The 72,089-nt window shown below is 41.7% G+C and overlaps 2 protein-coding genes and 1 pseudogene across 6 annotated transcripts; 1 reads left to right on the top strand and 2 right to left on the bottom strand.

Annotated features, from left to right (window-relative positions):
• Positions 1-2,033: 2,033 nt before the first annotated feature.
• LOC113831635 lies at positions 2,034-3,065 on the top strand (annotated as a pseudogene).
• Positions 3,066-18,565: 15,500 nt separating this feature from the next.
• On the bottom strand, positions 18,566-68,410 carry Acsl3 (acyl-CoA synthetase long chain family member 3). 5 transcript variants are annotated; one of them, XM_027397341.2, is made up of 15 exons: positions 68,278-68,410; positions 44,187-44,604; positions 40,226-40,403; positions 38,156-38,265; positions 35,887-36,025; positions 33,955-34,105; positions 32,654-32,777; positions 32,330-32,401; positions 31,823-31,962; positions 29,347-29,519; positions 27,404-27,478; positions 25,637-25,828; positions 23,277-23,391; positions 21,403-21,560; positions 18,566-19,289 (listed from the first exon to the last, which is right to left on the bottom strand). In XM_027397341.2, exons 2-15 carry the CDS (start codon positions 44,562-44,564, stop codon positions 19,132-19,134), a joined length of 2,163 nt encoding a protein of 720 aa, XP_027253142.1. In that variant the 5' UTR covers positions 44,565-44,604; positions 68,278-68,410; the 3' UTR covers positions 18,566-19,131. The 5 variants fall into 5 exon arrangements, with proteins under 5 accessions (XP_027253142.1, XP_027253144.1, XP_035296944.1 ...); XM_027397343.1 differs by lacking the exon at positions 68,278-68,410 and adding an exon at positions 66,974-67,067; XM_035441053.1 differs by lacking the exon at positions 68,278-68,410 and adding an exon at positions 63,454-63,590.
• LOC100758539 (U3 small nucleolar RNA-associated protein 14 homolog B) lies at positions 58,907-61,997 on the bottom strand. Its single transcript, XM_027397339.2, has one exon. The coding sequence runs from the start codon at positions 61,958-61,960 to the stop codon at positions 59,666-59,668; it is 2,295 nt and encodes a 764-aa protein (XP_027253140.1). The 5' UTR covers positions 61,961-61,997; the 3' UTR covers positions 58,907-59,665.
• Positions 68,411-72,089: the final 3,679 nt, after the last annotated feature.

Here is a 72,089-nt window from a genome sequence, read left to right as displayed (position 1 = left end):
GTTCGGGGGGGGGGAGGACAGATGAGGGTAACAAGGGGTGAATGTGATTCAAATATGAAATATATATATTGAAATATGTAATATATGTAGAGAATGACATGATGAAATCCATTATAATGTACACTTAATACATGCTAAGAAAAATCCATTTTTAAAATCCCCTCTGCACCCCAGCCTCTCCCTGACTCACATCCTGCTCTCCAGCCTCTCCCTGCCCGGTGTCCAGGCTGGCCTTCTTGATCCCATCTCGGGACTGCTACCTCACTGCGCCCTCTGCCAGAAAGCCTTTCTCTTAAGGTTTTCAGGGCTTGCTCATCAAGCCTTCAGGTCTCCATGAAATGTTGTCTTTCCCAGGAGCTCTTCTGCAGCCATGGATTTTAAGATCCATCCCTCCACTCCCACCTGATGTCCCCATAGCATTCCCTGCCGTTACACACTCCGGATATTTCTTATCTAAGCTGTTATCAGTGTCCCGGTAGGATGCAAGCTCTCCAAAGGCAGGGGTTGTTTTGATTCCTGAAGCCACTGCACGCAGCTTAGTGGTATTCATAAGAGGTGCCCTATGTAATGAACAAATAAACCACCAGTTAGACGCCAAGACTGCCTTCGAACAGTTTACACTCCCCCACCCACCCCCCAAACACCACCACCCCCATTATCAATAATCTATCTGACACTGATCTCTTGTACACATTCCTGGGACCTTCCCTACACATTTCATTTAGTTTCTTAGGAGCTCGACTTTCCACTGAATATTCAAGCAGAACGCTTTAAATGCCAGGTATCTTGTGAAGACCAGAAATCGAACCATCTTCCAGACTGGGACTCTATGAGCAGAGTTCCTCCGCCATCTTGTGGGCAAGTATGGAACTACAACTACAAACAGGCCGACATCCGGCTTCGACGCATGCGCGTGAGAAATGTGTGCTCATTGAGGTCCCTTCCCTATACCAAAAGCAATCCCCCTTATCCCCTGGCCAGGCCTCTGTTTCCAAAAGTTCCTTGCCTAGAAGTGCTTTAAGTTACTGATTCTCACTGTCATGAGAAACAAATTCCTCTTAGCCCAGCAAGAACATCCCCATCCTGCCAGCCAAATCAAGAAACCCTGTGGAGAAGAGGGACTTCAGGAGCAATGTGGGAAGCTTGGGGCCCTCGCAAATCAAGCCTAATGCGCCAGCTCGGGGCGTCCTACCAAATGTCTTTCATTCCAGTGTCAGAAGGCAGGTGCTAGGTATAAACATTTCTAGAAGAAGAGACCACCAAGCCAGTGATTCGGGCTACCACGGAGCACCAGCTAATACTCAGGTCCTTGTTTAGAGGGCAGGGTTGCAAGGTTACTGGTCCACTAGAAGGCAAATTGTAGAGGCAGATGGACGTGAAGGGGCAGGTCTGTGACACAGGCCAGGGGACTCCAAATTCAGCTTTACAGGCATGTGAATTGCCTGCCTAGCTGTCATGGCTCACAATGTGCTGGGATTGGGGAGCGAAACGAGGCCAGGGAGTAGCTGTGTCACGGCAGCTCAGCCTTTCTTGACAACAGCCACCTAAAGCCGTAGGGAAGGGGCTGTGGTCTGAGTGAGGCAGTTTGTTGTAATGAGAAAATCATTTGAAAATAAAGGCCCCATTTGTGAGTTATGGGAAGGTTCTGGGATCACATTAGCCAAGATTATGGAGACTTTGTGCTTTTGTGTTATCTATAGAAGAAAAGAAATAGAGCACAAAGTCTTAAGATTTCAACTCCAAGCCAGTATTTCTGAATTACCCTCGGGAGGGGAAGGAGGATAGCCCACAGTCATGGAGGGCTGTGGGAAGCTCAACCCGGGCACCTAAATTAAACAGCTCTCTTCAGCAGCCAGCTATGAGATCTTGGGCTCAACCTCTCTAGGTCCCGTGTCCTACCCTGTGAAATGGTAAGCTGAAACTGCGAAAAGCAGTTTGGCAACGCCTCAAAAAGTTCAGGACAGGGCTCTCTGCTCCTCCCAGTTGCAGAGACTGCCACATCTCATGCAGTGCCAGCCTCATCCTGAAACACAATGGTAAAGGTTGGAAGGAGCAGATTTGGCGGTATTGGGAACCAGGTTGCCAGGGCTTCCTTCTTGTCTGGCAAAGTGGATGCTGATGCCATCATTGACCCTTTCATTGACCTCAACTACATGGTCCACATGTTCCAGTATGACTCCAGTATGACTGTACCCATGGCAGGTTTAATTGTGCACTCAAGGCTGAGAACAGGAAGCTTGTCATCAAAGGGAAGGCCATGACTATCTTCTAGGAGTGAGATCCCACCATTATCAAATGGGGCGATGCTGGTGCTGAGTGTGTATTGGAGTCTACTGGTGCCTCCACCACCATGGAGAAGGCTGGGCCCACTTAACGGATGGGGCCAAGAGGGTCATTATCTCCACCCCTTCTGCTGATGCCCCAATGCTTGTGATGGGTGTGAATCATGAGAGGTATGACAACCCACTAAAGATTGTCAGCAAAGCTTCCTGCACCACCAACTGCTTAGCCCCCTTGGCCAATGTCATCTACGACAACATTGGCATTGTGGAAGGCCTTATGACCACAGTTCATGCCATTACTGCCATCCAGAAGACTGTGGATGGCCCCTCTAGGAAGCTGTGGCATGATGGCTATAGGGCTGTCCAGAACATCATCCCTGCATCCACTGATACTGCCAAGGCCATGGACAAGGTCATCCCAGTGCTAAATGGGAAGTTCACTGGCATGGCCTTCCATGTTCCTACCCACATTGTGTCTGTTGTGGATCTGACTCGTGACCTGGAGAAAGCTGCCAAGCAAGTATGATAACATTAAGAAGGTAGTAAAATAGGCATCCAAAAAGCTCACAAAAGCTGATGCCAACTGTTCCACCTTTTATGCTGGGGCTGACGTTGTTCTCAATGACAACTTTGTAAAACTCATTTCCTGGTATGACAATGAATATGGCCACAGCAACAGGGTGGTGGACCCACATGGCCTACATGGCCTCCAAGGAGGAAGAAGCCCTGGATCACCCAACCCAGAAAAGACACAAGAGCAAGAGAAAGGCCCTCAGCTGCTGAGGAGGGTACCTGTCCCAGCTCAGCCCTGGACATTGAGCATCTCCCTCATAGTTTCCATCCCATGCCCCCCCCCGCCAGAAGAAGGGGAGAGACTTAGAGAGCCCTACTCTCTCGAATACCATAAATAAAGTTCACTGCGCACGCACACACACACACACACACACACAAACACACACCACACAAAGCTCAACGCAGAATTTCCACATGATCCTGGATCCTACTTCTGGATGCATACCTCAAAGTGAAGACAGGTACTCAGGAAAAATTCTGCACTGATGAGGGTGAAATACCCTAACACCCATCACCAAGTGACTCAATAAACAAAATATTGTATTGTGATGGATTATCACCATGCTTTTAAGTGAAAAGAAATTATGCACCGAGCAGTTAAGAACGCTTACAGAGAACTAGAAACCTGTTCTCAGCTCCCTGTCAGGTGACTCACAACCCTATGTAACTCTACAGAACGCAATATCACTTGCTGGCCTCTGTGAGCACGCGCACACACACACACACACACACACACACACACACACACACACAGAGGCATGCAGAGCATACACACAGAGAGACCCATAAATGAAAATAAATCCTGAAAAAGAAAGATGTTGTGATGCTCATTATAGCATGAGGTTGAAGGCATCAATGGTATGGCATATGAGTCAGGTCCTGAAGGATGAACATGTCTCCACTGAGGTTCCTGGAACAGACAATCTGTGGAGAGCACTTAAGGTTATGAGGAGATGGAAGGGGAGTCCTTGTTTCTGTTCAAAGCAGAGTTTCTGTTCAAAACGAAAGGCAATGTCACCACAATAAGAAGCAAAGCCATAGATCAACAGATGAGCTAGTATGAAGACTGGTGTTAATTATCAACTCGATAGACCCTAGACTCACCTGGAAGTTAGCCTCTAGGCATACCTGTGGAGGATAGTCATGTGCTCTTCGATATAGGATAGCCCATCTTAATTGTGGGTGGCTCCATTCTCTGGCCCGGCAATTTAGCGATCCTGACTGTACAAAATGGAGAATCAACTGAGTATGACTACTCTTTGCTCCCTTCCCCTGAACGAGGACATGGTGTGGCCAGCCGCTTCAAGCCCCTGCTGCCTTGACATCACACCACGATGGACTTTGCCTGAAGCAAAGAGCCAAATCTCATCCTTAAGTTGCTTTGGCCAGAGTATTTTATGGCCCCCACATGGAAACTCAGACAAAAAGATAATAGCTACATAACAAAAGATGACAGAGAGGTGAAATACAGATAGATAATGATGGACATTTATAGACAGATATGTAGGCAAAGAGCTAGTAGGAAAGACAGATAGAAAAAGATGGAAAGTTATTACACAGTCATACCTTGTGATGGCTAGCCTTGATGGTCAACTTGACACACTTGGGAACAGGAAACTTCAACTGAAGAATTGCCTCCATCAGATTGTGCAGTGGGCATGTCTGTGAGGCATTTTCTTGGTTGCTGATTAATATAAGAGGGCCAAGTCCAGGGGCTGGAGAGATGGCTCAGAGGTTAAGAGCACCAACTGCTCTTCCAGAGGTCCTGAGGTCAATTCCCAGCAACCACATGGTGGCTCACAATCATCCCTTATGAGATCTGGTGCCCTCTTCTGGTGTGCAGATGTACATGGAAGCAGAATGTTGTATACACAATAAATAAATAAATCTTAAAGAAAAAAAAAAAAAGAGAGGGCCAAATCCACTGTGGACTGTAACATCTCTGGGTGTGTGAACATACACACATGTAGAAGAAAGGCAGATGGGCGTGAGCAGTAAGTGGGTTTCTGCTCCAGGCCCCTGCCTTGGCTTCCCTCAATGATAAACTGTAACTTTCAACATGAAATAAACCTTTTCCTCCCCATGTCGTTTTTGGTCCATCTTTATTATACTATTACATTATTACAAACTGTTACTCAGGCTCCAAAACACCCAGTGTCCATACTATATCATCTATAGAGATGTCTAAATGTAGGTTCATTCACTGTGTTCAAAAATTGAGTTCTCACAGGCTTTGTGAGCTAATTGGTGTGGCTTTGTTGATTACTGGAGCACAAAAAGGGAAAATGTTATAATGAGCTGACATAAGAAGGGTACAAATAGCTTTCCTCCTGAGTCACTGCCATCTTAGACCAGTTGCTCTCTCAAACTCCTGTAGGGATGGCAACTTCTTTCTCTGAAATTAAGATATACTCCCTCCTCTAAAAATATACTAAGATATACTCTGAAATATACCCCCACACACATTCAAATGTAGAAGAATGACTGTTTTTCTTCCCTTTTTAATCAGTATGGACCATTCCAAAGCCAGGAAAAGTCATGTGTTAGATGAAGGAAAAAGCTGGACAGTTAAGAGGATACTGCCATTTGCCATAAATGTGACCTATGAGGCTGAGGACTGTGTCATGATGCTCTTCTCTTGGTTTTTATTTGGGTGTGCCAGAATTGGCCACTTGGTTTTCTTTCTGTTGTTGGGGAAAAACATCCAGCTGCTCTGGGTCTGAGTGAGGCAAAAGGCAGGGGAAGAAGGCACTGCCCACAAGGAAAGGAAGGGGAGAATCCTTCAACTCAAACAACTGGAAATTCCAAGCGGAAGTAACCTTCTTGCCACAGCAAACAAAAACAAGAGATAGCAGATAGTAAGACTCCCAAGCTCCGGTTGTTCTAGAAGAAAAGGAAGTCAAGAGGATCATGGGTGTCTACACACAGAACCCTTGCTGTGTTTCCTTATCACATCCAAATCCTGTAGATGTGTGTGATCCAGGTTGGAAATTTTAAGGATCATAAAATAGAGAACCAAATGCCTCTGCAGATATGAGCCGCTCCTGGGAGAAAGTACCTCTGTGAGGACTGGTGACAGGCAGCATAAAGCAGTGACGATCAATGCAAATCCATCTGCATTGGTGAGTGTGCCTTCCACCCAAAAGTCAATAAAGAACAAAATGGGTTTTTTCTCCTTTGCAGACCATAACATAGTAGAGCATTTTAAAGACTCAAATACCAAACAGGGAGATGACTTGCGTAGCTAAGTCAATAAGTAATGTAGAAAGTCGGAATTCTAGGGACGGGGAACATAGCCTTATTTATAGAATTCTCACCATACATGAGGCCCTGAGTTGGTGTCCCAGCACCATAAAAACCAGGCATGACATCATATTCCTATGTCAGCATACATAAAGGCAGGAGAATCAGAAGTTTAAGGCTATCCTTGGCTACATAGAAACCTAAGGGCCAGTATGGTAAACATGAGACATCTTTTATGTATATATTTGGTTTTTCAAGACAGGGTTTCTTTGGATAACAGCCTGGAACTATCTCTGTAGATCAGACTGGCCTCAAACTCAGATTTGCCTGCCTCTGCCTCCCAAGAACTGGGATTAAAGATGTGTGCCCTGTGAGATGTCTTTAAAAAAAAAAAAAAAAAGGAACTCTAGCTCCAAACAGAAGGTTGGGAAGGTTGGATATGTGTGTTGGATATATTCCTCTTTCACCTGAATTTTCAGTAAAATGACAGAAGGAAATGTTAATAAAGCTATAAACTTCTTGGAGATTATCATTAATGAATAATCAAAAGTAACTAAAAGAGGAGGTAGGGAGGGGTTTAAAGCAAAGAAGTAGGAGGAAGACGAGGAGTCTCCTAAGAGGGCACTGGAGACTGGAGTCTCCAAGAAAGGGGGCACATTTCAGGCCACGCCTGCCAGCTCTGCTAAACCCCAGCGAGACAGCTCTCAGGAACAGGGTGGGTAGTGATGGCAATAAAATGGAACCCTGGACTTCTCCTGTTCTCTGCCTGAATCTCTTCAGAGCACCCACTCTCATGCCTCAGTCTCCTCTATGAGTGTTCTCCTCAAATCAGGTAGGCCCATTGAAAGTATTGCCACTCTCTGTCCTTCAGGGCCACCCCACCCCAAAGGCAAGGCCACAAAATCAACAGACCGGATCCCTACACATGACTTTCTCACTGCCTCACATTGCCTTGTGCACACAACCAATTTCAGGATAGATCGAGCCATTATTTAACAGCTCAACCCACTGTTAAAAAAAAAAATTAACCTTTACAATTGTGTCCACAAAACAAAAATAAGATGTTGTATCAAAGGAGCAAATAAAAGCAAGCCCCTCTGTCATAAAACAGAAATGTTCAAAGTCTACAAAGAGAAAAATCATTTAAGTAATTAAGTTAAAACAGAATCCAGATCATTAGAAATATAGTCGGGGTTGGGGGGATCAAGAGACAGAAAAGGTAGGAGAGCTAGAAGACCATTCCCTAGACTCAGTAGGAGACTGAGAACTTAGAACAGGAAAGGCAACGAAGCTACTAGCAACATACTACAAGACAGCGAGAACTCCGAGGTGCATCTGGACTGAGGACTCAGGTCATGAGGAAGTCAGCACAAAGGAGAGAAATTTTGCACCCAGCCTTGAAGAATGCACACGGTTCTGACCAATGGGGAGAGGCAAGGCTATCGAGGTGCACAGCACAGCATCACATCAAAGATCTGGGCCAGGAAACAACGTTGCTTGCTCCAATGGGATGATGTAGTCTCGGATTTAAGTCTCCTAGCACCAGCTTCTCCAGCCACTAGCCTGAGCTCCCTCATATGGTGCTCACCAGAATCCTCCCCACCACCTCACAGTTCTCAGTTACAGACTAGGATCCTCAGCCTGGAAGAGGGGAGTGATGCATTGATGGATCACACAGCCAGCTGGCCGAGAGCAAAATCCATGTCCATGGAATCTTCAGACTCTATGTGCCCCACTTACTCATCTGCCTGGATCTGAAGGTAGGTCCTCATGAGGAAAAAGAGGACTCTTTGGCGAGACAGGTGAAAAACATGTAACCCAGGGTACATGTTCAAAAGTGTCATATACAGGATTAGAGAGATGCAGAGGACCTGGGTTCAGTTCTCCTAACACTTGAACCTACATGGTGCTTACAACCATTTGTAACTCCAGTTCTAGGGAATCCAACATTCTCTTCCAGCCTCTGTGGGTGCTCAGACACTCACACATAAAATGAAAATAAATGTTTTCTTTAAAGCCTCCAATATCATGTAATGGAGTTTTAGGCATGCCACTATGGCAATGGGAAGCCTCAGGAAAAGTGGACAGCATGGTGAAAGAGTGCTGTGGGCAGCAGCTGGGCAGTCTAAGGTAAAATAAAAGGCCTCTCCATGCTTCTGCATGAAGTCAGGTCTCCATGCGGCCGTGGACCCAAGCATATCTCAGTAGGGACTGGATAGAGTGGATTCATCCATTTTTGCACTTTACTTATAATATACACTTTACTTATAATATATAATAATACACCCCAGATAAAGTAACTGCACTGCCCATGCCTTCCCTTGGGATCCATTTTTAGCACTGGTATATATCCCACTTTGTTGGGCTTTGGTTCTTTTTTGGGGGGGTGGAGAGTTCAAGATAGAGTTTCTCTGTGACTTTGGAGGCTGTCCTGGAATTAGCTCTTGTAGACCAGGCTGGTCTTGAAATCACAGAGGTCCACATGCCTCGCCTCCCGAGTGCTGAGAGTAAAGGCGTGTGCCACCACCGCCCAGCTTGGGCTTTGGTTCTAATGGTAGAACTTGAGTCTCTTCTTCAGAGGCTGGGCCTCCTATTCCTAGGGTGTCTAAAAGCAAGGTAAGGAAACTGAGGTTCTTTTAACTCCAACCCCACAGGCCCTTACCCATGATAGATGGGACATGAATATAACCATCCCCTCCACAGCCTGGAAACAGGCATCTCTGCAGCAGGATTTACACTCCAGAGCCTGTGCAGGGTCTAGCAGAGGCTTCCTTCTGTGGGCACTACTTATGTTGATGACGACAATGATGATGATGATGACAATGCTGTCTGTTTCTCCTACTAGACTTTCCCAGGAGTGCTTCTCCATATATCCCTTGCACACACATCTTCAGCTCAGCATCCATGTTTGAGGACTCTAGCCTGAGACAAAGGAGAAATAGGAAAGAGTGAAGGAAGGGAACAGGTGGTCAGGACAGGTACAATGTGGTACAGAGCATCTTCAGGCCTCAGTCCTTTGGCACAGGACATACACCTAACCTTCCATGGCAGCCTTTTGCTGAGTGAGATTTACGATAGGATGCTGTTATCTGGAGGTCTCGAACTGTCAAGATGACAAGAGATCTGGGAACAGCACTCTCCCATCTGGGGACAGAGCTCCCTCATCACTCTTTCCTGGTGATTTCTCTAGGCCAGTAGCAAAACTGCTCAGAACCACTCTATCTTGAAGGGGCTTCCTGTCCCATGATTCACAGAGCTAGAAGGAAGCTTCAAAGTTCAGAGGGTGGCCAGGCAATTGCTCCCAGTGAGCTACATTTATCTCCTTCCAGTTTCCCAAAACGTATTTGGGGCAGGGTGGAGCTTCTTCTTTTTTTATTTCTCCTGTTTTGGGTGAAGGGAGGAAAGCAGAGGCTCAGCTTACATTTTGAGCTAATTAAGTTAGAGCCCTCTGAGGCAGACACAAGGATCAGACAGGAAGTCTGTGGAGGTGTGTCAAAATGCTCCCAACCCTGTGTGAGAAACACTGGGCTCTGCACCCTAGAGCAATCCCACTAAGTGGCGGATCCGGGAGTTCTCTGCCCCGTGAGAAACACAATTCTTATTCCTGGTGAGTTTACTTTCCCATAAGCCTCAGGAATCCATCCACTGTTGAAAAGTCAGCTCCCATCAGCAAAATTCTCCTCAGCTGATGGTGTAGTCTTTGGGAAAGACACGCCATTTTATCATTCACATTTGTGACATCTTCTAACTGAAATAGCCGTGAGGCACTGTTTTAAATACTTGAGGGAAGCAACATAAAAAGGATAGAAGGTCTGCTCAGGCTCATGCTGTCAGAGGTCTCACCCATGGTCCCCTGGCCCCATTGCTTTTGGCCTGAGGCAAGTGCTGTCATGGTGGCAAAAGGTCATGGTGGAGGAAGCTGCTTACCTCATGGTAGACAGATGCAGAGACATACAGAGAGGAAGAAGCTGAGGACAAGACATACACAACCAGAAGAAACAGCCACTCATGAGACCACAGAAACAGGCCAAAAACAAAACAAAAAGCAAGTTGACATAGGTCCTCAAAACTAATGGACTCTGTGTGAGCCCAATAAAGACGGCTTGTGCCCCAAAAAATATAATAGGCTGGACATTGTATGCACACCTTTAATCCCAGTACTTAATTAATCCATTGATAGGTCCCCTGATAAGACGGCAATACCCATGGCTCAGTAACGGGCCCAGGGATGAACCACTCTGGATAGTTTCAGGTAACAGCATCTGCTTTACCTGCATGTAAACAACCACTTACCTAGTGGAAGCCTATTGACTGTGATCAGCCAGCACATTACCTCGGACTGGACAGCGTGTGCTCACACCACCAGGGTGTCTATAGGGAAGCAACACATAAAAGGAGACATGGAGAGTGCAGACTCAGCAGCAGGCCAGCCACAGCTACTCACACTACTTCGGAATCAATGTCCTGGCTTCTGGGAATACTCAGGAGCATGGTGTGCCATGCTTCTTATTTAGAAGCACAGGGTGCCAGGTGGGCTGGCCACCAGGTCATGCCTGCATTGTCTCCTACAGACATCCACCAAGAGGGGTGCGTGTGTGTGTGTGTGTGTGTGTGTGTGTGTGTGTGTGTGTGTGTGTGGAAAGGGACAGTGATGGGTAGGCAGAGGCCTAAAGGGAGAGCAGTACAAGAAAGAGTACTGGAATGTATATATATCATTAAAGTAGAAAGCGGCATTTTTTGGAGAGAACCAACTAGCGAGGGAGATAGGGACAGAAGCGGTTTGGGCTTGAATAGGAACAAGGCATGTTGGAGAGAAGGGGCTTAGTGGGAATGAGAATGGGCTGAGAGAGCAATGAAGGTAAAAATTATCTAAATACATATGTACATGCATAAAAATGCCATAATGAAATGTATTATTATGTGTAATTGGCATATGCTAATAAAATATTTCAAATGTATAATGATATATATATATTAAAATGTGAAGATAAAACCCATTTCTTTGTATGCTAACCAAAAAGTAAAAAAAACAAGAATTCCCACTAAAAATAAAGTTTGAAAATAAAGTCATATTTTCTAGACAGAAAAAAAATTTAGAAAAAAAAAGAATACTTGCTGGGCAGGCAAGCTAGTGAAGTGAGTAACTATACTTAATATACTACCCCATATGGTGGGAGGAAAGGGCCTGCTCCCAGAAGATGTCTCAAAACTTCTGTGTGTGGCCATGATGCGAACACATGTACACATGCACAAACACAAAATGTTTGAAAAATCCTAGAAGAAGAGGAGGAGGAGGAGGAGGAGAAGGAGGTGGAGGAGGAAGAGGAGGAGGAGGAGAAGGAGGAGGAGAAGGAGAAGTCAATCAGGGCTGGAGAGATGGCTCATCCAGTTAAGAGCACTAAGCACTGGCTGTTCTTCCAGAGAACCAGGTTCAATTCCCAGCACCCACATGGTAGCTCACAGCTGTATGTGTAACTCCAGTTCCAGGGGATCTGACACCTTCACACCAATGCAAATAAAATAAGTTTATTTAAAAAAAAAGAAGCCAATCATAAATGGGCAAATATTACACATGTATATGAAATGTCCAGAATAGGTAAATCCATAGAAACAGAGAGTAAATCAGACATTTCTCAGGATGAGGCAAGGGAACAGGAAACGGTTGCTAATGAGTACAGGGAAATGTTAAAATTAGATGTCAGACTGTGTGCCCACATCTCTTAATGTTAGGCCTGAACTTTAAGCCTTAAGTGGGTGAATTATATCTCAATGAAATTATTTTTTTTTTACGGCATAATTCAATTTCAGTTTTGGAAAGGTCACCCTGGCAGTAGTGTGGGAAAAAGTCTGAGGAGTATTAAAAAAAAAAAAAGAAAAAAAAACCATGAACACAGAGGGGCCAATAAGGAGGCTACCCTAAAGGTCAAGCTATCTGTTGACAGATTGGACCACAGCGGTGTGCAAGGAGGGGACTATTTGAGAACTTGGTGCCTGCTTGGCTCTTGAGCATGGGTGCATTATGAAGCCAGACAAGCTCCTGGGTAGACATGAGGCTTCGTTCTCTATACTAGAGAACAAGGGGACCAAGCTTGTTTTGGTGAAAGGGCAGTGTGGGGCTGAGACTGAGATTCTGAGTTTTGATGGATGGCCAGAGAAGGACAAGCACCATGGGAAGTGCTGGAGAAAAACCAAGACGTGTCAGGATGAAGCAAGGGAGGCCTCCCAAAGAAAAGTAGCGCCTCAGGCACAGAGCTAACTTGAAGGAGACAGAGGCCAACTTCAAACCGTGGAGCCATTAACTTAGTGTCCCTGGGGCTCCATGTAAGAGCTGTCTCCTTAGAGTAATGGGGACAGAAGCCACCCACACTGTCATGCAGTGAAGAATGAGGTCAAGAGACAGAGACAGAGGTGAGACCTTCGAGTCAGATTCCACAAACACGCCCAGAATCCATCTAGGGTCCTCAAGACTGGACCAGCAAGCAAGTCGGGACTGCAACCAAGGAAATATCTCATCTTATGAAAGGCCCTAGAATCAAGTAGGATGCCAATGGATTAGAGCAAAAACACATTAGCTTAGTTAACTTAAAAATGGATAAATTTGGAGGTCACTCAGCTAAGCAACATGTGACCAGCCTCCCACCAGCTTGCTGGAAACAACGCCTCTGACTTGAGTTATGGTAACTGTTGCCTTGGTTACCTGATGGAAACTTGTAAACCACTTTTGCTAAGAGTTCCTCTCGAGAGCCGACAAATGTCTGATGGATGATTGAAATGGGGTCCAAGGCAAGGCCTCTTATCTTTCCTTTTTTAATTTTTTATTAATTAAATCTTTTCATTTATTTTACATCCCAACCACAACTTCCCCTCCCCTTCCCATACCCTCCCCAACATCCCCTCTACTCCACCTCCCCAATCCACCCCTCCTCCAACTCTGTTCAGAAAGGGCTGACCTCCCACGGGTGCCAACAAAGTATAGCCTATCAAGTTGAGGTAGGACTAAGCCCCTGCTCTTGTATTAAGGTTGGGCAAGGCAACCCAGTATGAGGATTATGTTCCCAAAAGCTAGCCAAAATGTTAGAGACAACCCCAGCTCCCACTTCCAGGAGTTCCACAAGCAGAGCAAGCTGCACAACCATCACTCATGCAAAGGGCCTAGGCCTGCCCCACTCAGGCTCCCTAGCCTTCCACTCCACAGTCTGTGAGCTTCCATGAGCAGGCCAGTTGCTTCTGTGGATTCCCTTGTGATGACCCTGACCCCCCTGGCTCATACAATCCTTCCTCCCTCTCAACAGGATTCCACAGGTTTGGCCCAGTGCTTAGTTGTGTTATCACAGCATCTGTTTCCATTAGCTACTAGACAAAGGCTCTCCAATGACAATTGGGGTAGTTACCAATCTACTTACAGGAGATGGTCAGTTCAGGCACCCTCCCCACTATTGCTAGGAGTCTTACCTGAGGTCATCCTTGTACACTCATGGGAGAGTCCCTTCCATCAGGTTTCTATCTGACCCTGAAATGCTCCCCCTATCAAGACATCTCTTTCAGTAGTCTCCCTTTCCATCCACCCTTCAACCCAATCCCCATTCTCACCCACCCCCAGTCTACCCAGAAAATATCTTCTATTTCCCCTTCCCAGGGAAATCCATATGTCCCCCTTTGGGCCCTCGTAGTCTCTCTAAGATCGTAGCATGGTTATCCTTTACTTTAAAGCTAATATTCACTATGAGTGAGTATACACCATGTTTGTCTTTCTGAGTCTGCATTAACTCTCTCAGGATGATGTTTTCTAGTTCCATCCATGTGCCTGCACATTTCATGATGTCATTGTTTTTTACAGCTCAGTAATACTCCATTGTATAAATGTATCACATTTTTGGTTGAGGGGCATCTGTGTTGTTTTTAGGTTCTGGCTACTACGAATAAGGCTGCTTTGAGCATAGCTGAACAAGTGTCCTTGTGGTGTAATTGAGCATCCTGTGGGTATATGCCCAAGATTGGCATAGCTGGGTCTTGAGGTAAATTGATTCCCAATTTTCTAAGAAACCAACATACTGACTTCCAAAGTGATTGTACAAATTTGCACTCGCTGGCAGTGGATTAGTTTTCCATTTGCTACACTTCCTCACCAGCATGGGTTGTCATTAGCGTTTTTGATCTTAGCCATTCTAATAGGTATCTGTTGTTTTAATTTGCATTTCCTAGATGACTAAGGATATTGAACACTTCTTTAAGTGTATCTCAGCCATTTTGAGATTCTTCTGCTGAGAATTCTGTTTAGGTCTGTACTCCATTTTTAATTAGATTATTTGGGTTTTTTGATGTCTAGTTCATACTTGCATGCAAAAAAGACACCTATACACATAAAAAAGACATTTTAAAACTTAAAAGCATAAGTTACTATCAAATTACATATAACCTATCTTACCAGAAATAAACATTACTGGCAAGGTGGAGTTAGCTTCTGAGATATGTGACTTGATATATTCTTCCTACCATAAACATGGGTTTAAAAGTTGAAGAAAGGGCTGGAGAGATGGCTCAGAGCACTGGCTGTTCTTCCAGAGGTCCTGAGTTCAATTCTCAGCAACCACATGGTGGCTCACAACCATCTGGTGCTTTCTTCTGGAATAAAAGAGCACATGCAGATACATAAAATATATAAATAAAATCTTTTTTAAAAGTTGGAGAGAAGCCAGGCAGTGGTGGCTCATGCCTTTAATCCCAGCACTCAGGAGGCAGAGGCAGGCAGATCTCTGTGAGTTCGAGACCAGCCTGGTCTACAAGAGCTAGTTCCAAGACAGCCTCCAAAGCCACAGAGAAACCGCATCTTGAAAATCCAAAACCAAAAAAACCCCAAAAAGTTGGAGAGGAAAACATACATTATTTTTACTCAACAAATTTTAGTAGTAAATTTACACTCTCTGTTTATCAGTACTGTAGCATAGCTCTGTGCAGTCAAAACCAAAAGGAGTGAAGGAGGGACTAAGGTGTACTAGGGAGAAGTTAAAGCACAATATTGCCACAACATATTAAGAACCAATTTTTCTAGGCCATGGAAGAAAATTCTTCAAACTCCTTTTTCAGGGGTGTCAATCAAAGTTTGAGCTTTATAGGGTTTTCCCTTCTTTAGGTAAAATACAGTTTACCAGAAACTCTTACCTATCTTTATTCTTCAAACTTCATGTTATTACAAAGAACTTGTTTAGGATGCTTACTTTCTTGAGCAGAAAACAGCAATAACCAAGGACACAATGGAAACCAGCTCACAGTAGGCAAGCAGCAGATGCAGGCAGGATGCATCATTGCCATTCAGCGTGATCCAGTGTACAGTTTAACAGCAGCTCCGCTTTAGAGCACTGCAAATGAACACACTCTTCCTCCAAAAGGAACTCACACACCAGTTATCTTTCTAAATGTCTTAAAGAATTATATGACATGGAATATATGTTTTAAGGCTGTAAAACATTTTGTGTTTTATCAGCGGTTGCTATTCTGGATTCATCTGTTTTTAAACAATGCTGAAAAATTACAAGCTTTTCACAACATTGCAGACGTTGATGGAAGCTTACAACCTTGGTTTCAGATAATGGGTGCCACTTTCAGCTCTGCTGTAGAGTCAGCAAAATGTGTTAAGTGGAGTTGCACCACCACAAAAACAAAGAACAAACAACAAAAACCACCCAGGCAGGCTACTAAGTGTGGGCATGAGGAGGGTTGGCCACCAGGACATGTGCTAGAGACAGCTACTAATTACTCCACATTTAGCTTTATTTCTAGAAAACAGTAGAATGGCTCTGACTCATTCTTTTAGGATCCACGCTATTTACACATGTACATATTCAAAGAGCTTACTTTGAAATTCCTTAGGTTTTGTCCTAAACAGAAATTAATAATCCATGGGTTTTATTTGGTTAGTTTGGGTTTGGGGGATAGAGTCTCATCTCCATTTTTCCCCCTGAAAGATTTCCTTTCCTTCTTGAAACAAAAATAAATAAAATGAAGGATTTTTCAGGTCATCTTAACTATGCTAGAGAATGGTTTGTTTGAAATGGGTCATTGTCATGTTCTACTGTGGCATTTGAGACTTGCCCTCTGATATCTTAGAACTAAACATAATTCTAAACTAGCTTTGCTGTTGAGAGAAATCAGCCATTGCTCTGACCTGATGAGACACGACCTCTTACTCTGACATTTCAAGTTGCATTTATTAGTGTCTTTCCAAAAGCATTGAAGCTTACATTCAATCTTGAAAAAATAAATAAAAATCGTTTGAACTGGGGCTGGGAGAAAACTCAGCATTAAGAGCATGTGCCTCTCCTGCAGAGGGCTGGAATTGGGTTCCCATCACCCACATCAGGCAGCTCACAACAGCCTGTAACTCCAGCTTTGTAGTATTCGTCCCTTCCTGACCTCTTCAGTCAACTGCACTCACACACAAACCCCACCCCCACCCCCACCCATAGAAAGATTTATCTTTTTTTTTTTTCATCATTTTAACACAGTGATTCTGAAGGCATGACATCAGGCACAAAATGCTCCCCACCCACCACGGGTTAATTATCAGCTCACAGGATTCTGATAATGAGAAACTCCATTTACTTCTTTCCAAGCTTTGCCTTCTTTGTAAAGTTTTCTCAAACATAACCTGAGTTAAATTTCAACACAGAAAAGTGCTCAAAACACAATATAGGAAAACACAAAATCCTGTACTGTTTGTCTCCAAATTAGTTTGTGATGTGAGGGAAACTCCAAGGTCCTGGCTCCCCTCACCATCGTACCCCACCCCACCACCAACACACAGATAAACCTCACCTACACAGATCTGCATTCTCATGTTTTTGTTCTCTGTATCCTCTTTTACTTTGGATGCCTGAAGTAACTGAGATCAAGAAAAATGTCTGGCTGGGTATGGTGGTGTGCACTACTTAATCCCAACACTGTTTAAGAGGCAAGAGGATCTCTGAGTTCCAGACCATCCTGGTCTATGTGATAAGACCCAGTCAAAATATGAGGGAGGGAGGGACAGACAGAAAGAAGGAAAGGAAAGGAAAGGAAAGGAAAGGAAAGGAAAGGAAAGGAAAGGAAAGGAAAGGAAAGGGAAGGGAAGGGAAGGGAAGGGAAGGGAAGGGAAGGGAAGGGAAAAGGAAAGGAAAGGAAAGGAAAAAGGAAAGGAAAGAGGAAAGGAAAGAGGAAAGGAAAGAGGAAAGGAAAAAGGAAAAAGGAAAGGAAAGGAAAGGAAAGGAAAGGAAAGGAAAGGAAAGGAAAGGAAAGGAAAGGAAAGGAAGGGAGGGAGGGAGGGAGTGATAGGGCAAGTCCTTCTGTGTTTCTCTTATTGGTATAAACACTGTTCGGCCACTGAGACAGGAAGATAGGCAGGATTAGGGGACAAGGAGAATTCTGGGAAAGGTAGACAGAGGGCCCTCGAGAGCAATCGCCATGTGAGCTGCCATAGGAGTTAGAGGTAAGATAAGACCACATGGAAAAACTTAGACTAATAGAAATGGGTTAATAATTAAGACAGCGCTATCCAATAAGAAGCCCAAGCCACTGGCCAACAGTATAATAATTAAAGTAAGTCTATGTGTGTTCATTTGGGGCTGATGTGGCAGGGGGACCCTCCATAACAAGGAAGGAAGGGACAGAGGGAGGGAAGGACACAGACAAAGATGAGAGGAGGGAGGGAAGTTTAAAGTGAGGAGGAAAGACAGTCCAATGAGTACACTGCCCCACATGACTTTCAGCCTTAACTGATGCAATAGGACTCTTCACTAGAAATAACGCAGATAAGCAGTGTTCATGGACAGGCTAAACTGTCATGTTCTAATATGAAATTCTATGGTGGTTAAGGAAAGGTGATTTTTAACAAGCTACCACCACTGAAATTATCTGTCTACCTATCTCTCCCTCCCTCCCTCTCTCTCTCATGAGAAATACTATTAAAATAATTCTAATTTAAAAAATAAGAACTATATGTTAAAAAGTAGGTGAGTTTGAACAGATAACCTGAGGCAAATAAGTGTACATACAGTCAGCAAAATAAGTTTCTATCCTTTATTTTTTTTTTTTGTTTTGTTTTTTGTTTTTCTCTGTGAGAAAGGCTCTCACAGTGTAACTGGCTGGCCTGGAACTCTCTATGTGGTAAGCGGTTCTGCCTGCATCTGCCTCAAGCGCTGGAATTACAGGTGTGTGCTGCCAGCACCAGCACACACAGCTCTATCATTTATTTGTAAGATCCCACTGTCATTCAGACTGCACCCACTTGTTTTTGGTAGGAGTTTGAGAAGCTACAGGACAAACACTGAACGTGCTGATGGCAAGCTACTGGTGCCACACATGCTGTGTCAGCTTTGTCACCAAACAGCACGGCTCTCTTGCTACTTCATGTCACACAGCGCCAACCCAACTGTTTTCCCAGTAGAAAAAACAAGTATATGAAACCAACAATGTCAGGCATGTATCGAAAGGTCTCAATTTCTTAAAACATAAGTCTGGGTATATTTATTTCTCTCAAATGCATACAAGACAATAATTACACAGCAACAAATCTTTTGTTCAACAGTGACTTGATTCATAAGCATTTGAAATTTACATAATTTCACATTGATACCCTTGTTTTTAAATACAATAAGTAAAAAAGCCCCCCAAATAACCAATTTTTATATTTCCTATTTATCCTTCTATACATCCAAACTTTAAAAAGTTACAAACTGAACAATTGTACAGAACATATAAATCATGTTTAAAAACTTGAGGTTTAAAATCACTGCTTCCCCAGTATGATTCAGAAAAATTCTCCTATTGACAAACACAGTCATAGATGCCAAAGCAAACTGGAGGAGGGGGGAAGAAACAGACAGACACAAGTTTGCTGTCTTAATATTTTACTAATCCTGTCAGTTAAAAATGGTGACGTGGTGAGAAGTAACAGCTGGGGTTTAATATGAGGAATGGAGTTTGCCTCGGCCTGAGACACACATTTCAAGTATTTTCCTATTTGATCTGAGCTCGCTTTAGCAAACTAATGCCAAACTAATCATTTTCTCCCATACATCCGTTCAATGTCTGCCTGGTAATGTGTTTTAAGCTCCTTGCGTTTCAACTTGAAGGCATCCGTCACCAGACCAGTTTCAGGAGTCCATGGGTCAGGGCTCAAACGAATTTTCAGTGGAATTTCAAATTTTTCCAGACATGCTGAGATGATGAAAACAAAAGAACAGTAAGAACCCACACTCATTAGAAACGCAGTCAAAGTTCTCAACAAACAGTATGGCTCTTAGAGACATACCCACCAAATACCCAAAGCAACAAGCAACCCCTCAGTGTCGGTCTCACGGCATAGCCTCAGACAGACACATTTTTGAGACATATGAGAACTGTAATAGCAAAAACCATTTACCCACAGGAGAATAAATTAAATAAATGATATAGGTATAAAATGGAAGGCAGTCCTGTCATTAAAATAACTGCATTTATGTGGGTATCCAACCCATTACTGAGCTGGAAAAATGCAGCACTCAGCATTAACTAGACAAGAGCACATACAGTCTGGCTGGACAGGGACACACACCACATTACACCATGAACCTCCAGGGCAGAACCAAGGAGGAAGGAAAATGGAAAATTTCACTTCTAGAAGTAGAGGTGATGTAAATTGACTATGGTAATATTTGTGCAAGCTGCTGAATATTAAAACGATATAATTACACCTATTAAATGAGCAAGCTGTATGGTATGTTCACTGTATTGCCATAAACTTTTTACATGTAAAAATAAGTAAACAGTATCTGGGTGGTTTTTTGTTTGTTTGTTTGTTTGTTTTTTTAGCTTTCATTTGTGTGTGTCTGTGTGTGAGTAAGTGCATGTGAGTACAAGTCCCTATACCAGAAAAAGAAGTCAGATGCATTAGAGCCGTGAACCACCTCCATCCTGAGGCAGCAGCAAGCACTCTTAACTGCTGAACCATCTCTCCAGACCTAGTATACAAGTCTTAATGGTAATGCTTGTAATATATTTAGTATTTCACTTAGATACAGATGCTTATTACTGAACAAACGGTTATCAGTCTTTGACAGAAAGAAACCAGGCCTCCAGGCAGCTGTGAACACTTGCCAAAAGCAGGAGCCACTCTCCAGTGGTGCAGCCACTTGTAAGATGCTCCTGCTCCTACAACAGCCCCTCACCCAAGCTCCTATCAAAGTTGCCCTAATTACCTCACCCACCATACAAAAAAGAAAGCAGAAGAGGAGCTATCTAGGAAGAAGAGGAATAAAGACAATATAACAAGAATAAAGCCAAAATACATTATATACATGTATGATAATGTCATGAGACGCGTTATTACATATAACTAACATAAACTAATAGAAATCTTTAAAATACAAAAAGAGGATACAGGACATATATCCTATAATGTACTAGTGACCTTCCCAAGCCCTAGAAATAGCATGGCTCTGAAGGAACAGCAGAGGCAAGCAGAGAAAAGGAGGAGGCAGAACACAAAGGCTAAATAAAAGGATAACAACAGCCAAGAGAGTACAAATCCCAACTTAGTGCTTCCTGATTGCAGTGCTTAATACTGTCAACTTAATAAGATCTAGAACTACCTGGACGATGGGCCTCTGAGAATGCCTACAGGAGATTACACTGATTAGGTTAACTCTAGTGGGAAGATCTGCCCACTCTGAGAGGTACCATTCCCTAGGCAGCATAAAAAGGATGAAAGCTAGTTGAAAACCAACACTGACCTCTCTCTCTGCTTCCTGACTACGGATGCAATATGTGCAGTTTCTTCAAGCTTTCTGCCACCATGATGAATTGTGAGCCAAAACAGACTTTCCCTTAAGTTGCTTTTTACAGGGTATTTTATTACAGAAACAGGAAAAGAACTAAGATACTGATAAATTCCATATTACGTAACTATAATAATAGTGTCACGTACACATTTTAAAAGAAAATTATAAATTTTTAAAATTTATTTTGAAAAATCAGTTTAGAGCCAGGCAGTAATGGCATACACCTTTAACCCCAACACTCAGGAGGCAGAGGTAGGCAGATCTCTGAGGCCAGCCTGATCTACAGAGCAAGTCTCAGGATAGCTAGAGCTACACAAAGAAACCCTGTCTCAAAAAAAAAAAAAAATCAGTTCAGTAGGAGCAAATATTTGAATGTCCCACAAAGGAGCCTGAATAATAGTGGAAACAAAGAAAGCAAAGGCTGCATTCTAGCCCTGATAGCATAACAGGTTAAATAAATGCATGTTGTTTTCACATCGCAGTTCTAAGAATCAGTTTACCAGAACACTCACCTGAAATAGCAGCTTCAGAAAGCACTTTAAGGACTTCATTTTCCATTTCACTGCTGTTACACAGCTCTTCCCAGGTCCCCTTAAATCCTTTCATTCTAGCTAGCTCCGTGAGTTCCTTTTGATTTGGCACAACAAATCCAATTACGTAAGAATGGTAACTGAAACACAGAAAGGATAACTTAGAAAGGACCAAAATAGCACGCACCATGCTTACTAATGTAACCAATTACCTTGGCATTCTATAATCAATTCTTTACTATTGGAAAAACTAGGAACATACAGAAAAATCACCATCATACTTAGATCATGCAATGCCTCTTACCACTTAGCACATTGAGAGCTCTGACAAGAGTTCACTGCAAGCAAACCTCATTAAGTTTGCCTATTATAAGTAGTAATGCACATTTTTTTAAAGAAAAATTACATTTTTTCCAACTCTCTGAAATGATCAGTAAATTATTGGAAACAATGTAAGAAAAGTAAAACCTGTAAATTATGTTTCTGAATAAATGTAGTAGAAAGTCAAAAGGAAGGGAGACAGACCTGCGGTGGCGTTTATTTTCTTCTGATGAAAAATTTACACCACCAAAGGAATAGTATGCACCAAGACAGGTATTGTTTTGAAAAATATAAAACGGTGTTCTTGCTGGGTAGAAAGCCTGTGGACCCTGAACTAGAGAGGCTAAGGCAGAAGGACTGCCATGAATTAAAGGCCAGCCTGAACCCAAAGAAATAATAGCATCATGAAGAAAAGAACATTTGGAGGTTTTTTGGTTTTTTTGTTTGTTAGGTTTTGTTTTTTTTTTTTTTTTGGGGGGGGGGGTGTTTTTGAGACAGGGTTTTTCTGTGTAGCTCTGGCTGTCCTGGAACTCACTCTGTAGACCAACCTGGCCTAGAATTCAGAGATCCACCTGTCTATTTCCCTAGTGGTGGCATTAAAGAGTGCGCCACGGCCACCAGGTCTGGACTTATACTTAAACAAATAAACCCAGCTATGGAACAATGCTGAAGACAACAAATGGCTGATTAAACCATAGGGTCAATTTTTAAAATCCACCATCTTGAAATGGGTGCAGTGGTGGGTGCCTTTAATTCAGCAGCACTTGGGAGGCAGAGGCAAGCAGATCAAAGGTGGCCTGGATACACAGTGCGTTCCAGGACAGTCAGGGCTATGTAGACAGACCTTGCCTCTAAACAACAAAATCCACATCTCCAGATTGAAACATGTCTTGTCCTAATTATTTTGGAAGACAGCTACTTCTAAGTCAATTTTCCTATGATACCCAAAAATAAAAATGTCAACTGCCACAGATGAGTTTCTAGGCTTACCCACAAACAAGTGATCATCATCACTGGAGAACGGTCATTATCACTGCATTACAATTTCTGTAGCTTTTGTTACAGAAAATGGAGTCAGGTCTAATCTCTACTTCCACCACATTCCCCAATACCCCAAGTCTAGGCTTCTAAACTTAAACTTCCATTCCCTGCTGCCAATGTTACCATGGGCTGTGAGGCTGTGGTTAGCCAGGATCAGCAGTAAGCATGCTCAAGCTGCAGGTCAGAAGGACAGGAAGAAGGGCCTGTCTGGGTCTGTGAAGCTTTCCTGTGCAGACAGGCAGGCAGCAGGAAGAAGAATTTATTTTCCTAAACTCTCACTCAGGACACTTACAGAGAGAAGCAAAGCAGCACACAAAGAGTAAGATGAAGAGGAGAACAACACAGGGAAGCACCAGATCACTAGCTATAAAGGGGAGGTAGCGGGCCCATAAGCCACAAGAGTTCTGAGAGTGATTTCACAGGGGTCCATATGGCTGCAACTGCTAATGCACACCCACCAACCTCTACACACTCTGCAGACTCCTCGTGCTTACCTGTTTGCATACGCACAAATGTTATCAATCAGTGGGAGGTTCTTCAAAGCTGCCTCTACTTTCCCAAGAGAAACATACTCTCCTGCCTGCAGTTTCACAAGGTCCTTTTTACGATCTGCACAGAACAAAGGCAGAAGCATTGAGAATTGTAGGTAATACCTTAAGCATACAGAAATACTGGCACCAGGTTATTTAAAACTTTTCTCAACTTAAACACTGATGGTTGCCCTAAAGTGGAGATTATATAATAAAATCAGATCCTAATTTTCTACAATTAGGATTTATTTAAATCCTTTAGTGGAAAAAGTTTTACTTAAAGAACATCATCCTCAGAATTTCAATATATTCTGAGCTGATATGCTCCTGGCACTCACTAGTACCCAGCAGGTAAAACAGCTGTGCGAGGCAATGGGCAAACTAGAGAACAGAGCAACACAAAAACAACATCCACACAGCACAGCCAACCTGTGGACTTGGAAGGAATTCTTGCAAGTGGGGCCTGAGGTGAGTTTTATTGACAAGAGTAAGAAGTAATCCAGGTGGGACAGCACTGGCAGGGACCATGTCAGTGAAAACACTGGAGCATAAGAGGAGGGAAACAATTCAAAAGAGGCAGGGAGTGGAATAATGGTTGGGTAAATAAACACCTTGAACTGAACTTCTAGCAGCCATTGAAGATGTTTTAGGACAATGAGGCTCAACCATCACCTGATGGAAGTAAAAAGGTTTGGAGAGGTACATAGAGGCAGAAAGGAAATCTTTGTGAGAGGGTGGCAACTGGTACAGACCAGGCCTACAAGAGTGGAAGGCACATCTCTATTAGCGGTGCATGAAGCAGGGATTCAGAGCTGATGGAAAGGGAGCCTCTGATGCCCTCTGGCCTTCATGTTATGACCAGGTATTGAGCAGCAAATTTCCTACAAGATAAACCCCTCAATGAAACTTTCCATCCTGCAGGGAACAGCTTCATGAATCAGAGGTAAGCTCACTTAGGAAATAACGCAAAAGCTCTAGGACAGCAGTTTTCAACTGGGGGGGGGGGGGAGATGGGGAGTGTCAAATGACCCTTTCACAGGGACTGCATAAGACCATCAGAAAACATAGATATTTACATCATGATTCACAACAGTAGCAAAATTAGAACAGCAGTGAAATAAATTTTTTGTTTGGGGAGCACTACAACCTGAAGAGCTGTATTAAAGGGTCACAACACTAGGAAGGCTGGGAACCACTGCTCTAGAGTCCCTGATGAACTAGACTCCTCGGAAGCACTAAACTTCTCCCTCCCCAAGCTTACATAAGCAGCAAAGGCTACTGAGAGACTCCCGGAGAAACCAAGCTGCCCAGAAGAGGCTCACACCAACTGAAGCTGTCAAGAAACCTCTTCAACTTGCCAATCTGCCAGCAAGTCATGCAGGAAGCTCATGAGTTGCAGCATTTGTGAGCTCACTCATGCTGGGGTGTGGACTTTTGGTGATGCACTTGCCTTTGAGTCATTGCTGTTTTGATAAGTAATCTTTCATCCACTTACCCATACTCCTTCGAGCACTCTGAGTATGAGACTTTGATGGTATCAGTCTTTATACAAACCATGTCGAATGACTAATGGTAACTAACTAACAATGATTACAAATCTGTGGCTGTACAGTTTTTAAAGCCTTATCCATAATATGTCATAATATGTCAAGCTTTAAGAACACTTGCTCTGCAGCCCCCAGCCTCCTAAGGGCTGGCTGTCCTTCCTTTCAACTGACACTCCAGCCAGAGCTTTGGGTACTGACTTCAAGAACTTCAATCAAGTTGTGGACTGGATACAATCCATTCAAGACATAGTTAAGATGTGACATAAGCAGATTATTGGATCTTCTTGTATTTCACCTTTATGATTATTAATTATGGATACTTTACACTGTTAAGTTTTAATCCTCTTTTAGACTAAAAGGGGAATTGAAGGGGGCACCCTAACTATACCTCCTAGGGGCTGGCTACAGGGCTCCCTCTTTAAAATGTTGTATTTGGGGAATGATCTAAGAGCTCTCCTCTAATAGTAACAGTGTCTGTAAACACAGGCACCTCTCTGTAAAGTCATTTGGGAAATACTTTCAAGAAAGGATTCAAGGGCTGGAGAGATGGCTCAGCTTTTAAGATCATGTACTGCTGTGGCAGAGGACATGGGTTTAATTCCCAGCACCCACATGGTGACTCACAACCATCTGTAACTCCAGTTCCAGAGGATCTGATACCCTCTCCTAACCCCAATGGATATCATACACACATGTAGTGCATATACATACATGTAGGCAAAACAGTCATACACATAATTCTAAAATAAAATTAAAAAAAAGGACTAAATGGCTCACCAATAATCTTCAGACAACCATCAGGGTCAAACTCTCCAATATCTCCCGTGCAGAGCCACCGCTGTCCATTTTCATCTTCAAAGAAATCAGTATTTGTTTTTGCTTCATTTTTGTAGTACCCCATTGTCACATTTTGGCCACCAATAAGAATTTCACCTCTGGGATGTGGTTTGTCAGTATTAAAATAGCCACCTAATAAACACAAAATAAATCATGTAGGTATTACATAAAAATTCAAAACTGTTAGTTTCTAAGTATAGATCTTACTTCAATCAAATAGAGTCCTCAAGGGAAATTAAGTGGTAGACACTGTGCCTAAATATTATCAATAAGCCAGAGACAGCTTTCAGTTGTTCAATGAGCATCCATGCTTTTAAGCTACTACTCCAAGACAAAAAGTACATTCTAAATTCCAGCATCCTCTATCTATTATGTAAAATAATTACAAAGTTTCTACTCAGTCCATATACCATGATGCTAGCTAAATGATAAAAAGAGCGGTCAAATATTAAGAAAACAAACCCCTTCATAAAAATCACACTATTATATACTTAGAAGTTTGTTCTTTCAGATAATTTCAGACCAACTCTAAGCTTACATTTTATTGAATATTTTTCTAACTTCTGCAAAAAACAGATGAAACATTTTAACAGAGCCTTAGAATCTTTTAAAAGGAAAGGTATGTCTCAATAAATCAATAATCTGTATGCTTTGATACAAACATTTTTACAGTGATTTTTATTTTTAAACAAATAAATTTATAGAATTACAGTACAATTTTTTCCTTCAACTTTGTTTGAAGCCCCCGAGGAAAAGGAAAAATATAAAAATCCATGTGGAATAAATGATTTTTTTTTATTCTACAAAGTGAAATTACGACTATACTTTTATTACATTTATTCTTCTCCTTTCTCCATCCACCCTTCCAGTGTGTGCATGCATGTGCATGTGTGTGTATGTGCGCATGCATGCACACGCGCAAGCGCATGTGTGTATTTGAGCACACACATATGCAAAAAAGCATGCACACATTATAGCATGTGTAATGGTCAGAGAACAACTTTGTCAATAATTCCATTTTACAGCCACGTGGGTTCTAAGGATTGAACTCCGGTCTTGAGAACCAGAGACAAATGCCTATACCTGATGAATCATCTTTGTTGGCCCTCCTAACTTAGTAACACTATTCACTTAGCACATTTGTCAAATTTCTGCTATCATTTTTACTTTATGTAATTTATTCACTAAAATGAGAAGCAAGAGACTAGGGAGACTGATCAATCAGTAAAGAACTTGCTATGCAAGTAGAAGACATGATGGCAATTGCCAAAACTCATACTAGATTTTTAAAAAAAGAAGAGGAGAAGAAGCCATGCACAGTACATAGACTTGTCATCTCAGCACTCAGGGGGTAGAGACAGACTCCTGGGGCTCACTAGACAGCCAGCCCAGCCAACCCAGTCTTAGTTTCAGAAAAAAGGAAGACATGGCTCCTGAGGAATGACACTCAACATTGATATCTAACTTCCACACACATGAACATACACATACAAATTATATATATAAATCATTCTATTCTTCAGAATCAATTCCGAAGCATTCAAACTAAGTACATCTGTTCAGCTCTAGATAAAACACAGGTAATATAATCAACAAAATGTAAACTTAGAATTTTGCATTCTAAAATATGCAACAAAAGGAAATACAATACATTTCTCATTGTGATCTTATAAAAGTGAATGTTCTGGGACTAAAATAAGCTGTTACCTTCCTCCCAGTTCTTTAATTTGATTTCACAGCAAACTAATGGTGCTCCCACTCTGCCGGTATTGTAGTCCCACACTAAAAGACAAAGGAAGAAAAAGATTTAAAATGACCATTATTCTAAACCTCAGATAGCCGCCCCCATCCCCAAAAGAATCCTTACACTGCTTGGTCAGAGAACATTTTTAACCTAATTATTACTGAAACTGATTTCACTTGTTATGTTCATGAATCAGGGTGTGGGGTTTATTAAAGGCATTTTTTGATAGATTTTAAGCAAGAGTTACAAGAAAGAGAGGCCTTCAGGAAGTAAAACACACCCAGGTACATAGGCATAGCCTTCTCTTAGAGAGACCTGTTACAGCAATTGGAAAAGAAAGTTTTAAATGCTTTGGAGTCGGCACTAGCAACTGAGAGTCCTGTGAAATCAGGCATGCCTACTCTAACTCATCAGGAATCTCTGCCCCTCACATCCTCACATTAGGACCCAGCTCACTCACGTAAGTGGATGCCTCCTTCATAACCTGACAGCCCCTACCTTATAGGACAGTGGAGCACAGCAGATGACACCTAGTCTACTCCCTTGTTAGGTCTTAGAGTACTGTACTGCTGACCACCTCACCCATCTTCCTCCAGATCACTATTTCAAGGCTGTTACATCCCTCACATCACCTTCAGCTATCATACCCTACACTTAAGATTCATACAGTTACAGCTGAAAACTGCTCGCTCTCAGGATCTAAGAACAGCACCCCAGAATGATGGATTATTAGTATGCTGTGAGTCTTCTTCAAAGATCAGCCAAATACCAGAAATAAAAGATTGATATTTAACACATGAAGTCTTATTTATGCCACATATGGCAGCTCACACCTGTAATTTCATCATTGAGGAGACTAAGATAAAAAGATTGTTATGAAACTAAGCCAGCCCAGGCTACTAAGTGGGATCCTAGCTGAAAGAAAAATAAGGATTCAAAGAAGAAATTACATATACATGTAGGGGAAGCTGTAGCCATGCCTGCTTAGGCATGCTCAGGGTGACACAGAGTGAGAGTTGGTCAAGTGGCTGGTTTCTGGTTTCTGGTTTCTGGTTTCACTTTCGGTTTACTGTACAGACTGCTACCCACCGGCTGGCTAGGTCGCTCTCTAAGTAAGGCTTTTTCCCTATTAAAATCCCTTGTATCAGGCCGGGCGTTGGTGGCGCACACCAGCACTCGGGAGGCAGAGGCCAGCCTGGTCTCCAAAGCGAGTTGTCAGGATAGGCTCCAAAGCTACACAGAGAAACCCTGTCCTCGAAAAACCAAAAAAATAAAAAATCTCTTGTATCTCTACTTGGCTCCGTATTGGTAATTTCCCGCCATATATACATGCATTTGCAATTGTTTCCTTGCAAACACAACTTATAAAAAGCCGTCAAAACACAAAGACCATACTAAGAGCAGGGAGATGAAGAAGTAATGCAAAATTAGCAGAGTGGCACATGGAAGCACTCTGGACAGACCCAAGAAATGCTCAGTTGACAAGTGTAGTTAGTGTCCGAGTTATCTAGAAAACAAGTACAAGCATTGGTTTTTCCAGTGCTGGGACACAAAACATCTCTTCTACAGGGTCCCCATGAAGCACTGATGGAAGTGGATCCCCTCCACACCACTTACCACCTCACTGGGTCAAGCTCCAGCAGTCACAATGTCTATACCTGACTCCAGTTACTCTCTACACATATATAATCCCATAAACACTTCTAAATCTGAACTTTGGTACCTAAATGACCAGGAAAAGAAAAAAGAAAAAAAAACTAGGCTTCTGGGACAAAATAAATGTGCAAAATAGTGCTTCTTGCAAAACTTCTTTCCCAGATTATTCAGTTTTTAATATCATTTAAAACCTAGAAACCTTGATTACTCTGACAGGCACAAGGGGGACATCTCACATGATAGCACCTACCTTCTGTAATGGTCCCAGCCCCAGTAGATTCTGTGAGTCCATACCCCTGACCAACGGGACAGCAGAAACAGATATTCATGAATCGCTGTGTTGTTGCAGAAAGTGGAGCACCACCACACAATAAAAGGCGAATATTTCCACCCAGCAGCCTTCGAACATTCCGGAAAACAAAGCTAAAAACATCAACAGAAAAACAGAGTGGTAGTTTGAGTGAAAAATGGGATGTACATACTTGAAAGTTTGGTTCCCAGTTATTGGAACTGATTAGGAAGGATTAGTAGGTGTGCTCTTTTTGGAAGATGGGTGTCACTAATGAGTAGGCTTTGAGTTTTCAAAAGCCAGCACCATTCCCAGTTGGCTCCTCTACCTTGCCTTTAGATTAGGATGTAAGCTTTCAGCTACTGGTCCAGTGGCAAGTGGGGTGCCTGTCTGCAGTCATGCTCCTTGCCATGATGGCCATGGAGTAAACCCTCTAAAGCTATAAGCAAGCCCCCAATTAAATGCTTCCTTTTATAAACTGCCTTGGTCATGGTGCCTCTTGACATCAATAGAAAAGTAACTAGGGCTGGAGAGATGGCTCAGAGGTTAAGAGCACTGACTGCTGTTCCAGAGGTCCTGAGTTCAATTCCCAGCAACCAAACGGTGGCTAACAACCATCCTTATAAGATCTAGTGCCCTCTTCTGGTGTGCAGCTGTACGTGGAAGGAGAATGTTGTATACATAATAATCTCTGTTTTGCTATATGGAGATTGAGATTAATTAACATCAAGTGATACGGCCAATCCAGGAGATTATCTTGAGCCATACTTTCTGTCTTACATATCAGCATTACAACCAGATAAGAAAATGTCATTTCCTCTCTGTTATTTTCTATGTAATATTCAAATATAAAATTGGCATATTAGTTTATAGTAAAATATTTCCCTTTTTATGATCAGAGAATTTATTGTAAATGCATACCACATCTTCAAATAATTTATTAAAAGCAAATTAATTTTCTGCTTGTATTTATTCATTAGGGATTTATGCATATTTTATATACAGCAATCTCTTTTTAAAAATCTAATTCAAGCTTTGAGATGTTTATTACAGTTGTAAAAATATAACAAATTATCTGGGAAAAATTTTAAAAGGAAAGTATTTTCAAATATATACCTGATATGTTTCTGAAAAAGGAAATAGATTGCTTATTTAACAATGGACTTGCTAGAAAAAACTGTTTGGATTTTAATTATGATGCAGGAGCTATAATAACAAACATTTGGTTTTGTACAGACATTATTTCCATTCTGAAGGATAAGCTCAATAAAGGTCATATCCCTGACTTTATTTATGAACTAAATAAATGAATGGAAAAAAACAAAAGATTGCTTATAACTCAAGTAAAAGTTGAGAGGCCTAGCTGGGAATGCAGCTTAGTGGTGCTGCTCACTCCCGAGAAGCCGACTCTGGGGTTAGCCTTCATAGCTGTGGAAACAGAAGTTTGCCAAACATTTTGAAAAGGATGAAGTTGTAGAAAGGCTGGATGTGAAGGCTGACGCACTGCCAATTGAGCTACATATCCAGTCTCTTAACCTTAGCAGTCAGAAGGGAGACCCTATCTTCACAAAGAAAAACATTATACTTTTCGTTATCAACCTACATATCTGCCCTAAAATAGATAAATCTTTAAAAAGTTAATGTAAAGCATCTGAAAACTATGTTTATATTCCCTTAAAAAATTAAACATATAGTAGGTAGTGGTGGCACACGCCTTTAATCCCAGCACTTGGAAGGTAGCAGCAAGGGGATCTCTCTCAGTTCAAGGCCAGTCTTAGTCTACAAAGTAAGTTCCAGGACAGCCAGGACTACACAGAGGAACCCTGTCTAAAAACAAACAAAGAAAAAAACATACTTTCACTTTATAATTTTCAAACTATTTGGTACTATTTTGTTAACACCACAAAAATATAGGTGAAGGGGAAGGACAATCTTTTAAAACTTTAAAAAGAGCGAATTCCAGGATAGCCAGGGCAGTTACACAGAAAAATCCTGTCTCAAAATAAATAAATAAAGATGGAAGTAAAATATTAAGCACAGCAAAATGATAACTGAAAAATTCCCAGTTCTTATGTAGCATAGATTGTTGGTAGTCCCTTTGACTTTTCAAATTAATTTCTTACTACACAGCCCAAAGCGTTCTGGAATTTGCGATGGAGCCCAGGCTGGCCTTGGACTTTTTTAAAGATTATGTGTGACCCTACATACAGAAGCCAGAAGCGGGTGCTGGTGTTCAGCTCACACATCCTTTCTGCATAACCCTGAACCACCTCTGCAGCCCCCAGCCTTGGACACAGAATCCTCCTCTCTTACTTCCCACACGAAGGGATTTCAGGCCTGTGCCACACCCCCATGGCAAACTAAATGCACTACCTATGCCTCACTAACCTGGGCTGTTGATGTGTACTGCCATTAACAGAGAACTGGCTTTACTCACCGGTCACACAGGGGAGTAGTACACCCTTTTGAAATCTGTTCCATCTTGTAATTATAGGCCAAAATAAACAAGTTTCGTTGAAAACTACTCATTTCATTCACTTTAGTCATGACATTTTTGTAGATCCGATCCATGATTTCCTAGACATACAAATAAGTTCATTAATTATTAGAGCATTCTTCATTTTAAGTCATACCCATATGATTACTACTTCTAATTATCATATATAAGATGTAGGGCAGTTTTGGGGTGCACGTGCCATGCATGCTGCATATGTGGAGGTCAGAGGATAACTACATGGAGTCTCTCCTTCCACCAGACTGGTATAACAAGCATTTTACCACTCAGCTAACTCACTGCCAAGAAAATACATTATTTTACAGAGAAATTCCATCAGACTAAAAATTTTTAAGTAGAATCACAATTAGTTTTAGAGTGGTATTACCACTCCATCACCTGTGGCTGACAACATATCTTGAATGTTCAATATTAACAGGCAAATCTTACCGGAACAGCTGCCATCAGTGTTGGCTTCAACATAGATGTGTCTCCTTTGCTTCCTTTTTTTATTTTTGAAGACTAAAAAAAAAAAAGTAACCTATATAAAGATCTTTAACTTAAGCCGGACAATCATCCTAGCCCTCAATAAAGGCAGTCTGATCTCTGTGAGTTCAAGGCCAGTCTGATCTAGAGTGAGTTCCAGGAAATCAAGGGTACACAAAGAAAGCCTGTCTTGAAAAAAAATTATTTAACTTAAAAACTTAATGGCATTCTTAGCTCAAAAGCATATGATAAGCTTATCCTTTCAATGTTTTTATATGATAAACTTACCTGATCTGCTAAAGTTTGTGGTGAAGAGTAGCCAATTCGGCATCCATGAGAAAGACACACAAGCTCGGCACTTAATTCTAGAACATGGGCTAGGGGCAAATATCCAATGTATACATCTTCCTCTCTGAAAGAAATGACACATAAAAGCAAGGGTCATTCATGGGAGCTCTCTGCCAAGTCACTACAGCAGATGTCCAGACACATGGAGGAATAACTATGCACCAATAGGAGTTCCCTGTTGATAGGATACATAGGAGACAGAAACAAAACTACAGTTCAATACAAAAACAAAGAGAATGTGTTCTGTTGCAGAAGCAAGTACTAAGGCAAAAGAGAATAGTGCTGGGCTTAGGAGGACACCGTAGGAGATGCCCTTTAGAGTAAGTGGTCATCTACTATGACTCTCATAGAACAGATGCCTGCTCTAGGAGTTGTATTTTTCAAGAAATGGCCCTGCATCTACAGCATTAAGAGCAACAAAGAAAAAGTCCAAAGGGAAAGTGCTGCTCAGGTTTCCCAATTCTGATCCCCAACTTAGTCCCACAGCTAACCACATGTGTCTAAATGTATGTGTGCCTGTACATAAATGCAATAAAAATGGCAGTGTAGTGGGCCAGCTCAGTCAACATAATAATGACTTCATCTCTCAAGTTCTTAACTCCTCTCATCCCATCTGGTTTCTTCTATCGTTTTGTTGTTGTTTTGTTTGTTTGTCTTTTGCCTATTCCACTATACTCTCCCTGAGATCCCAAGAGTAAAACTTCAAAATCCCACTAGCTGACAAATAATACCTTTCTGTCCACCAAGACTGCACTTAACATATAAAAATGACTATGTCCATAAGGAAGCAATACAAACTGACTGAAATAATTTAAATTTAAGGTATTTAAAACTACAGTCAGTTAAACTTGCATCTTTAAAATATTAAGCCATTGAACTACCATTTTAAAAATAACATGCATGTAACTATTTTGAGAGGCTGGAGAGATGGCTCAGCAGTGAACAACTCATGCTACCTCAGTCCGGTTCTCAGCACCTGTGCTGGGCACTCACAGCTCCAGCTCCAGGGGGATCTGATACTCTTGTCTCTACAGTTTTATGAGCAGAGATGGGGAGACCCGTGCACATGCACACACTTTAAAATATATCTTTTTAAAAGTGTGACTTTTTAATTAATGTTCTCTGAAGTGTATACTTTCATAGACACTTGGGAATAACTTAGCCATGTACTAAAATGGAACAAGTGTTTGTGCTCTAACAGGTACAAACACAAAGTTACTCTGCATTTTACCATGACATACCCCAGACTTGGAATCCTTCTCGCCATCCCAGTTATAGCAGCAATGATGTTGCTGTGGGAGATCATGACTCCTTTTGGAATTCCTGTGGACCCACTTGTATACATGATTACTGCAATGTCTGAAGGCAATGGTTTGCTGTGAGCTTTGTTTTCTATATTGAAGAAAAGAGAAAAACACACTTCTGAGGAATTCAGATACATCACCAATTTTCTTCTCACTCATTTATACAATTCAACCAAAATACTCAAACAGGCAATACATAAGGAGACATAAACAATACTGGGACAAACAGGTTAAATCCATAATATAAGCTACAAAGAAAAATAATGACCAAGTGAGATAATTATAAATGCTGCTTCAATACAGCAGTCTGAGAAAGTATCTCTGAAGAGCATTTTAGCAAAAACCTAAATAAAGTGAGCAAAGTAGCCACCAAAGTCCTGGGACCAGGCAGCCAGTATTTCAAGTAGAAGTAAAAGCAAGCAGCGGGCATGCTAGCAGATGTCTGCAATTCCAGCACTCAGGACACTAAAATGAGATCTTGAGGTCAAAGCCAGCCTAGGCCACAAGGAAAGCTCTGGGCCATTTTAGAATGACCCTATTCTGTTTCAAAACCATAAAATAAAAAGGAAGTAGTAGTAACACAATACAAAAGCCTTAAAGTGGCAATGTGCTTAGCATCTACAAAGACAAGGGATATGGTGAGACTGGAGTGAACATAAGTAACAGTGGAGCAGCAACCATGACCTCAAGCAGCCTCAGAGGGCACACTGAGAACTGCATTTTGTCACTCTGCAAAAGAAAGGCAGTTTTCAACAGCAGCAGGCCATTATGTGTGGCAAAAATGACTTTGGAGCTATGTAACTTTGGCTGCTGGGCGGCCACATAAATTGAAAACGGAATAAAGGAATTGAGAAGCCAAAATCTACTCTAGTAATTTAAAACATAAAGGGGGCTCAAGCTAAGATACCTACAAACTTACTACTAAAACATTTTCTGCTGCATGAACTGACTTTGTTGGTTATACTCAACACTGTTGTGTTGCCTGTTTTTGGTCACAAGATTACAAGACTAAGGACAGCTGTCAACATGCTACAGAAAAGGCACAGGACACAAATAGATGACATCAGCACAATCCAGCTGCCTAAATTCATCCAAAACTAATGCACATGTAGATTTCTAAGGAAAATGTTCTTCTAGCATGATCCCCTTCTCTCCTAACTGTCTAGACAATTTCTTAACAAGGAACCACATGCCACATATTTTTTTTTTCTCTAACTAGACCTCATGGCCAACATTCTAAGAACCTACCAACACCTAAAACTCAACATGCTCAAGCATTATCATCTCTGTTATTGGGTATTGTCAGCATAATCCTTTCCCTAAGCAGAATCTCCAAATTTCCCACTACAGAGGAAACACAACTGCAGCAGCCCAGCATTCTGCAGGGACAGTAAATCTAAACACTACCATTTTTTGGTTATTGTTACCAATGTTGTTTTTTAAGTTGAGTCTCATGTAGCCCAGTTTGGCCTTGAACTAGCTATTCAGTCAATAATGACCTTCAATTTTTGATTCGCCTGCTTCCACCTCTCGGGTGCTGAGATAACAGGCACGTGCCACACTGTCCAGTTAACTCAATGCTGGGGATCAAATCCAGGACTTAGAGCATGCTAGGCAAACACTCTGCCAATTGAGCTACATTCCTAGCCCATACTTAAAGAGCAATGATAAATAAATGTTGGTATTTTCCTTAAGTCTTTCTTTAAAGGCTAAATAAAAGTATTTGTAGAAGAACTCATCTCTACAGTTGACAGTCTAGAAAACGGATGTGTCTTGGGAGCTAACTCCAGGATTAAACCTCTGGTTAGTTCTAGAGAACAAGGTGAGAAGAGAGAGCACATATGTCAGAAAAATGACCACACAACATACCCACGCTGGCCTTCACTCCGAGAGCCTGCACTGCAGTCATGGTGTGTACAATGACACCCTTGGGGAACTCAGACCATGTTGGAGGCTTCCCATCAACAGTAATGATATGGCGCAGACGTGGGACCAACGAGACTATATCCTGAAGAAACAGATTCACCACAATCTGTTAACCAAGTTTGAGCGACTAATCTAAGACACATAAGAGTGTCACACAAGACACCACACTGAGTGATTTCTTGCCCCAAAAAAGGTAAGTGGTGGGGTTGGCAGAGGGAGGGAGGGAGGGAGGGAGGCATGGGGAAGAGGGGGTTGCACTCACTATACTATAGTATTATGTATACTCTGTTCTTTGATAAAATCCTTATCAACAAAGTTATTGCTCCACAAAATGGACATATAAATACAAAACTACATAGAGGGAAAGCCAAAAGTTCCTCAAGAACATAATGGGGGAAGGGAGAAAATCCACCTGTAAATTTATTAAAAAAGAATGCCTGAGATTGTAATGTTTTCAGGGACAATTGCCTAGAAATTACAAGAATCCTTTTTCTAATATTTCATAAATTGCCTCCCATTTTAGTACTTGAAATCTTCATTTTAAATCATTACTCAGTGATTCATGAATGAATTTCAAATATTCAGCAGTCTGGAAAGTGGTTAAGAGCACACATACAACAGCTTTACAATCGCCAGTAACTCCAGTTCCAGGGAATCCAATGCCCTTTTCTGGCCTCCTTGTACACTTCTTGGCACCCCTCCCTCTCTCTCCTCTCTTCTCTCTTTCCCTCCCTCCTCACTTCACTCTCTTTTCCTTCTCTTCGTTCCTTCCTTCCATTCAGGAGATAAAATCTCATGCCTCAATCGTATTAGGTAGCCAAGGATGACTTTGAACTACTGATCTTCCTACTTCCATCTCCCAATGCTGAGATTTGTGTACAGGCATGAGGGTGCCAATGCACATTTGTGTGTGCTCTCCAAGCCTTCCCCCACAGGATGCTCTGGCCTGGAACTTTTATTATAAAAGTTCTGGGAATCCAAGTCAGGTCCTTGTGCTTACAAAGGCAAGCATTTCACTTGACCTACATGGTAATATGCATGCGTTCAGGCAAAGCACCTATCCACATAAAATAAACATAAAATGTTGAGGGACCAGCAAAACAGCTCAGGAAGTAAGTGCATTTGCCACCAAGCCCGATGGCCTGAATTCAACAAAACCCACAAGGAAACGCATGATGAACAGAGGGAGAGTTGACTCCTACAGGTTACCTGGAGAGGGCAAAAAGGCCTTGTGCACACAGATAAATACTGGAGAAGCCAAGTTAAGCACACAGCTCACCTCTTGAATGGAATGAGGTACATAGTTGCTCCTTCCTGGAACACTAGGAATGTGGTAGTGCTAACAACCTGGTGATCCTTTGCTGTCTGATGAGACAGACTCTGCCCATGTCTCCCAGAATTTAAGTTTTTACTTATCCCAAGACCTTTTCCCCTAAATATTGAACACTGTTTTTATATCATAAACCCCATTCTTATGAGTAAGGTCACTTGTGCTTTAAACAGCTAAGTGACTTCTATGTTATCTTAGGGCCAGGCCAATACTGACCCCATAGGCATTATTATGTTTACCTCAGTCAAGCTCCCTAGACCCTAAATCTTGGGCACTAAACCTGAGTCAACAGTCCCCATTCTTGTGAAAGAAGCCAGATGTACTTTGTAAGGAATCTCAATGTAAACATGTCTTAAATTGCTGTTGGGACTGAGTTATCTAAATACATTTTTCAAAAATTGGTCAGTGCTTAAATATGGCTAAAGTCAAACGATCTGGGCCAGACTCTAGAAGTCCTTCCTGGTCCAGCACTGGTAATAATAAAATCGGGCAGAGATGAATTTCATTCTTATCTCTTCATGGATTGTTTTTTTTTTTCCGCCTGCCTGTTGTAAAGCCTGCAGGGAAATCACCACAGCTGTCCTGATTGTTCTGAGGTGTGTCATGACACGTGTGACCATAAATATGCAAGCACAAAATCACAAAAACACAATTTCAAAATATACATTCAAAAATATTAATTTACTCTACATTCACTATAAAAACACAATAAAGTTGTCGTCCCTTTCAATGGACACTAGCATAGTAAAAATGTTTTTTTTTTTTTAACAATTTCCTAACTCACTTTTATGTTCTAAAGAAAAAGAGCAAAATCTCACAAAGATAACTAAGGATCGATATGACTCGTCAAAGCAAAGTCAAAGCATTATACACAGTCCTCACCTTCAGCTTTGTTTGCAAGAGTTCTTTACTAGTAATGATGTTGGTCACCTCTGTCTCATTTAGTCCGTGAACAATGGCTGGACCTCCCAGGGTAGCATACAGGGTAACGACTACAAGGAAAAGAACACAGGTTACATGTTTAAAAGGGCACAGTTATTAGACAGCAGCACGTGTAGAGTATGCTGGAATCACGAAGGAGTGCTTGCACACACAGCCCGTGAGAAACTACTGAGGCTCTGTCCATCACTCCACTTTATTGCTCAGCACCCTACCTACTCGCCTTCCTCTATGCTTGCTTCACCTTCACATCATTAGGACTAACATAACACAAAGGAATTACACCTGATCCTAGAATGTCAAAATCTTCCTTGTTGGCTGCTCAGAACTAAATGTGAAAAGAGACAAGTCCAGTAGTTCTCAACCGTCCTAATGCTGTGATGTGACCCTTTAGTACAGTTTCTCATGCTGTGGTAACCCCCAACCATAAAATTATTTTCATTGCTACTTCATAACTGTAATTTTGCTACTGTTATGAGTCATAATGCAAATATGTGTGTAAAGTCTTATGCAACCCCTGAGAAAGGGTCCTTCCACCCACAGGTTGAAAACCAATGGACAAGCCAGTAAGATAGCACATTGAATGTCAGATTTTAAGTATCACATGTCAACAAAATAACACAAGTCAGGAGTAGTTATGACACCTATAATCCTCCAGTCTCTACTTCTTCACAAGTGAACAAGTAGAGACTTGAGGTCACCCTCCGTTACACAGTGAGTTTGATAACTACATGAGACCCTGACTCAAAAAAACAAAAATTAAGAAAAAGGAAAATAGTATTCATGAGTGATACAGCTCATTCTAAATTCCAAAAATCAAAAAAAAAAAAAAAAAAAAATTTTAGGAACACTGAAATCACATAATATATACAACATGAATTTGTTTTTATTTACTTTCCATATAACTGGTAACAGAAGTGAAATGATTTTGAGAATAATCCTTTCAAAATATTTTCAGAAGAAATGTAAACTCAAACCTTGAAAACAAAAAGGCAGTCCCTATTTTACAAAGCAAGAGTAAGCTGGGTGTGGCGGTCTTTAATCCCAAGCAGGGTTCAAAGCCAGTGTGCTCCCGAGGCCAGCCAGGGATAAACACGACACCCTTTCTCAACTAAAGAAAGAAAATGGGGGATAGCTGAAGAGATGGCTCAGTGGTTAAGAGTACTTGCTCTTCTTGCAGAAAGCCCAAGTTCAATTCCCAGCACCTACATGGTAGCTAACAACCATCAATAACTCCAGTTCCAAAGGAATCCAGTGTTTTCTTCTGGCCTCCATGAGCAATGCATGTACCAATCACATAAAATAACTCTTTTAAAAGGGGAAGGAAAGAAAAATAAAGGAATTTATAACAAGAAGTCTGTTGGAAGTATCATTTTTGTTTCATGCTCATCTACCATGACATTTGACACTAAGACCTCCCAACAGACCTTCCAGAACTGTTTTGCAGGGTTAGTCACCATGATCACCATTGAATAACTTGAGCAATATGAAGATTCTCTATCACATAACCTAATATTTAGAAGTCCACCAAGTTACGACAGAGGTGTATTCTACAGATTAACTGTAGCTACTAGCAGAAGTGGATTAACAAAAGGGCAGTAGGTTCAAAAAGGACCCTGAGAGATAGTAGGGACCTGTAAGTTATGTCTAGTTTTCCAGATGCATAAAGATCCCTTAATATTTGACTAGCAGGGATTCTTCCCAAACTGATTCTTTTTCCAAATAGGCAAACAAATAAATAAATGTCTGAGCCCTAATAAACACCTCTCCACTACGTAGGATCAGAATGTTAACCTTCTTAAATATTATTTTAGGGCTAAGTGTGGTGGCAAACACCTCTAATCCCAGCACTCACTCGGCAGGCAAAAAACGGGTGGATCTTTGAGTTTGAGATCAGCCTGGTGACCTCATAGTGAGTTCCAGGGTAGCAGGGACTCTGTAGGGACTCTGCCTCAAAAACAAAAGAACAAGAAAGAAAGAAGTACTATTTTAAAAAGTGTCGCTCATACATACGCTGGAAGTTATACATGAAGCATGCCTGCGCAGCAATCATCCACTCAGCCCGGGTCTCACAGAAGATGGCTATGTTGGTCTTCGGTTTCTGACCCAACATCTGCAACCCATTTCCAAAGTCAAGGGCTCTAATGAAGACATCTTCATAGGAAAGCCAATTATAGTGCCCCAGGATAACCTGATAAAGCAAAGTATAAGACACAAATGTCTTTTAACATGACCAAAATGCTAATTTGCAGAAAGAAATCAGAGCAAATTTCAAACTTTACAGCCAGAAAGTTATGTGAATATAAAACATATTAGCTGCAAGTGAAGACATAGCTTAAAAAATAACTTTGTGACATGGTCTGTGACAACCCAAATCCCATGCTAAGTTTTTTAACTATGACAGAGTGGGACATTGGATGTATTTTTGGTTTTCAAAATTATTCAGAATTGAGCTAAAACACCAGGATCTATACAGTTCAAGACCAGCAGAGTTATACAATGAGGCCCTGTTTTATAAAGGCAAGCTCAAGTGTGGTGGCACAGGCTTTAAATCTCGGCACTTAACAAGTTTTTACAACTTTTCCAGGAACATAAAAAAATGCAATGCTTTGATCAGTGTCTTACGCCAGTCATTAAAATATAAGCACACCAATATGCAACCAGTTAGACTTCTGGTTGATGGGACAGTCTAACAGAAATCAAGATTTTAGGTAGCTGATTTAAACCTCTTTAAGTACAAGATTATTGGTTTTCTCTTTATTAACTATCTAGAATGGAACTATTTCAGAAATATACATTTCCTGTTTTCTTCAACAAAGTGTACCTGGCTTCCTTTAACCTTCCCTTTGTGTTTTGGGATTGTGTGACTTGGGACATACAGTTAACCAGGAAGTGGGGACAGCAAGCACAGAAAGGAGATCCATGGGAGAGTGAAGAAAAAACAAAGCCACAGATCCTAGGCCAAGGAAGCTACTACTTTTAATATGAATTATGATGCAAGTGCTCCCACAACTCAGAAAGTGTAGGAGGGAACATGTTTAAACAAGGTTCTATTATGTAGCCCTACCTGGCCTGAATCTTGTGTCTATTCTCCAGACTCTGACTCCTTCCTGAGCTTATAGGTAGTGTGAACCCAGCCAAAAGGGAAAGACTTTCTCCAATATTTTTGTTTGTATTTACCTGGGGGTAGGAGAACCACCTCAGGATTGAACCTAGAGTCTTGTGTGTAACAGGCAACTGTTCTAACACCAAATAGTATCTGCAGCATTTTTTCTTTTTCTTTTTTGGTGTATTGAGACAGGATCTTGGTAGATAGCCCACGATGGTCTTGAACTCATTATCATCCTGCCTTAGCCTTCAGCTGCTAGGACTGAAAGCACATGTCACCAAGCCAGACTTTCCAAAAGTATCATAATAAAGAGAAATGATAAAAAAAAAAAAAAGTGTGACTCTGACGAAAGAGACCACACAAAAGCTGACACTGAGAAAAAACAAAAAGGAAGCTACATCAGCTAACAAAGCACGCCTGCTGACTTTCATAACTCAGATGTCAGTGAAATCTTTGAAAATCACTACTAACTACATAATCCCTCTCATTTCTCTTACGTGTTTAGAATGTGTATAAAACACCAAAGTATCACAACTTAACAAAATAACAGTTAAAATGGCCTTCTGTCTGTTGTTTCAGTTCTTCAAGATTTCAGGCACACCTGCACTGAAAGGTGGCTCTGAAATCTAGCCATTCCCTGCTCTTCCCATCTGCAGAGTGCTGGGCAATCCAGCTACAACCAGATTCCATGTAGTTTCTACAACTTTGTAAAGCCACACACGGACAACTAATTTTCTGAAAGGCTTGTCAGGCCTCAGAACTATGGCAGCTTCTACTCATGTTTGTGCTCCCAGAGTTTTCCATCTTGGTGAAGCTGGTGGTCCCTCTGTGTGGGGCATAGTAAGATCAGAATTGTCACCACTGCTTCTCCCAGCTCGTCGTAGCCCTAGAGCTTAGAACAGATAGTTAGGGCACTAGGGAAACAAGAAGCATGGGGTATAGTTTAGGGATAGAACACTTGCCTGGCATTTGTAAGGCCCTAGTTTCCATCTCAGATAGATGGACTGACAGAAGACAGACCAGCAGACAGACAGACAGACAGACAGACAGACACACAGACAGACAGACAGACAGACACACAGACACACACACACACACAGACACACACACAGACACACACACAGACACACACACAGACACACACACAGACACACACACAGACACACACACAGACACACACACAGACACACACACAGACACACACACAGACACACACACAGACACACATACAGACACACACACAGTGTGAGCAGATTAATCTGAAATACAGTTTGCATAACTTTGCTTTAACCATATTATATTCTAGGCTGCTGCTTCTAAAAGTAAGGAGGCCACTTTTAGATATTAATACACGTAAGCTTCTCAAACTGAAGGTTATCTTCAAACCTGGTAGCTATTCTAATGAAAACAAGTCACCAAAAATAAGACTTCTGTTTGCTGTGGTAGCACAGACCAATGCATTCAGTGCCAGCGCTCTACCATCCCAGGGAAGTAAGAGGATCAAGAGTCTGATACAAGCCTGGGCTGCATGAAATCATAAAAATTAATAAGTGAGTAAAAGTCTTCTGAACTCCCTCTGCTGTCTGGTCAGTACGATGAACTAAGCTGTGTCACAGGATCCACTGCCATGACAGATGCTGGTCCTGACACAATACAATGGGTGTGACAAGAACCCAGAGCATGTGGGTGGGTGCAGGGTTAGCTTTTTAACTCACTCTCTAGCTTGCAGCCCATTCCCACAGCTGCCACATAGCCTAACTGAAACACCAATCTTGACTAACAGACAGCAAAGCATACAGACAACAGTATGTTTCATTTGTTATACATACAAAACCTAAAAATTAATTCTACATCCCCAGAACAGCTATATATAGCCTTCTGAACAAACTGATAAACCACAAATGCAAATTTAACAGCAAGTACTAACAATAGGCATATCTTCTGACATAAAAAATTAAAGGTACATGCCTTTAATCCCAGCACTCTGTGGAGGCAAGAGGTAAGCGGATCTATGAGTTTGAGAACATTTTGGTCTAAATACAGTTCCAAGACAGCCAGGACTACGCAGAGAGACCTAATTTATGAATAATAAGTAAATAGGAAAATGACACAAATAATTGTTTTTTCTCCTCTCTTACAGTCCATAAGGCCTGAATTCAAATCTCAGCTTTGCCACTCAGTATAGCTTTAGGGTCCTCGGGTAAGTTAGCTACCTGATTCATCTGGGCTTAGTGCTCTCTGATCTTCAAAGTAGAGATGGCATCATCTAAACCAGAAGGTTACTTTCAGTTTTAAAAAAACTAATCAAAACAGCTTGGTTCATAAATACTAATTCAACTGTCATTTTAATAACTTTTCTAAAGCCACAAGACTAGTAAGTGGCGAAACCAAAATTCAAACTTGCAGTCTGGGTCTAAAGCCCAGGTTCTTAACCTCAATATTTCTGTCTGTAAAGACAGCTTTTCTCTGTTTCAAGCCAAGAGTCTCTATAGTGGTAAACACAAAAATTTTAAGCCATGTAACTGCCATAACCAAGGTACCAAGATATTAACAGCCACTGTGGTTCCCATGAAAAATCAAAACTTTAGAGTTCCCCACCCCACACTGCCTAGATGTTTTATCCCAAGCCCCGGAGATATCAAGTTCAGGGCACATTCTCCATGACTTTCTGAAAAATTGGTCAAATCAGTAGTAGTGAGGACAGAGGGATGAAAACAATCTAGGTCCCTGGAAAGACATCTTCTCCTACAACATCAGCAGATCCCAGCTGCAGGAGACTACACTTCCCATAATGCTAAGTATACAAGAAGAGGAGACTCCTGAGTACAAGTAAGAAGGGATTCAAGGCAGTAGACATCCTCTTACCTTTTTAAAAATTTTTCCATTTGGTTGAATTTCATCTTCCTCATTCAAAATTTCACGTGTTCCCAATAGCCTTTTGTCCTTAAATTTATTTTTTGCATACATAAAAACTTTATCAAGTGTATCACAGCCAGGATACAATAGTGAAGCCAAACTGTCCAAGCTGTGAATAGATCTGAATGCAGAATCCGGTTTTGAACTCACAGGTTTTGCTTTAATTTGGTTTGATTTTTCTTGTCGTGACTCAGACAAAAAGTAAAATGGAATGTATGTTAAAATAGTATAGAGATATATTATAAAATTTATGAAATATAAAAGTATGGGGTTCATGGTCTGTTTTAGCTTCATGGTAGATGGTTTTGAAGATGCGTGGTTATTCATGAGTGTTCGAAAAATAGAATTAACAGATTTCAACAAGAATCTAGAAGGAAGAAAAAGAAATAGGTTAATTCAAAATCACTTTAAAAGAAAAACTCTTGGATATTAGCTAGGCAACTAGAGTTGCCTTTGGATCAGACAGAGTATACTGGCCCTCTGTAATATCCTTAATTCAAGAAACTCATTTGTACCATATATCTGTTAACAATGGAATTACATGGAAATTTTCTACATACTGTGAACAAAAATAGTCTTTCCAACCTAGCCTTAAATATCCACAAATACAGCTGGGCGTTGATGGTGCACACCTTTAATCCCAGCACACTGGAGGCAGAGGCAGGCAGATCTCTGTGAGTTCAAGGCCAGCCTGATCTATAGAGAGAGTCTTCAAGGCAATACAGAGAAACCCTGTGTGTGGGATATATATATATATGTCCACAAACATTTTAAATAGTGATGAAGAGGAAAAGAAACCACCAATTTGTCCACTTCATGTTCCTATATTATACTAGCATCAGCCACTGTCAATACGGACTACTATTTCCCAGTAAGTCCCATTTGTACTCTATGTAGTAACAAGGAACTGAATTGACAAACATGTACATTGTATTTTATTTTCCATGGTAGTCCTGCATATTGGACAATTTTTGCAGATCAAAATATGAAGCAAGACAAAGTATGACTATAGTATGTCTTTTTTTTAAGATTTATTTATTATATACACAGTGTTCTCCCTGCATGTATATGTGCACTCAAAAAGACAGCACCAGATCTCATTATAGACGGTTGTGAGCCATGGTGTGGTTGCTGGGAATTGAACTCAGGACCTCTGAAAGAGCTGCCAATGCTCTTAACCTCTGAGCCATGTCTCCAGTCACCAATTTCGTGACTGTCACTGGTGCAGTCATTATGTAAATCAGTGTGAATTCTCAAAAAAAGCTAAAAGATCTACCATATGACCCCAAAGGACTCACGATCCTACTCCACAGATACTTGCTCATCATAGCCACTGTTGCTCCATTCACCATAATTAAAGAATGAAAACAACCTAACTTCAACTGGTGACTGGATAATATGTGATACATATTCACAATGCAGTTCTATCCAGCCGCAAATAAAAATAAAATCATAAAATTTTCAGGTAAATGGATGGAATTAGAAAATATACTGAGTAGGTAAGCTAGATCCAGAAAAACAAATATCACATGTTCTCTCTTATTTATGGATTCTATATCTGAATCTTTAGATATGAGTATATAACCTAAAGTAACCACAGAAACCAGAAATTAAAAAGAGACCATGGGGAGGGGCATTTCTACAGTGAGGGGTAATAGTAGGACATAGGGGCTATAAAGGGAGAAATGGGAAAAACTGGGAGGAGGGTGCTTTACCTGGAAATGGAAAGGGAAAGGACAGATAGATAGCATTAAGGATGCTTGAAAGTCATAGGGAAACATTTTAGGGTTGCTGATAAGTATAAGTATGTATATACAAACATCTACACACATATATTTTGAATGAAGTTATACCACATGAGGTGATAATCATCTCCCCAAGAGCTATATACTACCCAACAAAAACCCCAGTGCCAGGGAGAGGAAACCTTCAAGCTGGTATGAGAGTTGAAAAGACTCCCAAAAATAAAGGCTATTACTGTTGCTTTGATAGTCTCCCAGAACTTAGAGGCAAGGCGCTATTGCTAAAGACACTACATACTTCGAAGACACAGAAGAATCAAGCTGGTTCTCAGCTGGAACTGACCTAGAAGTCTCGTCACTGAGGACTAGCTCCCATAGCATCTGAGAGTGCTATGCAAGCTGCCAAGGGAGGACAGTAATGAGCAGTCCTAGCCAGCTATGATGTCTATGAACCACAAGGACCAGCATGGCAATATCCTCAAGGGTAAAATAGTGACACAGACTTTCAGTTAGACAGCAGTAACTTTCAGTTACGCCTGGCAGTAACCCTAGGCAACTACCTGTGGCTGCTAATGTTATGGACCATAAAGGAGAACATACTACTGCCACTTTCCTAAACCAGTAAAATCTCTAACTTCATTCCAAACACTTATCCTGTTACCCACAAATAAGGGTAACTCTTGCCCTTCATCGAAGAAGTTTGTTTTTGCTGCAAATGAACATCATTACAGAAATCCACAACTGGTTAAAATGCAAAAGTGACTGCAGTACCCAACCCCAACTGATACAACTATGACACAAGCTCCACACCTAAGGCTCAGGGAACATCATGGAAGCGTGGATAGATGAATGTAGAAGTCTCTGGACATCATCTGTGAGATGCCTTCCAGACATGACAGAAAAGCAGTCTTAAAAATATAGGACCTGCACAATCTCAACAGCAATGAACATGCCAGTGTGAACTGTAAAAAAACTACCTCTAGATAAAGAACTGCAGACAAGTAATGGCTGCTGAGAAAGAGAATCAATCTTCTCCAGGGATGATGAGGTCCTTGATAGATCATCCAATCCCAAATGCCCAGTCCTAAACAAACATCCTCTCTCTCTCTCTCTCTCTCTCTCTCTCTCTCTCTCTCTCTCTCTCTCTCTCTCTCTCTCTGTGTGTGTGTGGGTGTGTGTGTGTGTGTGTGTTTTTAACAATAATTGAGATTATGAATTTGAGTGGGATAACATGGTAGACATTTTAAGAGAAGGGAGGGAATGATGTAAATATAATACTTGCATACAAATTTTCAAAGCATTTATAGTAAGGGAGAGACCAGCCAGCCAGCCAACCTAACTCTTCACCATTCCAGGCTGATAAGTTTTGCTGCTGACAATCATTGCACAGTATTATGAAGACCAGTCCAGAGAATATAGATTTTTGTTTAAGAGGGGTGGGGACTGTGTGGCACTAAAAGCTTCTATACAGGTAAATGGCAGCATGAAAACAAATGGTCTTGGTATTCCCAGAACATCAGAGTATCAAAGAACAAACATATCCTAAAAACTCAAAAAAAAAAAAAAAATTGGTATTAACTAACATAGTGGTTTGAGTGAGAATGCCCCCATAAGCTCATGGATTTGAATGTTTGTTCACCAGAGACTGGAACTGTTTGAAAAGCTTAGAAAGATGAGGAGGTGTGTCCTTGTTGGAGGAAGCCCACACCAAGGCCAGGGGGTGGTGGCACAAGACTTTAATCCCAGCACTCGGAACTTGGGAGGCAGAGGCAGGCAAATCTCTGTGAGTTCAAGGCCAGCCTGGTCTACAGAGAAAGTTCCAGGACAGGGTTATCCTGTCTCAAAAAAACAAAAACAAACAAACAAAGCCCACACCAAGCCCAGTGTCTCTCGCTGTATTCCTCTCTCCTGGCCTGCAGATCAGGATGCAGCTCTCAGCTACTACCCTAGTGCCCAGGGGGTTGCCATGCTCCTGCCATGCTCCCACCATGATGAAAATGGACTAAATCTCTGAAACTGTAAGCAAGGCCCCAATTCAGTTGCCTTCATCACAGTGTCTCTTCTTTCACAGCAATAGAACACTGACAAAGACATTTAACTACTCTCGTTCAAACTTAATTTTACATGTTTTTATTTAATTAAAAAGCTGGGTCCTTCACTACCTCTGAGGTAATTTGCTTCATTTATTTGCATTCTACAGAAACTGATGAATAATCCAAAACAAGAAAGTGGGTGCCTTGTATATCATGTGGCAAGCTTACTCCCATCCCCAATCCAGCACAAAGCATAAAATTCATTAGGATGACAACTAGCCTGATGTACTGGTCAAGGTAGAATTTCCCAGGATGTAGAACCTCCACTAGTGAGGGAAATTCCCAGGCAAGCAGTGATAAGCAGGTTGGTTAATCTACAGTTAATTACTTCCTGGAGTCAGCAAAATAATGGGAGCCTGAGCTCTACCACTAATTAAGTTGGTCTTTTATCAAGAAGTAACTTTTTGTACCTGATTTCACCCACCTGTCACCATTTATCTAATGCACAAAATTAAAATAAGAATAAATATGAAATGCAGTAGGTATGAACACAAAGGCATCATAAAAAGTCCCTAACAGGGAGTAAGTACAGAGTTCAGTTTCATGCACAGTTAACAAAACATATAGGGAGAACAATATAAGGTCTTGTTTTATTTAGATATGTCACATGATCTACTGAGTACTATTACTGGCAGTATTATTTTGATAACAATAAACAAAAAAACTTCCAAAGACTTGTACCCTTTAGAACAATGCTAACAAGGACTTGGTTTAGTCCTGGCTCCCATTTGCTCATCATGGAAATATGGTATGTTACTAACATCCTAAAGCTGTAAGACTAAACAGACAATACCATGTATCCCCACAAACCTCCTACTATGAGCAAACAAGAAAAACATGGGACAATCCCTATATACACTGCAAAATGCAAAGCATCTGCTAATAGGACTTGATTTTTTACCTGTAAAACGACCATTCCAATATTCTTTCTTTACCTTAAGTACTTCTCATAGCTCCCTCATTCTGAAAACACTGAAGTCTATTCAAGTTCACTCTTGAGCCACTTAATCTATAGCCAAATACAGGCTTGACTCTCAACTTACTAAATGCCACCTAAATTGTGTTTCGATTTCTCATTTACAGAAAAGTGGAGAAATCTTGTATCATGACATCATTATTCAGATTAAGTCATTACATATTTCAAGTCTGTTACTCTCACAAGGTGATTTTAGCCAGCTTTCATCACTATCCATTTGTTTGCCACCCTTAAGCTTTTCGGTTCATACAGGAGACTGAAGTCATGTCTATCCATGGTACCTTATGAAATGAAATAGTAATCATGAGGAAAGTAGTCACTCCCTCAAGTGAGAGGCAGCAACAGCATCCACAGCAGCAGCAACACATTCTGTACTACTGAGGCAAGGGTGCAGCCAAGTCCCACATGCCAGGAGAGCAAATTGCCCAGAGCCCTAATGCCCAAAGGTGACCTTCACCGGCCCAATCTCAGCAACAAATCTGGCTTGGTTTTACAAAAATAATTCCTAAGTAAACAAAAGGAGGTTTAATTCATCTTTGATGGAAATTGGTATTATTCTGTTTTAAGCTCTCTCCATGAGTTTCAGTTACTCAATCTCAAAGCAGTCCTCCTGCCTCAGCCTGCTAGATGCTTGGATTACAAAACTGTACATTCTTCTGTTTCTGTAAAATGCAAGTAACTATGCCTAGTTATAAAATTTAATATATACTCACACACTAGTAATCTTTCCTATGTCTAGTACATCACTAGGCTTCATAGCATATAACTATGAAAACAATTGTTGGAAATTACTTCCAGACGTCACTGTAATCCCACGAGTAGAAAATGCATTTAGATAAAATTCAACAAATTCTGACCAGTGCCACTTATGCAACCTAACAGATGTTCCTTTAAGAAGCTTCCTTAGGGCCCAGAGGAAGGCACATCAAAACCCTTAAAATGCTATGCTTCACTCTGCTGTATTAGCTGCTTTAACACACACACACACACACACACACACACACACACACACACACACACACACACACACACACACACACACACACACACACACACACACACAACACACACACACACCCTTGCTTGCCCCAGGAAAATCTATTCCTACTTTTTGTTTGTTTTGGTTTTTCGAGACAGGGTTTCTCTGTGGCTTTGGAGACTGTCCTGGAACTAGCTCTTGTAGACCAGGCTGGTCTGCCTGCCTCTGACTCCCAAGTGCAGGGATTAAAGGCGTGCGCCACCACCGCCCAATTAATCCCTGCTTCTCTTTCTAATTTACTTTTCCAAGCTATAATCTATACTTCATATTATATCTAAAGAAAGTGGTTTGAAGTTCTCTCCATTTAATAATGTAATTTTATATGAGGATTTGTTTGATTAAAGGGAGAGGAATGGGGAGGAATGGCATGGCATGTCCAACCATCTCAGTATTATCAAGTGCAAACGCAGAGTGACTAGAGCTGGGTACCCACATCTCATTGACAGCAATTGTGTTGATCAGTAATGTACCAATCAGTCAACAACTAATTAAGACAATCGTATGTATTGAGACAATGTCTTGTGTATTAAGACTAGAATTATAAGACTATAATGACTAGAATTATGTACATTTTGTATACTACTTTGCATGTACTCAATTTCTGCAAGTGAGAGCCAATTATGTAACATATATATATATATGAATACATACATATATACAAACCCCTCCAATATTAGCTGCTAGATTATGACAATCCAACTGCTCCTGTCTTAACAATTCTAAATCTAGAAGTAATACATTCAGTATTCCATGAGCCCATACTCATTATAGTGAGCGGCCTAACTTAATAGATGAAGGCTGTTTTTTTTATATTATATGCAGCCTTTTATCATGAAGGCAATCTTTATTCATTCTGAACAGATGCATTCTATGCAGGCAGAAGAGGGCACCAGATCATTATAGATGGCTTTGAGCCACCAAGTGGTTGCTGGAAATTGAATTCAGGACCTTTGGAAGATCAGTGATCTTAACCTCTGAGCCATCTCTCCAGCCTCCGAAGGCTGTTTTAAGTAGATGAATAACTTGATTTTTGAACTTTAATTTTCTTTTCTAGAAAAATAAAAAAAGAGCCTGGCGGTGGTGGTGCACGCCTTTAATCACAGCACTTGAGAGGTAGAAGCAGGCAGATGTCTGAGTTAGAGGTAAGCCTGGTCTACAGAGTTAAGTTCCAGGACAACCAGGGCTATACAGAGGGAGGGAGGGAAGAGAAAAAAGATTGATTAAAGAAAATCCAAAGGGTGAAGACAAAAAATACAAACATTCCAACTTACAAATTGTTGGCAAAATACAACATAAGTATAGTAGGCCTGTCCTATAGAAGACAGCTCTTTGGGTATGTTTAGTATGTTTAGTCTTTGAATATATAAAAGGAATAAAGTATCTAATTGCTGTTTTTGAGGTGATCTTAAATGCTTGTTCATTGTAAGCAAAAACTATAACAGTTCAAAATTTTGGGGTTGCTTTGTTTTTCTGTGGTTTGAGACAGGGTATCATGTATTCCCAAATTAGACTAAGAGTTTCAAGGTCATCCTTGATTACAAGCCAGACTGTGCTTTCATTCACCCAAACAGACACACATGCACTTAAACCATAGAAACACATACACATAAATAATAATAATAATAATAATAATAATAATAATAATAATAATAAATTTAGAGAACTCTTCAATCCCGGTATTATGGCACATGCCCATAATCCCAGCACTCAGGAAGCCATAATATGAGAGCCTGGTGCACATTCAAGGCCAGCTACACTACACAGCAAACTCATCTCAAAAAGGGAGCAGCAGAAACAGCTGGGTCACTATAAATTGTAATCATCAAAAAATTAGAATGAAGTAGAAGCAGATGTGTGAGTTTAAGCCACACTCAGGCCTCAGATTTGAAGCTCATCCATATCCATCTGCTACTCCAATCTTTCTACTTCCAGCCTCAGAGACCTCAGGCCCCAGTCATCACTCCCCATCCCTCAGACCCCCCAGGTATCACTCCCCACCCCACCCAGTAAACTGCTTGTTTTCATGCCTAGGAAACATACAAGCTAAATGTCTTTACGAAAAATGTGTAACAGCCTCAGGCAACAATGCTTATGTCACGTCTAGTTTGAATACAAATTCTACAACAGTCTCGAAAAATACAAAGTTATGTGGCATAATAAAAAAAATGACTTCGGGAAATACAAACAGTGGCCACATAAAAATAAATCAATAAACAAACAAACAAACATTAGCCAGGCATTGGTGGCACATACCTTTAATCCCAGCATTCCGGAGGCAGAGGCAGGCGGATCTCTGAGTTCGAGGCCAGCCTGATCTACAGAGTGAGTGCCAGGATAGGCTCCAAAGCTACACAGAGAAACCTTGTCTCGAAAAACCAAGTAAGTATTCCACGTGTTATTGTCCATATCAGTAATGACTGACTTCATCTGCTTATATTAAAGTTACCTACACTTCAGACTAGGGTTACAGCAGCTCAGTGACTGAGTGCTTACTCACATACATGAAACTCTACTACAGAATGGCAAAAAAAAAAAAAGAAAAGAAAGAGCAGGCTGTAGCAGAAGGGGCCAGCCTGGGTTACGTGGTGAGCTACTGTTTTGACCCGTGTATACATGGAATGCTAGACTAATTCATCCTGGCTCATTTTGACTTTTGTTAGACTAAAACATTCTACTTCATTTTAAAAGAAACTCACCAACATCCTCCTGCCTCAAACAGGAAGGAATTTCTAGTCTTATGTTTAGTTTTATGGTAATGGAGCTAGCCAGCATCGTAGTGAAAGTCTGAATAAAAAGTAAAATGTGTAAATAAAATTAAAAAACAAGTAATAAACCATATGTTTGAAAAAGGAACATTTCAAGCCAGGTGGTAGTGGCACACACCTTTAATCCCAGCACTCAGGAGGCAGAGGCAGGAACATCTCTAAGTTTGAAGCCAGCCTGATCTATACAGAGTGAGTACCAGAACAGCCAGAGCTACACAGAGAAACCCTCTTAAAAAAAAAAAAAAAAGAAAGAAAGAAAAGAAAAAAGGAAATATTTAGGCCAGAGATGGCTTAGTGGGTAAAAGTAATTGCCCCCAAGTACCTACCTGCCAACCCAAGCTGTATCTTGGGGACTTGCAGAGTTGAGGGATGTTGTCCTATGACTTCCACAAGAGGGCAATAGCATGGACCAGTATGCACACATATACACACAAATAAAAGACTTTAATGTTTCCTTGTTACTTTTTAAGCACAGAAAAATAATTAAACACAAATTTTCAAAACCGCACTTACTCATTAATAGTCCAATTCTAGCAGTTCAATTCCATCCTCTGACCTCATCAATACCTGCATTTTCTTTGACCTCTCCATGTCCTCCCTTCCCTATAGTATCTCAAGTCTTTCTGACCTGACTCCAGTTCATCTTGCAATCCAAGTGCTCCCTTCTCAAATTCCCAACTCCCCCACACATGATACTTCCACTGCCATGGTACCTCAGTGTCCCTCTAGTCTGTACCAGCCCCTCTTCTACCAGATCCTTCAGCAGATTCCTTCCCAAAGCTTTCCTCTCAGCCTCTTCCACCCACTTCTACTGCCAGCACATTCTGGAGAGTAAACTTAGCATCCCCATTACTTTAAATCACTAAGTCATTCTTTACTCTATACCCTTCAAAGAGCGATCTTCTCGACTCATTTAGTTACAGTTTGAAAATAAATTAATAATTAGCTAATGTTCAAGCATCTGTTGAGGACTGGGCATGTACACCCTAACCCCTGTGAGGTCCAGTACTGGGGAGGGGCTACTGAAGGGTATCACACAACTGGACAGGGTAAACATAGCTACTCTAAGCATTTACAAATCCTCCTATTTCTCTCCTCTCCCCACACGTGAATACCAAGGCTTTTTACATAGCTCTAACTGTCCAAACTTTAATTCTGATGTCACCTTCTTACTAGCAACTGCTTGTGGTCTTTTCCTTTAATAGCCCAATGCTTATAGAGAATACTCCTCTATGGACTTTGCTTGTTTCCTCCTAACTTCAAGAGGTAGGCACATTAATGATTCACCTCTGAAATGCTTAGCCTAAGAAACCCAGAAAACACTACATAGCATGTTTTTGTTGCTTTATGAACTTATTTCCAAAAAAAAAAAAAAAAAAACCTCACAGAAAACAGTAAGAAATTTTATATATTTGCTTCTGGAAAAAAAATGCTGGAAATGTCAAAGGAAAGCAAGGGGATATAAATTCTGGTTAGCTGGGTTCTCTATCAACTCACTCAACAACAGTAAACCATTGAAGGGCTAAGTCATCACCTAGTAGTCCTGCTCTTCAAATATTTCAGTAGAATATAAGTAATGGTTAAGTATGGAGGTTATTTAAATCAGCACCACTGACTCTGGTTTAACAAACTCAAGAGGCTACATTGTTTGGGGAGGGTTATTTTGGGATATATGAGATAGACAGAGATGGTTTTCCTTAGTTATGATAAAAGCTACATATAAAACTCACAAAGATAAAATATTTTCTTTAAATTTTGCCAAATGTTAGTGAACTAAATATTGTTAACTATTTTAACAAGTTAAAATAAACTTGCTTTGATAACTGTTTTTGTTATATATAATTCTACTATGTTAAAGTTAAAACCTTTCCTGCGGGTGGTGGTGACACACGCCTTTAATCCCAGCACTCGAGAGGCAGTGGCAAGCAGAGGCAGGCGAATGTCTTGAGTTCGAGGCCAGCCTGGTCTTCAAAGAGAGTTCCAGGACAGTCTCCAAACCTACAGTGAAACCCTGTCGAGGGAGGGGGGAGAAATACGGTTAAAACCTTCCTTTTTATTTAGTCAGAAAAGAGGAAATGTCCTTCCATGCGCTGTTAATGTTTCTTATTGGCTGATGAAAAGTTATTTCAGCCCATGGATAGTCAGGATGTCCCCAGGCAGGAAGTATTGGTGGATCTAGCAGACTAGGAGAATTCTGGGAAGAGGAAGGCAGAGAATGGGTCTGAGAGAGACGCCATGTAGCTGCCAAGAACAAAGAGGCCCAGGCATCACAACTAAGCCAAGACCACATGCAGACACACATATTAATAGAAATGGGTTAATAATTTAGAGAGAGCTAGCCAATAAGAAGCGTGAATCATAGGCCAAACAGTTTATATCTACAGATAGATGATAAATTTTACACATAAACATAAAAACTAACAAATGGATCTCTGTGAGTTCAAGACCAGCCTGATCTACATAAGTTAGAGGACAACCAATTTATATAGAGACCCTGTCTCAAGAATAAACAAGAAAATAAAAATAAGAAATGTCGGGGCTGGAGAGATGGCTCAGAGGTTAAGAGCACTAGCTGTTCTTCCAGAGGTCATGAGTTCAATTCCAGCAACCACATGGTGGCTCACAACCATCTGTTATGAGATCTGGTGCCCTCTTCTGGTGTGCAGATATACATGGAAGCAGAATGTTGTATACATAATAAATAAATAAAATCTTTAAAAATAAATAAATTAATTAAAATAAAATAAAAAATGTCGTTCTTCTAGCTTTGGGTATATAAACGCAAGCACCAATAAAGTCACCCTCATGTTGAACACACAAAAATGAAGCACCACCATTTGGGAAGTAAGTTTGTGATTTTTATTAAGAGCACTCAACTCTTTCAAATCTTTTACTCGGTATTTGAACTTGTAGTAATCTTTAATAAAGAAAAACATTTCAAGCTTTCCATTAGTCATTTGTAATGAGCATTCAAAAAAAAAGCAAATACATAGTAACTGGAAATGTCAAACACAGTATGACATGTACAGAACTAGATAATATAGCCACTAAAAATATTTAAAACATCTGTTAACACGGCAATGCTTGTGACATAATGACAAGGAAAAGTAGGCTGAATATAGTTTCACTTGTTAACAAACAAAAGAAAAACCAAAATATCAGCAGTGGCCATATTTAGGATATGGAATTAGTACTGATTTTTAATTTTTCATCTTTATATTTTTACATATTTTCTATTTTCATAGAGAACATATATTGTATATAACCAAGGAAATATGTGCATAATGACTTCTACACACTCAAACAGAAACAAATTTTATATACTAAAAATCATGAAGCACTGAGTCAGTTTATGATTTTTTTTAAACAAGAAACTAATGGAACCTGGAAAATCCAAACACTAACTTGAAATATTTCTGTTCTAAAATACAACCTGAAATGTGGCTCATGATGATCTCAGAATTTAAGAGGCAGAGGCAGGTGTATATAGCAAGTTCTTGGACGGCCAGGATTACATAGAGAGACCTGTCATAAGGGAGAAGGGAGGGAGAGGAGAGGGAAGGGGAAGGGAAGGGGGAGGGGAGGGGCTGAAGCAGAAGAATAGCTATAAATTCCAAACCAGTCTAGCCAGGGCTACATAGTGCTCAAAACATACAACTGGGGCCAGGCATGGCAGCACAGGCAGGCAGATTTTACGATTGTGAGTTTAAGGTCAGGCTGGAGTACATAAAAAAAAAAAAAAAAAAAAAAAACAAAGCATACAATTCTATAGAATTCTAAATTTTATGTAATCTGGCTGAAAAGTTTCTCAATAACCTAAATAAGTGAATAATCACAAAACTATCACAATAAATTATAACTAGGCATAATAGTTAAGTTTTTATGGATATTTTAATTTAACTAAAAATAACTGCTAAATCGAACATTCCTGATATATAATGCAAACCACAGGAAGAAAAATGTTAACTGTTCTGTGTCTTGTAGTAATAAAACTAACCTTTTGGTAGTTAAATGAGACCCAAGCAACACTGCTTGTCAATTGGTACAGCCCAATCTCCAAGTTCCTTAATTTCGCCACCTTACTATCAGCTTATAGCCTTTTTCTGATGTCTTATACATCAGTCCCAGTTTTATCTTAAGACTCTCCACAAAGTACTCACCCTCTGAGCCTTGTGTACTGTCCCCAATGGCAAGTATCTGGGCCAGTTTGCTGCTCACTCTCCCCTACCTCCCTGCTATCTCTCTCTCCTTTTGGGTTTTTGCACCACCTAGTTTCCCACTCTCTCCACCTTCTGCATTGTGCCTTAGCAGTACCTATTATGTTTATAATTAAATAGTTGTTTATAAAACTTCTTAATGTCCATCTTCTCTATGCATGAAGAAACAATGTCTCTTACTCATTATTGCATCCCTAGTGGCCATCATCATAAAACCTAGTGAAACATACCTCACATGGATGAGTGGGTGGGTGGATGAATGAATGGATGGATATGTACAGGCAGGCATGGAAAAACAAACACACGAGTGAATTACAGATGTTAAATAATGAATTGTTGGGCTCACTGATACATGCCTATAAACCTGGCTACTCAGGAAGCTTAGGCTGTAAGATTCTAAGTTCAAGCCTAACCTGACAACTTAATGAGACTGTCTTAAAAATAAGAGAGAAAAAAATTCCCTGGGGGTGAGGGGGACACACTTCCAAATGTGGGGAGACAGCTGCAGATACAGCTTGTTAACATACATTAAGGCCTGAGTTCAATCCCAGTACCATAGAAAAATAATCATTAATCCCAGAGGTTTACTAGGGAAGCAGGATAGACAGCTCAAGGCCAGCCTAAGATGCACATCAACACCCTCTCCAAAACAGAAGAAAAAAAAAAAAAACAACTGAGAATGTAGTTCATTGGTAGATCACTTTTCATAGACAGGCTGAGGCCAAGGTTTGAGGCCCAATTAGTGAGATCAAAACAAAACAAAACAAAAAAATTAGTAATTTAGATGACCACTTTCACATATATAAATTCTTTCTTGGCATTGTCATCTTAAAAGTTTAGGAATCCTTGTGATCCTAAATTTAAAGCCTCTTCTAACCAATTTGCCCTACTCATTTTTTTCCTTAGAATGTATTCCTTTATAGTAAATACTATGTTCACCAAAAGCAAAAATAGTGACTCAAATTAAACAAGTAAAACACGGGGACACATAGGAGTTTCATTTGTGAATCCCAAGAACAAGAATCCTATCAACAGAAAACTAATTCAACATTTCAAAAATGAAGTTACAGTGGGCTTAGTACCTCTAAATCCCTCATCCTTCCATCTGCTCTCCCTGACTCCCTCTCTGAACACCACCCCTTTCTAGCCTCACTTGCCTCAAGAGTATAATCTGGTCCCAATGATTCACAGATAAGATTCTCTGGCAGCCATATTCTTGATGAAAGTCTTGAGCACCAATTATTGCAAAGTGCATGACCTCCCTGTCAAGAGTGTCTATTCCTGTACTCAAGGAGACAGCTGTAGTTAACCAATCCTGGTCAAAGTAACACATTTTGGGACTCAATTTAGCTTCGGCCTCCCTAGATGTTGTCTAGTGAGTGTTAACTAGTGTCATTCACTAAGTGGTTCTTACCAGTCTATAAAGCTCTAAACCTAGTTTTGCCACTCCCCTCACTCCCCAATCTAGCCATCACTTACCTAGAAGATCCCTAACTTTGAGATCATTACTTGAAACTATAGACCCTCCTGGCCTTGAACTTAAAGCCATCCATCTGCTTCTACCTACTCCCAAGTACAGGGATTAAAAGGGCTAACCCATCATGCTCAGCTTAACTTTACAAATAAACGGAAAGCTAAACCGTCCCAGGTCCAAAATGCTGCTCAAAACTTCAAAGCATGAAATAAAATTCCCCTTCTCCTTTATTCTCCAGATCTCTTGCCAAGTGATTGCTCTACTTCCTATAATCCACCACCATCACCACCCCACCACCACCCCACCACCACCACCACCACCACCCCACCACCACCCCACCACCCCCACCACCACCCCACCACCCCCATGCTTACTCTTAGCTTCTAGAGCTGAGTCTTTAACTCTCACCCCCATCAACACATCCTGCATGCACACTGCCAGCTTGGCACTCACACTCCTTTAACACATGTCACCACACCTATCACCAATAAGTCTACATTGCCTAAGAGAAAAGAAATAAAATGTAATTCCAATTCTCTCTGCAAAGCATTTAAGGCCCTTTTCAATACTTCCAATTCTGTCACTTTATTCTTAAATGAACTCTATTCATTCTCATTGTGTTCTCCAAATCTCTAAATTTGTTCATTCTGCCTGTTAACTCTTCCTAGAATACTTTTGGGGTTGTTTATTTTGTTTCTTAAACCAAGTTCTCACTCTATATAGCCTCAACTAAATGATCCTTTTGTCTTAGCCTCTCAGAATGTTTGATTAAGGAGCTATCTAAACTTAATATCAAAACTAATTGAGCATTCTTTGCTGTCCAGGCTTCCTCTGCTCTGTCCCAGCCTAAACTTCTCTGTCCATCACTGATCCCTCTTTAATCCTAGGATAGGTACTACATAGGTACTAACTTGGTGTCGTCATTTTGGCCATGAATGGATCATTTCTGACTTTATTACAAATCTCAAAATGGAATGGAAACAAAAATGTCCTATTTCTACAATGTGGCTTAACTACACAGTGTTGTCAATTTAGGAAATGTCCCTGAAGCACTATGAAGCAACCAAAAGAAACACTCAAGGTTCCTAGTCCCAGGAACAAAGATGCTAGTCCCCTAGCAGCTCAATGTGCAGAGCTCTTCTTCAGCTGTTTTAGCTGCTTTCTGGAGAGCCGCTTGTGACTGCTCTGTAGGACAGAGAGGTCGGACCTTGAGGAAGAGTAGCCCACATTCTCTGCTTTTAAGGGCTTAATGAGATGTCCTAGTTTGGTGCTAACCTTGGGAACTGTCAGCTTTTGGAAGGCCCTCTGGGTGTTCCATGTGTACCCAATAGGGTTCTGGATAGTCCTCTCAAATTGCTGGTGGTGGGTGAATGGGTGTGGAACAGCCTGCACCTGATGAGCTGCTGCGTGGATATTGCGCTTCTCATTGATAATCACATTTGGCAAATTCTTATCTTGTCTTGGAGAACTTTCAGGAGCTTTAACAAGAAAACGGCGTCTTTTCTTGGCACTGGGCTTTAGGCCTCTACCAACCCACTCACCCCATCCAGGCAATGTCAGGTCCAAGTCCTTTGGCTTACTTGCCTCTACAGCTTCCCTTTTCTCTTTTAAGAACTCTCTGATGACATCATCCCCAGCAAAAGCTTCCTTTATTATCTGCTTGTGGTCTGTCTCCACTTCATCTTCCAACTCCTCGACTGTGGGCACTGCCCAAGACTTCACAGGAGATCTAGCAGTAAGGAGATTCTGTAGGTCAATCATTTGTTCCTTCTTTTTCTTCCTTCTAGAGGAATCAGCTATGCTATGTGGATTCCTTTCCTTCCACTCTCCTTTTAACATAGGTCTGGGAAGCCCCCTTTTTTGATAAGGTCCCTCTTTGCCCAGCTCTCCTTGTTCTTCCAGAACATGTGCTCTCTCGAGCCTTTGAAACACCAGGCTCTCCTCTGGGGCAAGCTCCTCTCTCTGGACCTGGAGAACAGTTCCCTCTGAATTCCCCTTTTGCTTCTCAGATTGATGGTTTTCCTTGTGGAGTTTCTGAAACAATACCCTTGGTTCAGATACATCAGGGCCATTAGAGTCTTCTGTTTCTGTTTCTTGGCCACCCACTGGCTTAGCACTGTTGGGCTCAACTCTTTGTTGAAAAGATCTTTCTTTCAACAAAAGTTCTGCCACTGGTCTTTCATCTCCCTCACTTTCAGAAGACCCCCTGGCCACCAGTTCGGGCAGCTGTTCAGGGTCGGTCTTGATTTCACCCCTTTGTGCATCGCTGCTGCAACTCCTGAGCATCCAGGGATTTAGACCAGCTGCATGCATCTGTAGGTCCTTCACCTCATCAGAGGTAGGGATTACTCCTCCTCCTGTGTATTCCTCCTCTTCCTCCTCCTCCTCCTCACTCTCTGGAACTACCTGGAGTTTCTGTGTCAGTTCTCTGTTCTTCGCCAGTTGCTCTTGCATAGCTTTGCGAGCCTCCAGGTCATATCTGGCCATAATTGCCTTTGACTTGGCCCATTTTCCACTGCCCTGGTGCTTAAGGCTCATTCGTTCCCTCACTCTAGCCTCTTCCATTTTTCCCAGTTCTTGCAATGCAGCACTTGGGCAGTCCTTCAACAGCTGCTCAAACTCTTTTAAGGTTTTCTTGGCCTTTCCTTTCTTTATAAATTTGTGATACTTTTTACTTTTGATTTTCTTCTCTCTTCGAGCTCTTGCCTCATAGTAGGACTGCAGAGCTCGTGTCCTCTGAAGCTCTGCTCGGTGTATCTTGGCTTCTTCCAGGCTCATGGCTTTGAGGGAGGCTTTTTCCACAGGAGTCAATAAAGGGTCTGTTACTGGCTGCTTATTCTTATGAAGGACATTAAAAACTTCTTGCTCCAGGGGGGTTCTTGTTTTCCAGCCAGTGAATACATGTTCAAGGGGAGCAACAGCTGGCAGCTCCTTCTCCATGGGAAAAACCAGCTGTTCTGCTTGCCGGTTCTGCAGAACGATGGGCTCCCACTTGGAGAGCATTTGTGACGTTTTGCTGAATGCTGCTTCCCTGAGGATCTGGTCAGTCTCTTTTTTGTCAAGGGGTATCTCGAGAGTCTTGGACTTGACTCTAAGCAGTTGTTTCTTCACAGTAGCCAATGAAGATAATGTTGTAGCAGACTCAAGCAAATCTGATAGAACCAGCTTTTCACCTGACCCTTCAGAAGTGACATTGAACTCTGACACCATCAGACTAGCTTCGGATCTCTCAGCTACTTTCCAACTATTCCTTCCACCAAGGGAATTGACTGCTTCCAGAAGCTTTTGACATTTTCTTTCTCCATCACTGTCCCCCTCATCTTCACTTGTACTCAAAGGGTAGTGGTTTGGCAATTCTACTAGTTCTTCCTGCTGGCTCAAAGCCAAAAGGCCTACCACATTTCTGGTCACGTTCATGGTAGCAGCCTATTTTCTCTCACATTACCTGTAAGCTCTTGAAGAAGCGTCTGGTCTCACTCATCTTGGCTCCATCTATTTATTGCCAACTGTCTTTGACACAGATGTTTTCTGAGAATCTTAGTTATTGAGATGTCTAAAGAAGAAAAGACCCATATAAATTCCCCAATAATTTCCATGTAGTCAACACATAAAATTTACAAGCCACTCAGGATGGTGACACAAAAGGACAGCCTAGGCTATTATTAAGTCTCAGTATCTGTGTCTGTCTGTCTGTCTGTCTGTCTGTCTGTCTCTCTCTCTCATACCAGTACATGTGTATTTACATCTATGTATGTATGTATGTATGTATGTATATTTATATAAAAATATACATATATATATGACACCTAATATTATGGCAGGGGTAACAAAAATCTCAAGCCAAGGAAAGTGGAAGTAAAACAAAGACCCATGATAGAAAAGAAGGCTTTATGGCAAGAGATCAGATAGGAAACCAAGCACCAAGCTCAACAGGAAGGAAAAATAGTTGTGGACAATGCCACATCACCAGTCCTAGCAGCATCATTGCAATCAACTCAAGACAAGCTTCTGAATATACTTCTTGTATATTACAAGTGAAAAGAACGCCCTGTCTTCAGAACTTGCTATACCCCAGACAACTTTAATTCATCTAACAAACTTCTGAGTTGATTCACTGAATGAAGCTCATGCAGGATCTTAATTGCATTTGTCTCTCAAGTCTCTGCTCCATGCCTCCCCAAAGGATGCACTCTACCCTCCTTAGTCCTCAATGGCTGATCCTCAATGTTGGCTGATGATGGGCTCTTCCAAACTCCACTCCCCCTCAACATCCACTGTAAGCACCTTCCTTAAACTCCTGTTTACTCCAAACCTACCTCAAAGCTCACATCATTTATTTAGCTGACACTTCCCTGACTACTCTGACCAAACAGGAGCTCCCTGTTGCCATTCTTCTCACTTGGCGTTTACCAGGCCTTATATTACCTTCACAGAGTTTGAAAAAACTTAAGGAATATTTCCAACCAATCCCTTTTAAAATGTATACTTTATATTAAAGTTTGTTAAGCTAACAGATTCAGAATGCTTGCTGTTTGATTAAAAAAGAGAGAAACAGGAGAAGAAAGAATAAGAAAAAGCAAATAACAGACGGCAGAGGCAAGGAAAGCAGCAAGCACAGAGCCATGTCCCCCTCAACTACTGTTTTCCTCAGCCTACAGAACTGTGAGCTAAGAATTTAAACTTTCATAATACAAGAACTGAAATGGAAAGCTTAGCTAAGAGACAGGCACAGTGTTGCATGTCTGTAATCCCAGGAACTGGGAGACTGAGTCAGAAGACTGATCAAAGCTAGCAGTGTGGGGTTACATTAAAAAATAAATTAAAAACCCTGCCCCCTCCCTACCAAGAAAAGTTTTTTTAGGAAAAAAAAAAAAGTCTGAGAAATAAGTGACTAGCTCCAATTTACATACCAAGTTTTATATACACGGATGGCAATGGTGCCTCATCCACTCAGCAATTCAAAATTGATGATATGGCATTCAGGAGGCTGAGGCAGAAGGATCTCGAATGTGAGATCCTCAAGGCCAACCTCAGCCTCACCGCCAAGTTCAAGGCCACTTTGGAGTAAAGAGTGAAACCCTGTGCAAAATACAAAAGAAAGAAACGCCACCTGAATTATTATCAGTCATGACATAAGCCTTATAAGTAATAAAGTAGATGCCTGTTACATGAATGAGAATGTCACAATGTCAGCCTACTTGCAATGTTCCACACATAGACATGCACTTTTCCCAAGAAAATTAAAGCAAAAATCCAAAATAACAAATGCCGACCAAAACAAAATCATTGGGTCAGTGAGATGGCTCAGCCAATGAAGCCTCGCCACCTAAGCCTGGGTCAACCCCTAAAACCCACACAAAGGCAAGAGAGAACCAACTCCAGAACCGGCGGTCATAGTGCACACCTTTAATCCCAGCACTTGGGAGTGGCAGCCAATCTCTCTGTGAGTTCCGAGGCCAGTCTGGTCTACAGAGTGAGTTCCAGGATAGACACCAGAGCTACAGAGAAACCGTGTCTCAAAAAAACCAGAAAAGAGAGACCAAAGCTATCCTCTGACCTTCACATGTGTACTGTGGCATGCACACGGACACACACAATCATGTATAGAACAAAAGCCAATGTTCCTCCATTTCTGGTTTTCTGTTTACATCTCAAACTCCACTAAAGAGGTTCTAATACATAAGACACTTCCTTATGGTATATGACTGTAATACAGAAAGAAGCTAATGCTACTTCAAGAGAGAAGGCAAAGCTAGGTGGTGGTGGCACACCAGTATCACAGCACTCAGACGCAAAGGGAAGCAGATCTCTGAGTTTGAAGCCAACCTGAGTGGGTTCCATGACAGCCAAGAGTACACAGAAAAATCCTGTCTCAAAAATACCAAGGAAGCTGGGTGTTGGTGGCACACACCTTTAATCCCTGCCCTTGGGAGGCAGAGGCAGGTGGATCTCTGTGAGGTCAAGGCCAGACAGGTCTAAGAGCTAGTTCCAGGACAACCTCCAAAGCAAAAACAAAACAAAAACACAAATACCAAAGGAGGGGGAAGGGCAGTAAACTTCAAAATTTTCTGAAAACAAATAAAATTGGCTCATGTTTATTGACAACAATACTGTACTTACTTAAATTCCCCCCTTACAACAGACAATAGGTTCAATTATCCCCATTCCGTAAAGAAACCAAGGCCCAGAAAAGTTAACTAAGCTATCAGAAGACCAATAAGTGAGGATTCAATCCCAAGCACCCTTAATTCCAGCCTCATGTTTCTATCCAGCAAACCACAATGGGGGAATAAAGGGGTGCCACACTTTACAGAGAAATTCTTTGGGGAAGCATGTACTAATACACAGAATTGTCAAAATGACTAGTACTTAAAAAGAACACTCAAGGAAAAGGATTTCCTTATGAATTTTCCCTACAGTCTTCTATGAAATAAAATGAAATAAGATATGCACAAATGCAAACTTCTAAGAGCAGTTTGAAAACTAAAGAAAGGGAAGCTAGGCTGATTAAAATAAAAATTACCTCCTAATGGTGATGGTGGTCTCACACCTTTAATCCTAGCACTCGGGAGGCAGAGGCAGGAGGATCTCTGTGTGTTCATGGCCAGCCTAGTCTACAGAGTGAGTTCCACATCGGCTCCAAAGCTGCACAGGGAAACCCTGTCTCTAAAAACAAAACAAAAAATGCCTAAGGGATTAGTAAAGCATACCTCTGGTCAGGAGAGAGGGTCTGCAAAGGCATTTCCAGAAACAGATCACAGAGTTCTAGCCTAATGGGCACACTAACCCCTTGATAGATTTGTAGCACAGCATAACTAGGTTTATCACTAGGGGAACACCCTGGGGGATTTATCTTGCCCTACAATCTTCCTTATATTCCCCTTTTTTCTATTCCCTGGCCACCATGATATGAAATGCTCTTTCAATAAGCCCTCACACTAAAACAGAATGACATCTTGGAAACTATGAGCCAAAAGAAATCTTTCCTGCCTTCTCTGAACAGATATTTGAGGCAACTAATCTGCCACTCTTCCTCTCTTTTGCAAACTACCTCTTCTCTCTTGTGATGCTCCCCACAGGCAACCTGACATGCCCATGGTTTCAAATACTATCACCTCTCCAAATGGCTTAAGTCCACTCAACTTCAGTTCCCTAAAGAGAATGAAGGCAACTCCAACAAAACACTTCTAAACCTAGATACACTTTCTCCCACATCCGAAACCTAGCTCTTTCCCAGTGAGCCTCATCTCTGAGTATAACAGTGCCTGCACTGCTTGCTCTCCAGTTGCCTGAGTCTGAAACAGTGCATTCTCCTCTCAGCTCAAGTATTACTACCATGCCATGACATCTAACACCTCCACTTTCTGGAAACTTCTGTTCATATTAACCTCTTTAAAGGCTCAACTAATCTAACAGAGACAGTTTTAAATGTTTGATTAAAATATTTATACAGTTAAAAGTTTGTATTTCCCCATTCGTGCCTGGTTTTTCTTGCTTTCTAAAAACTGAAATTTGGCTGGTTGGTTGGTTTTTATTTTTTTTTTTTGAAACAGGGTCTTACCATGTGGAACTCGATGTCCTGGAATTATGTAAATCAGGCTAGCCTTGAACTCAGAAATTCACCAGCCTCTGCCTCCCCCCTCCCAAGTGCTGGGATAAAAGGTATGAGCCACCACCCCTAGCTAAGAGCTGAAATATGAAATTACTCAATAGAATATAAACTACAATACTTGTGAAAATTATGATGCTTTTCCAAATTAGAAAAACCTGTCACTTTGAGCCTAGTTTAGGGATAGGAGAACTGTCTAAATCACACCTTTAAATCCAAAGCTCATCTATAAGATTCTTGCTTCTGCCCGGCATTGGTGGTGCATGCCTTTAATCCCAGCACTTGGGAGGCAGAGGCAGGCCGATCTCACAGTTTGAGGCCAGCCTGGTCTCCAGAGCGAGTGCCAGGATAGGCTCCAAAGCTACACAGAGAAACCCTGTTTCGGAAAAAAAAAAATTGTAGTTGCTCAAAAGTTTTTAAACTATTGTTCTATTCACATTCAGAACACAAGACTGAATCTAGGAAAATCTCACACTATCAGTTTTTAAAAGGCAGCTCCCTAGATTTCCATCTAAATCAAAATCCTTATTATAATCTCTACTCACTCAATACCACACCTTTACTGCAAGTAAACACAGCTTACACTCACCCATTTATCTACAAGATCAATGGCTTGGAGTCTAATCCCTGCCTAAGGACACAGGGTCACATCAATTCTGTCCTTGATGCATTTCCCGAAGCTAACAAGGTATCTGGCATAACAGAAATGAGAAGGCTCTAGGTGAATAATTAACTGAATCAGGAATAAGCTAGAGATGTTCCCCCAATGTCCTTCACTTTGCCCTTCTTTGCCTTCTTCAAGGAGGACATCTTGGACTCACCGAATCCTTGTGCTTTAAGTCACTCAGCCCAAATGTCCCACAAATCCAGTAACTGGGCTCCAAAGACACCTGGCGACTGCTACGGACAGCAACACTGCAATCAACGTACTTTATGACAGATGAATCAGAGAACAACTTAAGGAAAAAAAAAAATACAATCGGTCTTCATCCCTACATGTGAGGACTGCACAGAAAACACAAACTCTGACCAACTGACTCCCCCATCCCAACACTTCCTTTCAACTCAGCTGCACCATCGGAACCAACGTGGAAATACAAAACTGGCTACCACAAAAGGTTAAAACGATACCGAACTCTGCAGAGCCCTGAAGAAACCCCAGACCAAAGCCACAGTGCAAACTGTTCATTCCTGCAGCAAACAGAGAGCTGCGTGCTACTAATGCCATCAGATGTAAGTGCTGTGGATTCAGACGCACCCCCCTGGGGCTCCAGTTTCTCCTACTAGATCACATCTGGGGTAAGTTAATGTGTCCAGGGTGCGGGTTCTCTCACTGTAAAACGGGAAGTGTGCACCCGTCCTGGTGGACTAACAACATAAACATTTAAGCTGCGCATAAAATACTCCGTGTGTGGCGTCTAATAAAGGCTCAATAAATATCAGCTCTGTCATTCTGGTCAGTAATCACTACTTCCACAAAGCCGGCCCCCTCTCCAGGTTTCTATATAATCCCCAACTATTGTCCTGCGGGTTCTATCTCGGAGGGGCTCTTGATCACAGTGTACCTGTTCTAGAACCAGAATGGGCACTGCAGCTGGATCTTCATCTGTGAGATCCCTTCACCCGATCACAAACACCTTGACCCCCGGGGGGCTGCTGGTGTGTGCGTCGCGTGACTGACTCGTGTTGCGACTAAAAACGCACTTGAAGAGGGAAAACCAGAGAAGTCCCCACGCCAGTCCCACCGCCCCGCACACGCAGTTTCTGCTCTCCCGCCCCCCCCCCCGCCCCCGGCCCGGGCTTCGGGGAACCGCTGGGCGCGGGTTCCTCCCACGGTCTCCGCGCGGTCCTGTGGAGCGGGACGACCCCACCCCCACGCCCGTGCCCGTGCCCGCAGCGGAGGCCGCGGTGCATCCTTCCTCCCGCTCCCCCCGGCTCCACGCCGGCGGTTTCCCCGACCCCGCGCGGACGCCCCACTCCTCATCCTCCACCAACCCCTTTCCCGGACCCCTGCGCGGCCCAGGCATCCGCTCGGGCACCGGCCGGCCGCATGCATGCCGAGGGGAGGCCTGGCCGCCCTCCCGCGACCCTCAGTCTCCTCACAACGGGCGCTGCGCGCACTCACCGTGGACTCCGACCCACGCAGGCCTGGCTGCTCCCGGGAGCGGTTCCCGCCTAGCGCCACCTCCTCAGGACCTTGCCGGAGCTGCCGAGGCCGCCCCGCGAGAAGGGGACGACCGCCCGCTCAGCCTCCCCGGCCGCCGCCGCCGCCGCCGAATTCGTCCCAGCCCGCGGCCGCAACCGCAGCGACGTCCCCCGGCGCCGGCTGAGCAGCGTCTGTTGAGCCGCAGTCCTGGACGCGCAGCCCTGGCCGGCGCTCGTTGCTTATGCAAAGAGACTGCCGCCCATTGGCCCGCGGGCGGTGGCGCGTGAGGGGATGAGCCAATCAAATGCGGGCCTGGGGAGCGCGGGGCTGGCGGGCGGGGCGGGGCGAGGTTACTATAGGTCATTCTGCAGAGCCGCCGCCGCCGCCGCCGCCGCCGGCTGGACCGAGCTGGGGCCCGCGGAGGGCGGGGATGGAACCCTCCGGGAGGGGAGCGGCGGGCCCGACCTGAGCTAAGGCTGCTGCAGAGGGGAGAAGGGCCTGGAGCGGGGGAGATGGAGGGATAGACGACAGGCGGCGACGAGGGTGCCCCGCAGAGACTGCAAAACCCGCTTTCACTGCCGTGATGCATAAATCTCAGTGTAGAGCGAGAAATAGCATGCTTGTTCTTTTTTTCATTCTTCTCTGGAATGGATTCGTGATCCTAGTTTGAGCACGAATTTCTAGCCAATCTTGCAAGGGGAAAAAAAATAATAATAACGTTTGGAAATGCCTGTGGAGGGAAAAGGCTCAAAAGCTCAAAGCACGCCCAGTGTTTCTCTTGCATGGACTTCATTTAACGCTGTGTGTAACCCGTTTACCTCCCAAATCTTCACATACCCCAATTTCATGTTCGTTTTCAAAGGGTGAAAGTTTACTCCAAATTACTGTTTATGACCAGGAAATGTGTGTGTTTAGTTTGCCATTGTATATCGTTTTGGACACCGCACCAGAGAAAGGCATTTATTGTAAGGCTGCCTGCCCCCCATTCAGACAAAACATACACAGAGCAAAATTCAGATGACTAAAACAACCACTCCAGTGTAATATTAAAAGACTGTTCATGGCAGGATTTCCCCCCCTTAACCCAACATATTATTAAGTTGGTCTGTGAACTCTTCTTTAAGTAGGTGAAAGGTTGAGTTGCTGAGATAGCCTCAAGCAAAGGCAGAGGCTCACTTACCAAGACAATCTTAAAAAAAAAAAAAAAAAAAATTTCAGGAAGCTGTCAGAACTTGAAGGAGGTGGAGCCAGAGCTCACTCACCTTGGGCCCCTGGCCAGTCTAACTGCCTAAGAGAACAGATAGTGCTTGACTCAAGCAACCAGTCCCAACTAGGGAAGCAATGTATCTGTAGCTCTTGATCTGTCCAAGGAAACCCTGCCAACAAATGGAATGCCGAATTTCTACTCTGTAGAGGGATGTCTACCTTAGAAGTGATAATCCCAGAACCCAAGAAACCTCTAGAAAAACTAAACAACCTCGAGACAGGAAAACAATTACTGAACCTTCCTCCCCCATTAATAAACATAAAAGTGTAGAATTCCAGAGATGTCTTTTCTTCATTATGTCTTTATATGTTAGATAGTATTTTACGGACATGTATTTACATTTTACAGAAAATACTCTTGAAATTCAAAGGCTAAATTCAAACATGTTCACCATTGAACACTAAGGCTAGACAGAAATTATTGTATTTCTGTTCGCTAGGCTTCTTTGTATGGGTGTTTATTACTTGTGGGCTAACAGGAGCCAAGATCTCCCTGTGTAGCTCAGACAGGCCTGGATTTTTACTATGTAGACCAGGGGGGCCTAGAGTTCATGGTGATCTTAGATGATTCTAGGATTACAGGTGTTATCCACCACGTTAGATTTTGTTTATGTCAGGTATCAGGCAGGGTTTTACACTGTGCCCACTGAACTCCGAGCAATCTCCCTGCTTCACATAGATTTATTTAGTTGTTGTTGTTTTAAAAACAGCAGGGTGTGATGACACACCCTTTTAATCTCAGTACTTGGAAGGCAGAGGCAGTTAGATCTCTAAATCTGAGGCCTGCCTGGTCTACTTAGCAATTTTTTTAATTGCTATCTCAAAATAAATAAATAAACAAACAAACAAAGGCTGGCCAAGTAGCTCATAGGTAAGGGTACTTGTTGCCGTGCCTGGTGAACTGAATTTGTTCCCTGGACCATATTGTGGAAGAAGAGAATGGATTCTCAAAAGTTGTCCTTTGACCTCCCCTGAATCACCATGGATGCATGTACACACATACAAAAAAATTTAAAAAATATGACAAAGAAAAGGGGAAACAAACTCTATTGGCTGTAGTGACTCACATTTGTAATCCCAGCACTAGAGTCGCTGAGGCAGACAGGAGGGCTGCCATGACATTGACATCAGCTTGGGCTGAAGTGAATTGCAGACCAGCTTAACCTCCAGGGTGAAACCTTGTCTCAGAATAGCAGACAAAAAAAATAAAAAAGTTCACATTTCGTTTCTCTTAGAAAGGTTTTCAGTATGTGTTCTTCAGAGATTTTGGGGGCATTGAATTTTCATTACATTTTCCTTTTTTATGAAATTTCAAGTCAGAAACTACTGCTAATGGTCAACCAAATGAAATCATGAATAGGAGCAAGGCAGTCCCTTTTGCCATTTCAATATATTTCCAACTTAGAGGGACACTGAGGGGAATTGTGTATAATTGGCATAAACATGATGTGGTCTGTGAAGAGTCATAGAAAGATAGTCTGTGACTATATCACAAAAACTACATTTTCCATCACGATACAACAGCAAGACCAGCTGATATTTAACTTTTTCACTTCCAGCGGATGGATGGGTATGGATATAGTACATGATACTATTTGAATTAAGCAGATTATTCAAAGGTGCAGAATAATCAACAAAAGCAACTTTAAAAATGTTGATTACAGCCTGGCAATGTGGCACAAGCCTTTAATCCGGACTTGGGAGACACAGGCAGGTGGATCTCTTTGAATTCAAAGACAGCTAGGGCTATGTGTAGAGAAACCCTGACACCAAAAAAAATAAAATAAATCACTTACTGTTATACATAGAGACCTCAAAAGGCAGGGCAAGTACAGGCAAATAATCCCAGCACTTCAGATGCAGAGGCAGGAGGATCTGCTGCTGTTCAAGTCAGCTTGCTCCACATACAGCTCTTAACTCGGTGTATGGCTAACTAGTGGCTTAGCTCTGCACTCTGATCATCAGGTAAGCTTATTAGATCATAAACAAAATATCAGCACAAATAATCTCTGGGGTGGATTTGATTAAATATAGCCAATTAATTCTAACTACCTGTAACTAGGTTTAGAAATACTAGTGGCTTTAAAAAAAAAAAAAAGCATAGGATAGGGACTTCCACATAAAAAGAGTCCCAGATTCATAGCTCATGACCAATATGGTAATGACACAATCCTCAGAAACCCAAGATGTGGGGCTAGAGAGATGGCTCAGTGGTTAAGAGCACTGGCTATTCTTCCAGAGGACCCAGGTTCAGTTCCCAGCACTCACATGGTAACTCACAACTGTCTGTAACTCCAGTTCCAGTAGATCTGATACCTTCACACCAATGCCCATAAAATAAAGTTAAATAAATTATTTTTTAAAAAAGAAACCCAAGAAGCATCTTTCTTCCTATTTTTTCATTCCCAATGTTCAATATCATATTCAAAGTTACAAAACAGTGTCAGCCAATACATTTCATCAGAAAAAAACATAGAAGCATACAAAAGGGATTTGATATCTAGTAGATCACTCAGGGGATTTTT

Source organism: Cricetulus griseus, chromosome 2, assembly GCF_003668045.3.
Source record: "Cricetulus griseus strain 17A/GY chromosome 2, alternate assembly CriGri-PICRH-1.0, whole genome shotgun sequence".
In the NCBI taxonomy this organism is placed as follows: domain Eukaryota; kingdom Metazoa; phylum Chordata; class Mammalia; order Rodentia; family Cricetidae; genus Cricetulus; species Cricetulus griseus.
This window is presented reverse-complemented; position numbering and strand designations above follow the sequence as displayed.

Excerpts from the sequence above, each read along its gene's own strand:
- Acsl3 (XM_027397341.2), bottom strand. The coding sequence starts at position 44,564 with ATGAATAACCACGCATCTTCAAAACCATCTACCATGAAGCTAAAACAG. Across the intron at positions 40,404-44,186 it reads ATGGAAAAATTTTTAAAAAG|GTTATCCTGGGGCACTATAA; the intron begins GTAAGAGGATGT and ends TTGCTTTATCAG. Across the intron at positions 34,106-35,886 it reads CGGAGTGAAGGCCAGCGTGG|AAAACAAAGCTCACAGCAAA; the intron begins GTATGTTGTGTG and ends TCTTCAATATAG.
- LOC100758539 (XM_027397339.2), bottom strand. The coding sequence starts at position 61,960 with ATGAACGTGACCAGAAATGTGGTAGGCCTTTTGGCTTTGAGCCAGCAG.